Here is a 71,158-nt window from a genome sequence, read left to right on the forward strand (position 1 = left end):
TCCCAGCTCCTAGCCCCAGGCTGGTGCTCCCTCCCACCTCACCCCTCCCAGGGCAGGCTCTGGAGGCTGCCCGCCTTGACAGGACCCAGGCTCTGCCACCCACCTCTCTGAGTCTCCATTTCTTTTCTTTTGGTGAGGAAGATTGGCCCTGAGCTAACATCTGTGCTCATCTTCCTCTACTTTATATGGGACGCTGCCACAGCATGGCTCGACGAGCGGTGTGTAGGTCTGCACCCAGGATCTGAACCCATGAACCCTGGGACACTGACGAAGTGGAGTGCGTGAACTTAACCACTATGCCACCGGGCCGGCCATCTGAGTCTCCAGTTCTTAATCTGTGAATGGGAGTCATCATGGGCACGAACATGCCAAGGTGTAAGACGCCTAGCACCTCAGTTCCCCCGCAGCCAGGATGCCCTGCCCTCACCCCCAGGCCCAGCACACCTCCGTACTGCCCCAAACCTTGTCCTCTGGGGGCTTTGTGCTGACCCCTCTGGGAGAGCATCAGTCTGAGTGACTCCCAGGTGCCCAGGACTCTGTCCTGTCCTCTCCTGGTGCCAGGGCTAGTGGCCTGGGCAGCAGAGGCGCAGTGCCCAGGGGGCAGGGCACATGCTGCAGCCCCTCCTCTCGCCCCTTAGTCATTAACCAGGCTGCAAGCTGACATGGGCCGCTGGGCAAGGGTGGCTGCGGGAGTGCTCAGGCGTGCAGGGCGGCCGGTGGCCCAGGCTTGGGATGGACAGCCTCCAGGACACAGTCCCCCCGGGCCGAGGGGGCCGCTGCCCTATCCTCTGCAGGCTGGTCCCTATCGGCTTTGGGGCCGAGGCGTGGATGCTCCTTGTCCTTTCTGGACCCCTGGTAAGAAGGTGGGGTTGGGGGGCCAGCGAGGCTGGTGGCCAGATGCTGTCTAGGCACAGCACGGAGGTGTGCCAGGGGCTGCTCACACCCTTCCCCAGAAAATGCCCGTGGTGACCATGTCCAGGCTGCACTAGGGACTACTGCCCAGAGCAGGTGACAGCAGGATGGCTGTCCCAGGGTGGCAGTGGGGCCAGACCTCCTCAGCAGCAGGCAGCCCCCACTCACAAGGGGTGGATGTGTTGTTCTTCAGAAACTCACTGGGAGCCTGGGTTGAAAGACCCCCAATGACAAGTGAGATCCATTGATGTAGGAGGGTGTAGGTCTCGCCTACCGGGCATTTGCTGGGGGAAAGAAGGGGCCCCCTGCCCCTTTTATTTCCAACAGGAAAATAACCTTAGATACGTTTTTTTTTTTTTTTTTTTTTTTTTAAAGATTTTATTTATTTATTTTTTCCCCCCAAAGCCCCAGTAGATAGTTGTATGTCATAGCTGCACATCCTTCTAGTTGCTGTATGTGGGACTCGGCCTCAGGATGGACGGAGAAGTGGTGCCTCGGTGCGCGCCCGGGATCCGAACCCGGGCCACCAGCATCAGAGCGCGCGCACTTAACCACCAAGCCACGGGGCCGGCCCAGATACGTTTTTTTCTGACCATAAAGACTAATCAATATGTGCTCCCTATAAAAATTTCAGACAAAACGAAAGGTTATAAAGAAGAAAGAAATTAATGTCATCCCACCACCTGGACATAACTGTTACTAAGATTTTGGTGTATTTTATTGCACTCCTTTTTTGTTTGCATGTGGCCTGACCAAATGATTATAATAACATCAGTAGCAGCACCAAATTTTTGCATAAAGCTCTCTACACTCCAGGCCCTGTGCTAGTTGCTTCTCGTGCATTCTCGCACTTTTAGACAGGGAAACTGCAGCCTGGAGGTTAACGCAGCTGCTGACGGCAGAATGGGACAGGACTCAGGTCTCCTGACTTCCAACCCTGGCTGCTGTGTCAGCCCCGGCCACAAGGCTCGCTTCCCCTGGTGAGGGCGATGTGCCCAGTGGCTGAGTGTTTTTTGCTGGTCCTGGTGTGAGGCCCTCAGGACCCGGAGAGGCCTGACTCCAGGGCCGGGCTGTGCGGGGCGGAAGCTGTGGGGTCGGAAGGGCTGAGCAGGGCCCTTGACCCTGGCCGCTGGCCTCCAGTTCCTCTTCCAGCTGCTCACCTTCATGATCTACATCGTGAGCTCTGTGTTCTGCGGGCACCTGGGCAAGGCGGAGTTGGCGTCAGTGACCCTCTCGGTGGCCGTGAGTACAGCCAGGCCTGTGCAGGGAGGTTCCCTCCCAGGCTTCCCCCGGGCTTCCAGGGAGAAGACACAGAGCACGACGGCTGACAGCTGCTTTCACAGCCGGGACCCGAGGGCCTCGCCCAATGACACACAGGCTGTGCAGGCGGGGCCCGGCCCAGAGAGGGGACTTGGGCTCAGCTGCACATCAGAGCCTTGTTGGGAAACCCCCCTAGGATGCAGGGTCCCCTCCTCAGGCCTTGCCTGACAAGCCCTGTGTTTTCTCCTGGGTGCGGCCAGTTTATCAATGTCTGCGGGGTTTCCGTAGGATTCGGCTTGTCCACGGCGTGTGACACCTTAATGTCCCAGGTAGGTGGACCTCCTGGAGCTGAGCAGGGGCAGAGCCGACTTCTCAGCTGCTGCAGAAACAGAGGGGGGTGGGAGCTCACCAAAGGTCCCTCAGTGCCCGCTGGATCTGTGAGCTCCTCAGACAGGCCCCAGGAGCAGCTGCCCCCGGCCCACCCCCAAGGACCGTGTGCTGTCAGGACCCTCTCCTTTGAAAGAATCTGTGTAGACAGGCAAGAAAGCCGTGGAAGGAAAAGGGTGGAGACAGTTCCCTGACCTTGTGTGTCAAATGCTGAGGGGGCACAGATGGGACCCTCTTGCCCTCAGGGGCCCACAGCCCAGTGGGGTTCAGCTCCCCCTGGGGCGTTCTGGGCTCGCAGCGGGCCTGGGGACCTGGGTGCTGGCCTGGCTGCCACTTACCAGCAGGGAGCCTTGGCGAGCGCTCTTGGAGCCTACCTTGCCTTAGCTGTTACGCGGGGGAATGACGCCTTCCTTGTGTGGTGCTTTGGAAGAATGAGGACCGTGGGTGGACAGAGGCCTGGCAGTGCCTGGCACAGGGCTGAGGCTCAGTCCACAGCACTCTAGAATTCTGTGAGTGGGCCGAGCCCTGCAGAGGCAGCCACCCCAGGCTGTAATCGAGGGGCTGGATTCGCTCCTGAAGAGCTGACCAGTGCCTGTGTGCTGGGTCCATCTCGCAGCTCGCACCATCAGCGGGTGGACACGTTGGCCGGGCTCACCCATGGGCCAGAGGGAGTGCTGAGGCATGGGTGGCCTGACCCAGGCTGGGGCTGTTTTGCAGAGCTTTGGCAGCCCCAACAAGAAGCACGTGGGGGTCATCCTGCAGAGGGGCACGCTGCTGCTGCTTCTCTGCTGCTTCCCCTGCTGGGCGCTCTTCCTCAACACCCAGCAGATCCTGCTGCTCTTCGGGCAGGACCCGGTGGTGTCCAGGTACTGCTTGGCTCCTGCTGGGAAGCTGGGAGGGAACCCCTGAGAAAGCCCACCCCCCAGACCCCATGCTTCTCTGGGTCACAAGTGTAGCTCCTCTGGGGATGGTTCCACGGTTTGGTTTTGGGATCCTCTCTCTCCAGCTGTAACCATGTGGGGCAGACAAATGGCCAGCTTTAATCTAGGAGGAAAGGAGAAAATAAGGGATTTGCGTGTTATTTGCATTTGTGTCTCAGCACATAATTGGAGCTTCACAGATGCTTTTGAAGAAATGAAGTGTGCACTACCCCATGTTCCAAAAAGGAGAAAGAGGACTAAACCAATTTCTGTTGAACAACACAGTTTATTATTAATTTTAGAAATGTCCCCTCATGGGAATACCTTGCTTCTTTTATATTATGTGCACTTCATTTGGTTATTTCTTGGTAAGATATAACCTTTTTTTCCTCCCCTTACAAACCACACGTTACTCTGAATCTAAGTTCCCTGGTCACAAGGCCCCGTGGTTGGTCCGGGCCCCTCCTCCGGGTACCTTCCCAGCATGGGGGAGCAGCATCCCGACTGTCACTTGTCTTGGCCGAGATCTGTGGGGGCTGGGAAAGCCTCTCCTCAAACCTGAGGTGCCCGGATGTCCCTGGGCAGCTGCCAGCCCCCAGTCTTGGAGGGCAGGGCCTGGTCAGCTCTGGCGTCTCTGGTTCTCTTGCAGGCTGACCCACGAGTATGTGCTGATTTTCATCCCAGCACTTCCGGTAAGTGCCACTGTCTGCCGAGCTCGGAGGGGGCTGGCCTTACACGCCCCTAAGTTCTGGCTTTTGATCTTTCCCCCCTGTCTGCTGGGGAGGCCCATGAGCCGGCAGTGACTTCTCCCTGTGCCATGAGGATGGCTGAAGGGGCAGGAGAAAATTTCCCATTCCAGTCAGGGCAGGTTGAACTTTTAAGAAGTAACATAATTTTTTTTTCGGATTAGAAAACCCTTTATTGGAGAAATTGTGGAAAGCACGGGTAAGGAAAATTTCAAATCACCTATAATCCTACCACCCAGAGAAAGCATAGGTTAATATCTCTTTCCAGGATTATTTCTATACATGGGTGTGTGTGTTCAAACACACATATACATGTATAGCTTGAAATGGGGCCAATGTATCTTGTATTAGAACCTGCTTTTTCCTTTTCAAATATGTCATTAGTCTCTCAATACGATTAAATAGCTTTCTACAACATCCATTTCAAAGGCTATGTAGTATCCCATAGTGCCATAATTTATTACGCAATCCCTATTTGTTGGGTACTTAGGTTGTTTCCAATAGTTATTATTATAAAGAAGATTGTGAGAAACATTCTTATAGAAAAATCTTTGTGAACATTTGTAATGATTTCCTTAAGGTGTCTTGGAATTGGAGTTGCTCTGTCAATGGCTTTTGATACCAATTCATACCAATTCTACCCCTACTAGCAACACTCTCATCAGGCAGAGTATTATTATGAAACATTTTTTTCCAATGAGAAATAAGTTGTTTTAACATGCATTTTATTGCTAATGAAGTTGAACATTTTTTCATGTATATATTGATCATTTGTTTTTCTTCTGTGAATTGTTCATACTCTTCACTTATTTTAGTGGGTTAATCTTTTTCTAATTATTTAACTTGTGTTAAAAAATATCTTAACCCTTTGTCATACATGTCAGAAACATTTTTTGGTTGGTCACTCGCCTTTTAATTTTTTTGAATTTTTAATGTATACGTAACAGATCCATAAATCTTATCCTTTATTATGTCTGTCTTTGATGAGACTAAAAACACTTAACCCATTGCAAGATTATCTAAACATTTGCCATATTTCCTTTGAATCCTTTTATGGTTTCTGTTTTTACATTTAAGACTTTAATCCATCTAACAAAATTTTCCTAAGATATTACTGTTGAATATTCTCTCCTTTCTCCATTAATTTATTAAATACTAAATATGCAGTGTATCTACTCAGGTCAGTGTCTGAGATTTCTAAACTGACCGGTGGTCTGTATGTCTGCTTGGAACTCACTGCTACACTATTGGATATGTTGAAGGTTTGTGACACATGTCAGTACCTGGCAGCATGTATTGAGGATGGCCTTGCCACCCAGAGTTCCTCTTCTGGTCTCTGGAACTGCAGCAACCCTTCATCCTCCATGGCACCAGGGGGTGAAGTTCTTAAGGAGGGAGCTGGGAAGTGATGGGTCATGGTGTGTGCAGGGTGCCTTAAAGCATGCCCCGGCCTGGCAGGGTGTACCCCAGCCACACCCCCTGTCCAGAAGACCAGTGCCATGACCTCTTGGAGCCTGGCCAGCTCCAGATTTCTTCCGTATCATGGAAACCACTTGAAAAGGCTGTCGTTCTCCTCCAAGTCTCCCTGGAAACCATCCTTGGACCTTCAGACCAAGGTGACAGTACTTTGTCAAACAGGGCTCTCAGGGTGGGTCAGGGAAAAACATCCGATAAAGTCATCACTGTGGCAACTCCTTTGTCAAAGAGAGCAAGTCCCTCCCAGAAAATGCTGCTGCAAAATTTAACTACCCATCAAATAACGATAATAATAATGACTAATAATACTTACCCGACACTTGGAATGCTTAAGTTTGCCAAATACTGTTGTATAAGCACTTTACAATATTAACTTTGCATATATACGTAAATATTAAGTATACACACATTACTATATACACACACACTATTATCCCCATTGTAGATGAGGAAACTGAGACACAGTGAAGTTAACTAACTTGCCTAAGATCACACAGCTCATAAGAGGCAGAGCCAGCATTTGAACTCAGCAGTGGAGTTCCAGCTCCATGCTCTTAATCACTGTGTTATCCTGAAGAGAAGTAGAGGGCTAAGGGGAGGGATGGGGCAGGAAGGCGCAGGCCCTGGTCCAGGCTTTGATAGAGGACAGAAGAGCAGGGGCAGTGCCGCCGACACAGACACTGACACGCCTGCCCCTCTGTCCTCCACAAACAGCGAAGGGCCCGCCACCCCTGTGGGGTCTTGAACCCACTTGGCAGAGGCTGCTGGTGGCCAGCACGGTTCAGTTCCCACCAGTCCCTCAGTCCAAGGCCACTCCCTCCAGATTCTGGTCTCTGGTGGCCAGGGCTGGGAGAGCCAACAAGCCCCTCCTGCCTTCTTATCTCCCTCTGTGGCAGAGCGGGAGGCTGAGGGCCCTCTCCTCCTTGGGCAGGCCCAGGGCACGCATCAGGTGGCTACAGGCTTCACCCCACCTGCGGGGTCCCAGACATGCTTTGGCGAAGTAATTGCCCCAAACGCAGGTATCTAAGAAATACCTGTTAATGTTCATCTGGTGTTTTTTTTGTAGTTGTTGTTGATTTGTGTGTGTGTGTGTGTGTTTTATTTTATACAGGTGACTTTTCTTTATGGCCTGCTGGCAAAATATTTGCAAAATCAGGTACAGGTCCCTGGCTAGAGGGGTGGCGCCCTCCCCCAGGACACTGCCTTGTCCCAGTGGGAAGGGGTGCCTGGGGCTTTTCCCCTCTGCACCATCTGTGCACCTGCTGAGACGTGTCCTGACCTCTGGCACAGGCACCAGCGAGGAGCTGTGTGTCCCCAGCATCTCTCCAACCCCCAGCCGTGCCTGGGCTTATCCACATCCCCTCGGTCCTGCCCGCCCCTTAGCAAGGCCAGTTTTTGTTTGTTTCAGGGGATCATCTGGCCCCAAGTCCTCAGTGGAGTTGTGGGCAACTGCGTCAACTGCTTGGCCAACTACATCCTGGTTTCCCTGCTGAGCCTGGGCATCAGGTGAGCACCAGGGCTGGTGGGCTTCAGGGGCCCAGTTGGGAAGCACTGCCCACCAAGCACCCCACCCCTGACCAGGGCAGGCCAGTCACCATCCTTTCCTCACCCATGACAAGGACTGTGGAGGCTGCCTGTGCCGTCCAGAAGTGGGGGTCCTGGGGAATTGGGGGGGCCTGTTGGTGCCCTGGGTTCTGGGGGATTCCCCACCAAGGAGATAGGGAGAGGAGCCACTCCTCACCCCTGCCCCAGCCCACCAGGAGAGGCTGAGAGTGGGGACCTGGCAGGGAGGCCCCCAGGACACTGTAGTAGTGGTGCCAGGGGCACCCCTGGCTCCTGGGTGAGGCTGATCCCAGGATAGCAGTGCTGGCCAAGCCATACGTGTGCCCCCTTGTTACCGGCACCTGGGTTCTTGTTGTCCCCCAGGATGGAAATCAAGAGAGACAACAAACGGGAGTAGGAAAGTAAAAGTTTATTAGCTTGTGCATAAGAGAGGCACAAGGGAGCTGGTGCAGAAAGGAAAGGGGCAGGTGACAGCTTGTTAGGGAGGGGGATTGTGAGGCTTTTATTAGGCAAAGGCTGGGGAGGGGCCTTGTCACGGCAGGTAGAGGTGGGGTTGTGCTTGCGCCTGCGCTGTCGTGTAGCATGCTACTACATGTGACGCATGTATCATTAGCATGCTAGCTCTCCACCCCTGGGTGTGATTTTTACTGTGGTAATGGGGCTAGGGTCACCTTCAGTGGACTCCTGGGTGCCAGGGTGCATGCGTAAGCCCAGGAAAGTTCTGAAACTGCGGAATGTGGATCTTGGGGGTCTCTATCTGATTCCCCTAGCTTGCTGATTGGTTAGGGGCCTTATCTTGTTAGGCCAGGGGCCTTGCACGTGGCCCTGTCTCTTAGGCTGGTTCCTGTCTCACCCTTCCTCCCTATGCTGGCTTCAGCAGGGGAGCCGCTCCCTGTTCCCCAGGGCCAGAGTCAGTCATCAGCTCCAGCCCTGCTCTCCCTCTTTCCCAGGGGCTCTGCTTACGCCAACACCATCTCCCAGTTCGTGCAGACCACCTTCCTCTTTCTCTACATTGTGCTGAAGAAGCTGCACCTGGAGACGTGGGCAGGTGCGGAGGCCCTGGCTTTGGGGGCTGAGCAGGCAAGCAGTGGGCAGGCCCCCAGCATAGGCTCAGGGCGTTCATTTGGCAGGCAGAGGGCCCAGTTTGAGCCCTGTTGGTGGAGCCCTGTCTCAGGCCTCCCTCCATTTCCCTTCAGGGCCTCCCTCCCCTGTGCTCCATCCCTCAGCACCCCCATCCCAAAGTCCTGGCCGGGATCCCCCCATCCAGTGTGTCACGGTGCGGAGCCCTGCTGGGGACAGGCCCAGGGAGCTTTCTGGATGCTCTGGGCTTCCTGATCTCAGGATGGTGATTAGAGTAATAACACAGATAAAAGCCCTGGTGTCAGCAGGGGGCCCAGTGCCTGACATTCCTGACCTCAATTAAACTTCACAACACCTTATTATCCCCATTTTATTTAGTGGAGGATATTGAGACAGAGATGGGTTAAGTAATTTGCCCCAAATGCCAGAGGTTGTACATGGAGGGGCCTGGACTTGAACCTGCGCCTGTTTACTCCCAGACCTCGGTTCGAGCTTTTCTGCCTCCTGAAACCTAACTCTGTAGACTGTGGGCTCCTCTTCCAGTCATTTCGGAAAGAGCTCTCCAGGCCCTGGAGCCTCGTTCCGGGGTGGAGGCGTCCTGCACGGCCTCTGCAAATCTGCACAGCCCTATCTACCTTACGAATCCTTTTGGCATCTTTGATCTCACGCCATCCTCCCACAACCCTTTCAGGGAGGAGGGCAAAGATAAGGACTGAAATTTTCAGATAGGGAAATGGAGCCCAGAAAGGGCAGGGTTAGCGGCCCAAGACCCTGAGTGGGCCAGTGGGGGACCCTACCTGTGGCCGAGGCTCCCATCCCAAGCTGCCCTGTGGCGCTGGTCAGGTGAGCTGGTGCCCTGTCCCTGCATCCTCCTCCCACCCGCCAGCGCTGGACCAGCTGGTACGTCTTGTGCAAAGTACGCGGAGCTGCTGAGCTGAGCCTGGGAGTGGGCAGAGCCAAAGCCTGTCAGGGGCTCCCAGCAGTGGGTGGACATGCAGGGTGGGCTGCTGCTCAGCTCTCTGGGCTTCTGTTCCTAGGCTGGTCCAGCCAGTGCCTGCAGGACTGGGGCCCCTTCCTCTCTCTTGCCATCCCCAGCATGCTCATGATATGTACCGAGTGGTGGACCTACGAGATCGGGAGCTTCCTCATGGGTACGTGGAAGAGTGTGGAGTAGGGAACTGTGTGGGTGGCTCACCCAGCTCAGAAGCCCCCTCCCGGGGATGGGTAGTTCACCAGCCCCGCCCAGGCTGGATCTGTTGGTTGCCAGTCTCCCCACCAGACTGTGAGCTCCCAGAAGGCAGACCTGGGCCTTTCGTGTTGGGATCCCAGCACTGCCCAGCATGGGCCTGGCACTGAGTGGGCACTGCAGGGGAGGTCGCCCAGTCAAGGACGGAGTGAGAAACTGAATGACCTGGGGCATGAGCATGGGCAGGCTTGGCAGGTGTGGGGCTCTCACCTGGCGCAATGTGTGCTCATCAGGGCACTCAGCACAGAGTCCAAACGGCCTGAGGATCAGAAGGCCAGGACTGGAAAGGCCCAAGAGACCTTCTAGTCCACCCCCTGCCCCCATTTACAGAGGAGAAAACCGAGCCCCAGGAACAAGAGAGACTGTCCAGAGTCATGCAGTCACACACTGGCAGGGCTGAGACTTGAACTCAGTTTCCTGGCCCTGGTCCAGTTTTTTCCCTTCCTCACCATGCCACATGCCACATACACAGAGGAGTTTGTCTTGAAAGACAAACCATACAGGGGAACAGCCTTCAGGAAGTTCCATAACAACTGGGCAGGATTTTCCTGGAAGGCTGAAGGCCACGGCCAAGTGGGAACATTTTTTGTTGCACATCTGCCCTTTGAAGTCATATCCACCTTGGCCTCCAAAGCAGAGGGGCGTCTGTCAGCCCAGGGTCTGTTAGCTGGCCCTAGGGCCGGGCGCTCACTGTGTGCCTCTCCCACAGGCCTGCTCAGCGTGCTGGACCTCTCTGCCCAGGCCGTGATCTACGAGGTGGCCACTGTAGTCTACATGGTGAGGCTCCTCCGGGGGCACCTTCGCCACAACCCCCAGCCCAGGCCAGCTCCCCGAATGGCCTGGGGGTGTCATAGGAGGAGGGGCTGGCTGTCACCCCAAAGGCCATCTCTGTCTCCTGAGGGACCCTCCCAGACCTCCCATGCCCATCAGGTCCAGACCCCGCCAGACTCACACACAAGTAGCCCACAGCCGCTCTACCAAGGGTAATATTGAACTTACATGATGTTAGAATTTTTTTGAACTAATTAGCACCATTTAAAATTGGGAGATTTCACATCACAATTTGGATTTTCTTGAAAAATGGGACATTCCATTTAGCAGTGCCTGCATTCCTGCACACTCAGGTGAGCACTGGGTGACAGCAGACGCTGTGGGGGCGTTTCCTCTCCTCTCCCCACAGAGACATGAGTTGTTCCCTGTCACTCACGTACACACCTGCCAGCCTCCTGGGACAAGCAGTCTGTGACCCCAGCTTTAAGCAAGGGATTCACCAAAATCTATATTTACAAAACCAATTTATAAGGTGATTCTTATTTTTACAAATGGTTTCCACAGAATTTTTGTTTTTTCTTACAGGGAGCTTTTCTGGCATACTTAAGACCACATTCATCTCTTTAAAATGCATTTACTCATGAGTTTTTGGCAGCACACTGATTTTGGCCACAAGGCCAATCTGCCTGCGATGTTTGGAGCAGGTGGGGGTGGATTGGCTAGCTCAGTTGGGGTACCTTCACCCCATCTCCCAACCTGAGATTTTACTGCCTGTCATCAGCAGCCATGTGTGCCCTGTCTCCTCACGCCGCCCCCTGGGATCCATCCTGCCTGCCTGCTCTCCTGCCTCTTGGCCAAAGCTGGAGGGCTGCTCCACCTCTAGCCCAGGCCTCTTCCTCGCTCTGGACCCACCCAATCCCAGGAGCAGGAGGATGGCTCCACTGACCGCACCTTCTTATCTCTGACCCCAGATTCCCATGGGACTCGGCATGGCAGTCTGTGTCCGAGTGGGGACGGCCCTGGGAGCTGCAGATACCATGCAAGCTAAGCGATCGGCCATCTCAGGTGTTCTCTGCACAGGTGGGCAGAGTCCTCTCCTGGGCGAACTTGGGAAGTTATAAAGTCAAGGCATAGCCCAGGGGAGGGCCTGGCACGTTGGAGTCAGGGCTGGCCTTGGGAGCCGAGGCATTTACCTTCCAAACCCGCTCTTCCTGTCATCTGGCCCAGAGCAGCCCCTGCTGACAAGTTGACGGCCGCCCCTGAGCAGCAAACATCTCTCTTGCCTGCTGTGCTCCTTCCTCACTCCTTCCCTGCTGCGGGGTCCTTGGGCTCTCCTGAAGACAGCTTGTCAGTTTCCAGCACTCACCTTAATATGACCCTGTGAAGGCCCTTCCTCCCCAGGCTTCTTCCTTCAGCCACCCAGTGTCCTTCTGCAGGCCTGCCCTTGCAGCATCCCCAGGAGCTTGGCACTTGCCCATCCTGCCCCTCAGAAGGAACCAGCCTTGTGTCCTCCATCATGCCTCTGCTTTCTGAGATTCACATCAGCTCTCTGTGGAGAGCAGTGGCTCTCAGGCTTCAGACCGCTTTGAAATCCCCTGGAGGGCTACATCAAAGCTCAGATTGCTGGGCCTCACCCAGCAGAGTTTTTGATTCAGTACGTTGGAGATAGTGGGTCTAAGAATCTGCATTTCTAACAAGTTACCAGATGATGCTGATGCTGCTGGTCCAGGAACCCCACTTTGAGAACCACAGGAGGAAAGGCATTTTATATGTCGTCCTTCCTACGGGACTGCAAAAGACTGCCTTAGTCCCAGTGAATGACTCTAATGCAGGGGACTTCAAGATCCTGGGTGTGGACGGCTGGGCTGACTTACACTGACTTGAGCTAGCTCCTCCACGGGTTGGGGTCAGTCAAATGCCGTTCCTTTTCTCTCTTCCAGTTGGCACCTGGCTGGTTGTGGGCACCCTGTTGAGCATCGTGAAAAATAAATTGGGGCGTATTTTTACCAATGATGAGTAGGTAATCAGTTTTCTTCAGTCACTTCTGGGCAATGTCAGAGTGGTTCGCAGATGGTCCTCAGAGACTTGCCATGTGCCTGGCTTGGTGCTGGATCCAAAGAGAGCAGGACTAGCCCCGACTCTGCTCTTGCCGGGAGGAAGCCAGCATCTGTGCTTGTCCACTTGGGCCGTGGCCTCCACCACTTGCTTTTCAATAGACAAGATGCTAATCGAAGGGCAGTTCAAAATTGTGGGGCTCTTCTAGGGTTTAAGATGCGGCCTGTAGATATATAGAAACTCAGGGCTAGGAGTGTCTGTTGCACTTGCGTGGGTAACTACCTCTATCCAAAAATTTGGGGGATGAGGCGGAATAGAGGAATATGAGTGCGTCTCCAAGAATAGTCATGTCTTAGTGCTCCAAATGAACGTTCTTTCCTGTCTCCTCTGCAGAGAAGTCATTGCCCTGGTGAACGAGGTCTTGCCGATTTATATCGTCTTTCATCTATTTGAGGCCATCTGTGTGAGTACTGTGCTGATCTGTAGTCTGACTCCTCCCATATCCATGAGCCCTCCCTGAGGCCTCATAGGGCTGTGAGGATTAACTCATAAATACATGTAAAGGGCTAACTGTTTAGTTAGTGCCCAATGTATTTGCTCATATTAGTTCTATTATTATTCAAAGCAATGACTCTCCTTCTCTTCTGCAATTCCAACAATGCAAAGGATGAATGCAGATTAGCAAAACACTGAAAAATTGCCCCAGTGTAAACTCACAAATCTTTTCCTTCCTTATTCCTCAGGATCTGGGGTCCTGGGCACTGACCCATGCTCTCAACCGGTCAGGGACTCAACAGCAAACCCACCCGGTTGCCAAAGCAAAGAGACATTTCTGAGAAGTGAGTCAACTCAGAATACAGAGTTTTCTGCTCCTTTGATTACTAAAGGACAGGTCCCATTTAGTGCAGATTGGAATTACGTGAATTTTTAAAAGCATGACATAAAAAAAGGCACTGAAGTTGTTTTAAAAGCAGAATTTGAAATCCTGTGTCTTCTACTTTACATCTTGACTTATGTGAGCTCTTCAGGAAAGCATCCCTAGCGTAAAATCTAACAGCTCTGCAGAGGAGTGTGTGCTAGCCAGCGGCTTGGAACACTTGCACTCTGGGCTGTGCCTGGCCTGGGGAAAAACACCTGTATGATAAATATCATCAACTCTTATAAAAAAAAAATAACCCATTGAGAGAAATTATATTTATGGAGGATTTCTCCAAAAGACTCAGTGCACTCTCTCCAGTTCACTGCATATTCTAGGATTTGCCTTTGAATCCACCCGGGCATTCAGATAGCAACATACTTGGAACACAGGTTCTTAGCCTCAGCAGAGCAGCTTTCTCTGGACTGCATTTTGTCATCACATCCACAGCTTTTGTCAGGGAACAGTAAAAGAAACTATCTTATGGAATCTATTATTGCTTTTGTCATAGGATATTGTTAAGGACACTATTCATATCTTTTCTCTAGCTGTGAGGTGAGGCCACAACTGAGCAATTCTTGCAATTAAAGGTTGGGAACAGCTTTGCATTTCTCACTGAATTAAGCATGCCGCCCCTCCAGTGGGCAGCCCTTCTCTGTCAAGGACTTGGAAGCAAACACACAGCTCGTGATTGTAAGGGGTCTTCTAGCTTGTGTTCTGCATTCTATCATCTTTCCTCCTGGCAATATTTATATTATTCTTAATTTATGTTTCCCATTTTTATTTTGTATTTTTTACACTTTTATTGAGTTATCATTTACATACCATAAAATTCACCCATTTTAAGTGCATAATTCAATTATTTTGAATAAATTTAGAGTTGTGCCACCATCACTGCAATCCGGTTTTAGAATATTTCCATCACCCCCAGAATTTCCTGGAGCCTCTTTTGCAGTCAATCCCTGCTCCCATGACCAGCCCCAGGCCACCCAGTGATTTGCTTTCTGTCTTTGTTGACTTTGCCTTTTCTGAACATTTCATAGAAACGGAATCATACGATATGTAGTCTTTTGTTACTGGCTTATCTCACTTAGCATAATGTTTTTGAGGTTCATCCATATTGTAGCATTTTACAGGACTCCATTCCTTTTTATGGCCAAATAATAGTCCATAGTGTGGATACAATCCATTTTGTTTATCCATTCACGAGCTGATGTACATTTGGGTTGTTTCTGGTTTGGGCTGTTATGTTAAGCCTGCTGGGAACATTCACATACGATTCTTTGTGTGGGTATATGTTTTCATTTCTCTTGGTAGACTCCTAGTTGTTGAATTGTTGGGTCAAATGATAAGTTTATGTTTAAGTTTTTAAGAAACTGCCAAACTGTTTTCCAAAGTGGCTGTACCATTTTACATTCCCACCAGCAGTGTATGAGGATTCCAGTTTCTCTACTTGCTTGCCAATGCTTGGTATTGTCTTTAAACAAAAAGATTTTATTTTTAAGAGCAGTTTAGGTTTACAGAAAAATTGAGCAGAAAATACAGAGAGTTCCCATAAACCCCCTCCCTCCTCTCAGTTTCCCCTATTATTTACATCTTGTATTAGTAAGTATATTTGCTAAATTGATGAGAGAATATTGATACATTATTAACTAAAGACCATACTTCACATTAGGGTTCACTCTTGGTGTTGTACATTCTATGCGTTTTGAGAAATGTATTGTGACTCATATCCACCATTATAGTATCATACGAATAATTTCACTGCCATAAAAATCCTCTGAGTGCCACCTATTCATTTCTTCCCTTCTCCCAGTATCCCCCATCCTCTAACCCCTGGAAATCACTGATCTTTTTATTGTCTCTATATAGTTTTGCCTTCCCCAGATATCTTATAGATGGAATTATACAATATAGACTTTTCAGATTGGTTTCTTTCACTTAGTAATATGCATTTAAGGTTCCTCCATGTCTTTTCATGGCTTGGTAGCTCATTTCTTTTTAGCACTAAGGTATATGATCCATTTTACTTTTTGTGAAAGGTGTAAGATCTATGTCTAGATTTATTTTTTTGCATGTGGATGTCCAGTTGTCCCAGCACCATTTCTAGAGAAAAACTATCCTTTCTCCATTGAATTGCCTTCGCTCCTTTGTCAAGAGTGCTAAATCTAGATATATCACAGTTTGTCCATTCATCTGTTAAAGGATATCTTGGTTGCTTCCAAGTTTTGGCAATTACGAATAAAGCTATAAACATTCTTGTGCAGGTTTTTGTGTGGACATAGTTTTCAACTCTTTCTGTAAATACCTGGTAGCATGATTGTCGAATAGTATGGTGATACTATGTTTAGCTTTGTAAGAAAGTGCCCAGCTATTTTCCAAAGTGGGTGCACCATTCTGCATTCCCATCAGCAGTGAATGAGAGTTCCTGTTGCTCCACATTCTCACCAGCATTTGGTGTCGTCAGTGTTTTGGATTTTAGCCTTTCTAATAGTCGGTATGGTGGTATCTCATTGTTTTTTTTTTAGATAATTTTATTTATTTATTTTTTTCCCCCAAAGCCCCAGTAGATAGTTGTATGTCATAGCTGCACGTCCTTCTAGTTGCTGTATGTGGGACGTGGCCTCAGCGTGGCCGGAGAAGCGGTGCGTCGGTGCACGCCCAGGATCCGAACCCGGGCCGCCAGCAGCGGAGCGTGGGCACTTAACTGCTAAGCCACGGGGCGGGCCCTCATTGTTGTTTTAATTTGCACTTCCCTGAGGACATATAATGTGGAGTGTCTTTCATATTGCTTATTTGCCGTCAGTTTACCTTCTTTGGTGAGGTGTCTTTTGCCCATTTTAAAATTGGTTTGTTTTCTTATTCTCTTATTTAAGAATTTTTGTATATTTTGGATACCACTCCTTTATCAGATATGTGTTTTGCAAAGATTTTCTCCCAGTCTGTGGCTTGTCTTTTCATTTTTTTAACAGTGTCTTTCACAGAGCAGATGTTTTTAATTTTAATGAAGTCCAAATTATCAATTTTTTTCTTTCATGGATTGTGTTTTTGGTATCACATCTAAAAAGTCATCACCAAACCCAAGGTCATTTAGATTTTCTCCTATAATATCTTCTGGCAGTTTTACCATTTTGCATTTAGGTATATGATCCATTTTACTTTTTGTGAAAGGTGTAAGATCTATGTCTAGATTTATTTTTTTTTGCATATGGATGTCCCATTGTTCCAGCACCATTTCTAGAAAAGAAACTCTTCTTTCTCCATTGAAATGCCTTTGCTCCTTTGTCAAAGATCAGTTGACTATTTGTGTGGGTTTATATCCAAGCTCTGTATTCCATTCCACTGATCTCTGTGTCTTTTCTTTCATCAATACCACACTGGCTTGACTACTGTAGCTTTACTGTTGTCTTGAAGTTGGGTAGTGTCAGTCCTCCCACATTGTTCTCCTTCAATATTGTGTTGGCTATTTGGGGTCTTTTGCCTTTCCACATAAACTTTAGAATCAGTTTGTCAATATCCACAAAATAACTCTCTGGGATTGTTTCTCATTTTTATTACAGCCATCTCAGTGTGTCTGTACTCGTATCTCATTGTGGTTTTAATATGCATTTCTCTAATGACTAGTGACTAATGTTGAGCCCCTTTTTGTGTGCTTATTATCCATTTGTGTGTCTTCAGTGAAATGTCCATTCTAGTCTTTTGCTCATTTGAAAAATTGAGTTGCTTGTTGTATTAGCTTGCTAGGGCTGCTGTAACAAGTATCAAAAACTGAGTGGCTTAAAATAACAGAAATTTATTGTCTCACAGTTCTGGAGACCAGAAGTCCTAAATTAAGGTGTTGGCAGGACCAGTCTTCCTCTAAAGGCACCAGGGAAAGATCTGTCCCAGGCTTCTGTCCTAGCTTCTGGCAGCCTCAGGAGCTCCTTAGCTCATAGATAGCCATCTTCTCCTTGTGTCTCTTCACATCATCCTCCCTCTGTGCATATCTATGTGTGCAGATTTCCCCTTTTTATAAGGACACCAGTCATATTGGTTAGGGCCCACCCTAATGATCTCATCTCAACTTGATCCTCTGCAAAGACTCTATTTCCAATTAAAGTCACATTCACAGGTACTGGGGGTTGGGACTTCAACATCTTTTTGGAAGACACAATTCAACCCCTAACACTTGTCTTCTTGTTGCTGAGTTGTAAGAATTCTTTATATGTTCTACATACAAGTCCTTTATCAGGTATATGATTTGCAAGCCCAGCCTGTGGCTTATCTTTCATTTTCTTATTGGTATCTTTTGAGCTGCAAAAATTTGCACTTTTAATGTAGTCCAATTTCTCAATTTCTTTTCTGTTATGGTTCATGCTTTTGCTGTCATATATAAGAACTCTTTGCCTAACCTAAGGTCATAAAGATTTTCGCCTATGTTTTCTTCTAGAAGTTTTATAGTTTTAGCTTTTACGCTAAGGTTTATGATTCATCTTGAATTAATTTTTATGTATGGTATGAGGTAAGGGCCTAAGTTAATTTTTTTTTTTTGCCAGCACCATTTGTTGGTGTGTGAAAGGCTATCTTCTCCTCAGTGAATTTTCTTGGCACCTCTGTAAAAAATCAATTGATCATAAATTTAGTGCTTTATTTCTGGATTCACAATTCTGTTCCATCAATTTATATGCCTACTCTATGCCAATACTACATTGTCTTAATTACTGTAGCTATTTTATAGTGAGTTTCGAAATCAGTTAGTATGAATCTTCCAACTTTGTTCTCTTTTTTTTTTCCAAAGTTGCTTTGGGTCTTCTAGATTCTTTGCATTTCCATATGTATTTTAGAATCAGTTTATTAATTTCTATCAAAAAGCCTGCTGGGATTTTGAAAGGAATTGTGTTGAATCTAGAGAGCAATTTGGGGAGAATCATCATCTTAACAATATTGAGACCTCCAATCCATGGACACAAAATCTCTCTCCAATTATTTCGATCTTCTTTAATTTATCTCAGCAATATTTTGTAGCCTTCGATGGACAAATCTCGCACTTATTTTGTTAAATTTATCCCGAAATATTTTGTTCTTTTTGATGCTATTGTGAATGGAACTGTTTTCTTATTTTCATTTTTAGACTGTTCATTGCTAGTTTTTACGAATATAATTGATCTTTGTTTATTGATCTTTTATCCTGTGACCTTGTTAAGCTCATTTTAATAGTTTTTCTGGGTGTGGATTCCTTAAGATTTTCTACATATAGGGTCCTGTCATCTGTGAATAAAGAGTTTTACTTCTCCCTTTCATCTGGCTAGAACCTCCAGTACAATGTTGAACAGAAGTGGAAAGAGCATACATCTATGCCTTGTCCCAACTTTAGGGGAAAGTATTCAGTCTTTCAGCATTAAATATGTTATCTGTAAGATTTTTATAAATGCCCTTTATCAGGTTGAGGAAAGGCCCTTCTACTCCTAGTTTGATGAAATATTCACTCATGAATAGGTGTTGGATTTTGTAGAATGCTTTTTCTGCATCTAATGAGGTAATTACGTGATTTTTGTCCTTTATTCTATTAATATGGTATAATTACATTCATTGATTTTCAGATGTTATACTTTGCATTCCTGGGATAAACCCCTTCTGATCATGGTGTATATCTTTTCTATATATTGCTGAATTTGGTTCGCTAATATTTTGTTAAAGATTTTGTATCTACATTCATGAGGAATATTTGTAATTTTTACTTTTCCTTGTGATAGTTTGATCTGACTTTGGTACTAGGGTAACATTGGCCTCATAGAATGAATTTGAAAGTGTTCTCTCCTCCCATACTTTCTGAAAGAGTTTGTAAAGGATTGGCATTATTTCTTCTTTAAATATTTGATAGAATTCACCAGTGAAGCCATCTGGGTCTGGGCTTTTGTCAGATTTTAAATTAGTTCAATTTATTTACTTGTTACAGGTCTATTCACTTTCTATTTTTTATTGATTAGTTTTAGTAATTTGTGTCTTTCTAGGAATGTATTCACTTCAAATAAATTGTCTAATTCTTTGGCATGAAGTTGCTCACAACATTGCCTTGTAATCCTTTTCTTTATGGTCAGTAGTAATGTCCCTTCTTTCATTCCTGATTTTGGTAATTTGTATTTTCACTTTTCTATTTTCTTGGTCTTATTTACCAAGGTCAAATCATTGGTGTGTGTCAATTTTGTGAATCTTATCAAAGAACTAGAATTTTTGGTTTCATTGATTTTCTCTGTTGTTCGTCTGTTGTCTATTTCAATGACTTCCGCTCTAATCTTTATTATTCCTATCTTTCTGCTTTATTTAGGTATAGTTTGCTCTCTTTACTAGTTTCCTGGAGTAGAGTATTAGGTTATTGATTTGAGACCTTTTTTTCTGATCTAGGCATTTAAAGCAATACATTTCCCTCTAAGTACTGGACCTAATAAATTTTGATATGTTGTTTTACTTTTCATTCAGGTCAAAAGATTTTAAAATTTCTCTTCTGATATATTCTTTGACCCATGGATTTAGAAATGTGGTTGTTTAATTTCCAAATATTTGGGATGTTCCCAGATTTCTTTCTGATAGGCTTCTCTATTTAATTCTGTTGTGGTCAGCGAACATATTTTGTATGAATTAAATCTTTTTAAATGTATTGAGACTTGTTTTGTGGCCTAACATAGATCTATCCCAGAGAATGTTGCATTTAACCTTTCCCCAAGGATTGTTTTTTTTGTTTAGTAATCTGCCTGGACTAATTCTGTGAGTCCTGCCTCCTGCACAACCTCTAGCTGCTGATCTCTCTGCTCAGTTTATTTATTTTTTCTTATTTTTATTTTTAAGCTTAGCTTCCTACGGGTCACCCCTATGTCTGCATAGCTCAGTGTTCAGCCAATTCTTTCTTTGTAAGTTGTGTCGTGTTCAAACTCTTCTGACGGCTGGTAAGTCTTCCATTCTCTGCTGAAAGTTCTGAGTGTAGGCTTGGAGCTCATTTGAAGTACAGGCTGTTTTCAAGGCTGCCCCAACTTTTACTTTCTTCTGGGTCCTCTTGTATCTTTTCTGCCCGTGTGCATAGGCTTCACTGTCCAGGATGTGTAGGAGGCTTGGGCCTGCTCTGGTCTCTGCTACATGTGCGCACAGCCTCTGGTCAACCTGGGATGCATGGAGAACTTATCGAGCACCCCCCTCCCCCAGCTGTTTCATCTCATGGAGCTCCCTGTTAAATCTCTGTCTAGTCCGCTGGTCTATCCACAACCTCAGGCTAGCAGAGCCACTGGCCCTTCCTGTGTGCCTGCCACTGAAATTGCCACTTTAATTCCCAATGCTCTAAATCAGGGCTTCTCAACCTCAGCACTACTGACCTTTTAGGATGGAAAATTCTTTGCTGCGGGGGCTGTCTTGTGCCTTGTAGGATGTTTAGCAGCATCGCTGGATTCTACCCACTAGATGCCAGCAGAATTCCCCAGTTGTGACAACATAAAACTGTCTCCAGACATTGCTGAATGTCCCCTGGAGGGCAAAACCACCCCTGGGTTGAGAAGTACTGGTCCAGAGCACATCAAGCATAATTTGGGAAGTCTTTTTTAGCCAAAAAAGATCATATTCTGTCATGATATATAATAATGAGAAATGTGCACACCACATTTCAAAGTTCAAGAGGCACACATCTCCTATCCCCAATGCATTACCTCTTTGCTCAAATGTGTAAAAGCAAACCACAAAATACTCCACATCCCTCATATTAACAAAATAGAATAACCAAATATCTATTGATAGATTGTGCTGACTGAGCGTGAGCTGTGCCCGTAATTCTTTAGTTCATTAGATCTGGGATCACATTGGGAGGATGAGACTAGTAAAAGAAAGCAGAGTACACATTCTCCAGAACAATTCTCATCTGTGAGAATTACAGTGACAGCAGCGGGCAAGGGCTGCCTGTCTCGTAGGGAACAAGATGACACCTTCACTCGCCACGTGTAGTAGGCAAATAATGGTCCCTAAAGATACCCATGTTCTAAACCCCAGATCTGTGAATGTTATATGGCAAAAGGGACTTTGCAGATGGGATGAGATGGGGAGATTACCCAGATGGCCCAGTGTAATCACAAGGGTCCTGATACGTGAGACAGAGAGGCAGGAGTCAGAGAAGACGTGACGACAGAAGCAGAGGTTGGAGTGACGCCATTGCTACCTGGGGGCCACGAGCCAAGGAATGCAGGCAGCCTCCCGCGGCCGGAAAAGGCAAAGAACGATTCTCCCCGGGGGCCTCCAAAAGGAACCAGCCCTGACTTTAGTGCAATGAGACCCATTTTGGACTTCTAATCTCCAGAACTATAAAATAATAAACGTGTCTTGTTTTAAGCTACCAAGTTGGCGGTAATTTGCTACAGCAGCAATAGGAAACCAGCACAGCACATCTCCCTATGAAGTTAGTCCAATGTCCCAGATCAGCTGGTTTTGGTCACCTGTCTTACCTGTACTTTCTAGTGAGGCAATGATAGACAGGAGGTGAAGATGGGGCTCTGGAGTTGTGTTCAAAACATAGCTACTTTTGTGTAACACTGGGCAAGTGACTTGACCTCTCTGACTCGGCCTCCTCACGGAAGAAAGGGGGATAAGAACACTCGTCCCAGGGTTGAGAGAGTTAAATGAGGCCGTGCAATGTAAACTGCTTAGAAAAGTGCCCGTTGCATGAGAGCTGCCCTCAATCTCCTAATTAGTGACCTCTCGCCTCTTCCTGCCTCCCAGTGTGCCTATGGTGGAGTCCTGAGAGGAACCGGCAAGCAGGCCTTCGGAGCCATTGTGAACGCGGTCATGAATTACGTTGTCGGCCTCCCGCTGGGCATCATTCTGACCTTTGTGGTCAGAATGAGAATCATGGGTATGTGTGTGAGGACAAGTCGGGAGAGGCCTGGGTGGTCCTTGGACACTCTCCCCCATTGTCATTTGTCTCCTGCAGGCCTCTGGCTGGGCATGCTGGCCTGTGTCCTCCTGACAGCTGCTGCCTTGGTCATCTATACTGCCCGGATGGACTGGAAGCTGGCTGCAGAGGAGGTGAGTCAGCAGCCCCTGGCCTGGAGCAACTGCTCCCCAGAAATGCCCAGGGATGGCCTCAGCAGCAGTGATCCATGGTATAAGCCGGGGGTAAGGAGTCACAGAGGGGCCACCTCAGCCTCCACATCTGCTCCTGTCACTGTCATTGGGCCAGACAGTGCCAGTATAAGCAGCAGAGAAACACACCGAAACCTTCCTTAGCCAGCCCCAACGGCTGAAAACTGAACAAAAGCAAAGAGCTCAGTCCCACCAGTCTAAACCCAGATGAGGCCCCAAGAGCGTGGCGTGACTCTGGAAGAGAGAAAACCATCCCTCTGTCCACCATCCTCTTGGACGAACGCTTGAAACACGGCAGCCTGCAAAGGCACAGCTCAGTCTGAAGGCAGAGCACAGAGGGGAATGTTCTGTCAAAGAGCCGAATCCTAGCAGGGTATGGTTTTGCCTTCATGCGTGGATCAGGTCATCTTAACATCTAAAATGGATAAATATACATTTAAAACACCACCACTTTAAAGCTCCCCCAAAACTATGAATATGTTCTGCTTCAGCTTGCAATGTTTCTTTTTTACCTTTTAATAACATATTTTTTTAATTGATGTCATAAGTTTATAACTGTGAGATTTCAGTTGTATATTATGTCAGTCACCATATAAATGCGTCCCTTCACCCCCTGTGCCCAGCCCCAGCCCCCTTCCCCCTGGTAACCACCAAACTGTTCTCTCTGTCCGTGTTAGTTTATCTTCCACTTATGAGTGAAATCGTGCAGTGTTTGTCTTTCTCTGTCTGGGCTATTTTACTTAACATAATACCCTCCAGGTCCATCCATGTTGTTGTAACTGGGATGATTTCGTCTTTTTTAATGGCTGAGTAGTATTCCATTGTGTATATATATCACATCTTCTTTATCCAATCATCAGTCAAGGGACACTTGGGTTGCTTCCACTTCTTGGCTATAGTGAATAATGCTGCAATGAACAAAGAGGCATAAGCCTCTTTGGATTGTTGATTTCAAGTTCTTTGGATAAATACCCAGAAGTGGGACAGCTGGATCATAAGGTATTTCTATTTTTAATTTTTTGACAAATCTCCATACTGTTTTCCATAGAGGCTGCACCAGTTTGCATTCCTGCCAGCAGTGAATGAGGGTTCCCTTTTCTCCACAGCCTCTCCAACATTTGTGGTTTTTTGTCTTGGTGATTTTAGCCATTCTAACGGGTGTAAGGTGATAGCCTAGTATAGTTTTGATTTGCATTTCCCTGATGATTAGTGATGCTGAACATCTTTCCATGTGTCTATTGGCCATCTGTATATCTTCCTTGGAAAAATGTCTGTTCATATCCTCTGCCCATTTTTTGATCAGGTTGTTTTGTTGTTCAGTTGTGTTAGTTCTTCGTATAAATATTATGGAGATTAACCCCTTGTCAGATATATGATTTCAAATATTTTCTCCCAGCTGTGGGTTGTCTTTTCATTTTGATCCTGGTTTCCTTTGCCTTGCAGAAGCTCTTTAGTTTGATGAAGTCCCACTTGTTGATTTTTTGTTTCCCTTGTCCAAGTAGACATGGAATTTGAAAAGATCCCTCTATGACCAATGTTAGTGTTCTGCCTATATTTCCTTCTAGGCGTTTTATAGTTTCACATCTTACCTTCAAGTCTTTGATCCATTTTGAGTTAATTTTTGTGTATGGTGGAAGCAGATGGTCTACTTTCATTCTTTTGCATGTGTCTGTCCAGTTTTCCCAGCACCATTTATTGAAGAGACTTTCCTTTCTCCATTGTATGTTCTTAGCTCTTTTGTGAAGATTAGCTGTCCATATAGCTTGCAATGTTTTAAAGGCTGGGCATAGATGGAGCCAGTGGTGAACGAGAGGGTTGGGGGGCTGACCAGGCGAGCTCTCTCTCTTTTAGGCTCAAAAACACGCCGGGGTGCAGCAGCAGCAGAGCGCTGAGAGCACGGAGAACACTGCGGGCACAGCCCCCAGACTTGGGCCTGAAGAAGCTGTTGTATCTTCAGGTGATGCTGTCAGGGTGCTTCTGCTGGGTACACACACAAATGCCAGTGGCACATGGCTCCTGGCTGCCCTGTGTGTCTATGCAATTCAGAACCATGCAAGCCCAAGCTACCTTTCTTCCTCTCAGCATGAAAATATTCTACATGCCAGGAAGTCAACACTAGTATCCATTATTTAAGAGGCCTGCACTAAGTACTTCACATCCTTAGCCTTGTGAGGCAGTCAGCCGTATCCCATTCTCAGATGAGGAAGCAAGGTTGACAGTTTAGGTCTGGTCTAGAGCTGTCACTCTGGGCAGGTCAGCTTGGCTTGACCAACTGGGGTGGGGGCACTTGCCCTGTCTACCTCTCTGCACCCCATCAGACAGGCACCTCTGATTTATACCCAATGTTTATATGATGAAGTGATGGCCTCAGCTCAGATGCCTCTTGCCCCGGCTTGGTGCTGAGTGCAGGCCCTTAGTTATCTCAGTGATCTCACCTTGTCCTGGGCTATGCCTGACTGATGCTGCAGTGAGCCAGGTGACTAAAACTCTGGGAGCTTCAATTCTCGAGGGAATCCGGTAAGGCACGATTGACTGAGCATTTAATATGTGCTCTGAAGGCCTACTGAAAGGTACATCTGATGTCATATGTCATCCCAAGGACAGGGTCCGAAAGGTACATGCCTCATCTCACCTTAGTAGTAGCTTTATCTATACATCAAATTCACAGTCTACGATGCTTTCCCACATAATTCCCTCCTCTGGTCCTGCTATGGAGTAGATAAGGCCGGCACGTTTCAATTGTATGGGCATTTTCTATTGTAAGGTGCAGAGGTCAATGAACCAGGCACACAGTGTAACAAATGCAGCTAGGCCTCCTGATTCCAAGGCCAAAGCTCTTCCCACCCCAGCCCCCAGCACAGCTGAGTTTGCTCCTGTTTGCTTCTGCAGTGGCTACGGGCAGCTCCCCTGGCATTACCCTGACAACGTACTCAAGGCCTGGGTGCCATTTAGACCTCTTCAGGACTCCGGAAGCAGCTCATACCCTTTCAGCTCCTGCGAGCAGCCTGTCAGTGAAACAGCTGGCCATTCGCCGTGGGGCTGCTCTGGGGGCAGTGTCAGCCACGCTGACAGCGGGGCTCATCATCAGCGTCCTCACCACCAGGCACTAGCAAAGCACCTTGGAGACAGAAAGGAAGCCAAGAGTGGCCATCCCACCACACACCCACACACGGGCCCACCCTACAGAAGCACCAATGGGATCCAGTGCAGGTGGACACTTTGGATCACTCCTCACAAAAAGGCCTTCGGCCAGTACTCCGTGTGACATGAGGGGTCTGAATTGTGCAGACTGACAGTTCTGCCACGGTCACATCGGCTTTCTCTTCTTTGACCTGGACTGCTCTTTAGAAGACATCAGCCGACTGGGAGAGTGAGAATCCTGGGATCGCTACTATTATTCAATAATGTAAATGGCTTCAAACTGGAGATCTCAAACCAAAACAAAACAGCAAAACCACTGTCACATTAAAAATTATGTACTTCCTAGGCAGAGTCTGCTGCCCAGATCTGTGCACAAAGCCTTTGTGAAGCTCTGAAAAGGGGCCCAGCCGGCCCTGTCCGGACAGCCCAGTTTACTGCGACTCCCATCAGCTCCCTGCCCGACACGGCCCCTGCAGATACAGGTGCTGTGAAATCTGGACGAGGGAATGGTGACTGCCCACAGACCCTTCACTGCCTTTCCTCCAATCCTTTCAGTCCATCAGCATTTTCACTTAACCCAGACCTTGAGAAACACTTGCTCTTACAGTAGTGATATGCTGTAAACAAGGGCAGCAAAACCCAGACTGGTTGGCCACACAGCCTCAGGACTAACTCGAAGCTGATCCAAAGGTGAGGATGCTTTCCTCTGAGGCCTGGGACTGGTGAGCACTTTCAGGCTCCATGCTGACTTAGGCCACACACCACCATCACAAGCCGAGGGCAGTCTGGCCTCCACTGCCACAGTCCTTTCAACACCAATAGCTATAGGGCCGGCCCCGTGGCTTAGCGGTTAAGTGCGCGCTCCGCTGTTGGCGGCCCCGGCTCAGATCCCGGGCATGCACCAACGCACCGCTTCTCTGGCCATGCTGAGTGGCAATGATTTTTAGGTTTGATTATGGTGTATTTTAGGTTTGATATGGTATATTTTCTTACTATTTTGGTAGGTTTTAAAATGACTGGTTCATTAACTATTTAATAGAGGAACAATTCAGTAGAGGCAACTAGGAGGTTGAACAGGATCATTCTTCAGTAGTAGCCAGCCTGGAGAGAGAAGAAAGGGATCTAGGTTACTCTGCTGGTTTAAAACCCACCCAACCAGCCCTGGAGCATGAGCTCAACATCAAGACTCTAACACACACCTCCTGTCTTAAGAGACTCTAAATGCACTATATAAAAAAGGCCCATGTATTCCTAAGAAATCTAAGTGTGGTTTGGGCTGAGGATAAACAATTATGCCCTCCCCAAAAACAACAATAACCAGGTAGGTGGTGATGGAGGTGGTATTCTGTCCAATATCAACGAGACAACATCAGAATAGAGACAGGAGCTGAAAATACTCATTTACTGTCCTAGCACTGTGAGTAGGAAGCTGAAGTCTCTACATGAAATCTGAAAACTGATCAACAATTTTGTTCCTAAAATTCCAAAGTCATACTGAATTGAATCCATACGTACTGAGGCTGAAGAACTGCTGTGTAACCTCAAGGTTCAAACGTCATATCTAATTTTCAAAGGCCTAATGACATTGATCAATTTTAATCTTTACTATTCCTCAACTTTTTAAACCCATAACCCCTAAAATGCTTTCTGAAGCCCATATCAAGCTTTACTAGAACTTTCTGTGTACATACATAGATATTGTTAAATGCATATAGAAAACTCCTCCTCACTCTGAGATTCTGACCTGCTCCTTTTAGATTGATAATCACTGCTTTCAATTTCCCTTTTAAAAATGTTCCAAATCCATTCTAATTCTAGTAAAGTAAATTAATAATATCAAGCTCAAGCACATAACAAAATAACTGTCAGGTGCAGAAAAGCAATTTCAGAAAAAATGTTTAATAAGGACTCAAATAAATACACAATATGGGCTCAGAGTCATTTATTTAAAATAAAAGGTGATTTGATAAAAAGAGAATAAAAGCTCAGACAGAAGAGCAGAGAAGCAGCAAACAGAAGAAGAAAACCAAATCTTTACCTAGTCTCACAGTGGATCCAACCTGAAAACAATGTGAACAACTAACACATCAGCTCACAGGAACAGAGCTGAGAGGTAGAGGTGAAAGAGACCTAGGAACTCACTGGTGCCTTCTCCCTCATTCCACAGACGAGCAGGCTGAGGTCTAAGGACGAGCTTGGAAAAGGCCCTGCCCAAAGTCATAATTCAATCCATCTCAGAGCCAGGAATCAAAGCCACATTTTCTTGTTTCCAGCTAAATGTTTTTATACACTGCTGCTTCTCTAGACCCTAACAGAGAAAGGCTTGTCTGCCAAACCCTCTTGGGAAAAGAACAAGATAGGCAGATACTGACCAGAGACCCAAGCACACCTCAGGAAGATGCAGAAATGAGAACAGAAAGCACCTAAATTGCACACTATGCTTTGATTCACTAAGTTGGCTACCATGAATTCTAAAGTCAAACTTTTTTTAAAAACCAAAACAACTCACAAAAAAAGTGACTCAGAGGTCTTTGGAAGATTGTTCTCAAATTATGAAACATAGAGTTCAGTATCTAAATGGTGACCATAGGCCAAATTGGTCAGCTGGCACTTCCTCCAGGAGAGCTGAACAGATGGGGAAGAGGAAGGAGGTGTGTGTGTGTCTATCCTTTTTCTGGAAATAATGGATGCTTCACCTAGACCCAGCTAGGCCATTACCTCTACACATGTTTTAAGATTCCAGCAACCCACCCTCACCCTTTTAAAATTGTGGATAAGTTAAGTTTTAACACTCTGATACTCTGGGCCAAGGCCCAAAATGTCTGGAAACAAATAAGTTAAATATTCTTTTTTTAATAACCCCTAAACCTCCAATTACAGAAAAACAAACAACTAAAAGAAAACATACCCCAACCTGGCCCACTTTACATATAGAAAGAAAACAAGGAGTTCCTACCTCACTCTTAACAGACAGAACTGGGTTCTGAAAACTGCTGTTCATTACTGCTTACCGGACAACACAGTCTGTGAACTGCCAGACAAATCAACAGGGCCTTTCTCCTCAGCACAGCTTGGTATTTCTGAGAAAACCCAAATGATTTCAAATGCGACTGATATCTCTAATTCCTCCAAAGCTGTGATACTTAAGATGAGCCAACCCCCTTTCAAATTTTAAACAAAATACAGATATAAACACAGCTATTTCCATTAAATGCTTGAATCTTGCCTCTCTTCCAAACCTATTCTTCATGGATGTTGTCAATATTTTCAATATATTTCCTCAGTTGGCTGGCTGAGAGCTCCAAGAACACAGTCGCCTTCCCCTGTTGCATCTTAACTTTCATTATCTTGGATTTTCTCCTTCACCCAAGATACACAAACTGCCTTGGGAAGCCAGCTGTCACGAGGGCCTCTTAGCAGGGCCATGTCTATAATAACTAATCATCAAAGACAAACTTTATATAGTAGACAACTTTGGAGGAAAAACATTCAAGCTTCCTTCACCAAAGTTGGTTCACCACCCCTATCGTCCACCACAGAATTCTCTCCTCCATCTCCATGGCATGCTGATTTCATGCATAGTCAAGAACAAAACTGAAACACCAACAGCAAAAGGATCAGAGGGTTTGAGAGCTCAGAATTCTGCAAGCAAGTTCTATAGTGTTTTAAACACTCAGACCAGAGGTTGGCAAATTTTTCCTGTCATAATTTAGGCTTGATGGACCATAAAGTCGCTGTTGCAACCAACTCAACTCTGCTGTTGTAGCACAAAAGCAGCCAGAGACAATCAGTACGCAAGGAGTGCGGCTGCGCCCCAGTGAGACGTCATTTATAAAAACAGGCGGCTAGCTGGCAGGCTGCAGTTTGCCAACCCTTAGACTCTAGAAGTTAATATAAGAGAGAGTTGATTTATAAAATTAGAGGCGCTCCCAAGAGAAGAGAAATGCACCTGGCAGCCATCAATCAGGACCAGAAGGACTGGCACCTCAGGAGGTATGGGGACTTACCTTGACAAGCAGAGCCACCACAATGCCAAGGAAAGCGAGGAACAGGAGACTGAGTTTTCCTTTGTTGAACTTTTTCAAGAGGAAAAATTTGGCCCAGTCCACCTTTGACTGGCTGTTGGGAGGGTATCTGAGTTTGTTAACACCTTCTCTCTTTAAACTTTTTAATAAACAGGGACGTTGATGAGAAAAAGTATCAAAACTGTGTTTTCCGTGATAAACTCCCATCCCACTCGAACCTGGAATAAAGGAAACAGGCAAAACAGGCTCCACTGTAGGTGACACAAGCTACTTCTCTGTCTACACACTGGCGGAGAAAATCCAGAGTACGCCCTGCTGCCCGGGACGCCCCCATTTAACTTCTAGGCCAGCGCAAGTGGCTCTGAATTTTCAGGAAATTCTTCCCAGCGTTCCCCGCAAGGCGAATCTCCCTTTCAATCAGGACGCTTTCCAAAGCAGGGCAAAGATTTGCAGCTCTCTGGGGTAGTGGCTCCCACCGACGGCAGGGACTGTGCTAAGTGTTTAAATGCATTCTCTAAGTTAATTCTCACCACTGCCCCACTGTGTAAAGTATCCCCACCCCCAATTCCAGAGAGGGAAAGGAAGCTTAGCAGAGTCAGGTACCTGCCCAAGGTGAAAAATCTAAAGCCAGAATGTGACGCCAGATCGTCTGACGCTAAGTGCTATGTGTGCTCTTTTCCTGCCATTCCCTGGGGCTTCACTGATCCACAGCCCTACTCACCCACTTGTGTCCTCTGAGCTCCTAGAAAGTAACAAGGACCAGAATGGCAGGGTCATGCAGCTGGGTGATAATAAGCAAGTGTAAATCTCTGCCCTCTTAAAAAGCCATGCTCTGCGAGTTTTCATTTCTCTAATCTACCATGTGTGCTAGGCTGATGCACGTATAAGGCACTGTAGCCTAAGGCATGGGCGATGGGGGTTCAGGAAGCAGTTAACTGGGGCAAGACTGCTGGTGTGTCATTTTGGTGACAGCTGGAACTGAAGGGAAATTTGGCAATATGTATCAAAAGATATGTATTTTTAAAGGAAAATCTAAACTATATGCCAAAATATTAATAGTGTTTATGCCTGGGAGATTACTACATTTTTCCTTTTAATTTTCTGTAGTGTTTTGTTTGTTTTTGCCCTTTTTTCCCAAAAAGCCTATATTTTAGAATTTGAAAAAACCATTTCATTTTGAAAAAATAGTGTAAGCCCTTTTAACACAGCTATTATACTTCTAGACATTTTTCCTAAGGAAATAAGCAGAAATTGCACAAAAATATATTAGAATCATAATACCAACAAATTTGAAATCACAAAAACCTATTACCCAGGAATTAGTTAAGCAAATAATGCTGCATTCTTATGATGGAACAGTATGCAGTTACTAAAATCATGACATGCAAGCATACTGACATGGGAAAATGTCACACTATGTTGTCACATACAGGGTAGAAAACAATATACAATAGGATACCATTTTTGAATAAAATATTCATGCATTTATGTATATGTGTGTGCATTTATGCAAGGAAAAAATTTTAAGGACATACACCAGAGGTTATCTTTAAATAGTGTGGTTATAGGTAATTAAATTTTTATTCTTTGGGCTCTTCTATCTCTTCCAAGTTTCTTTAAAAGTCTGTATCCCTTTTGCATTTAGGGAGAAAAAGGTCTGTTTTGTTATAAAGAAGAGCGTATGGTCAATGATGCCAAATGCTACCTCATCAAGCAAGATAGGGACTGAACCCAAGTCACCAGGTTTGCTTTTAGGAGGCACCAGTGACGTCACTCCCGCTGCAGCTGTCGGGTGGGAGCCAGGATCCTGTGGGGTACTGAGGAACCAGAGATAGCAGAGTCTAATCCAATCTTTTAAGAATTTGGGCAGTGAAACTACAGTAGTAACTCTAGCCCAAATCCCACGAACCATCCTTTCTTTCATTCACCATCTCTCCCCAGGCAACACATTCACAATCCATCAGCAAATCCTGCTGCTTGACCCCCTAAAATATCCACTCCCTTTCCACCAGCTCCCCTGCCACCATCCTAGTCCGAGCTACCACCAGCTCCCGTCTGGATCCCACAGTATTGGCCTCTCCCCGCCTGGCCTCACACATGCCAGGCACTGTGCTGGGTGGTGGCAATGTGTTTACACCCTAGAAAGGGATATGTAAAGGGACATGTGGCAATCATGGGAAGCAGGCCAGGGTTTCTTGGCCATGGAACAAGCTTGTCTTAATCAGGAATAAGTTCCTGCAAAACCGGGCTGTTTCATTCCTATGGAGTAATTTATTTATGCTATTACAGAGGGAGAGAATAAAGCAGGAACTTTTAAGACAATGGCTTTATTGTTTGCTTTTTGCTATGAGAATTTTTACACATTCACTATTTTTTAATATCTCTATTAGATAATAGAGAAGCCTACCACCTAGGTCTCGAAGGAAAAATAAAAAGTTGAGTCAATCATCTCAGGTGTAAAAGAGGGAGGCAGGTCACAGCCCAAACGGAGCACCAGACCAGGCTGTATCCACAGAGCTTCACTGAGAGTGAATTTCTTTCTGCCCATCCTCTCTAGAACATGGGGAGTCTCTCGCTCCTCTCAAACAGCGTAACATTTCAAGGAGAGGCCGCTCCCGGCACAGAACGCTGGGGAGCAACGCAGGTGGGAACCGAGTACTACTTAATGCTACTCTGAGGGACAGGAGAAAACCTTGGACTGCTGTCTGCTCCTGGCATCCTGAACCTGTCATTCACTACCTCACTTGAAACAAAGACAGAAGGACCTTAATCAATGAATTTGAGACGTGATTTTTGGCCAAAAAATACTCTAATCTGGGAGAAAGACAATAAACAAATAAACAAATGAACAGAACAAAATAATTACAGATTGTGATAAGTGCTACTTAGGATGGAAAATGAGTGACAGGACAGAGATTAACCCCTTAGCAGAGGGCCTGGCGGGGTGGCAGGAAGACTGAGTGGCCAGGGAAGGCCTCTCTCAGGAGAGGACAACCACATGATTCATGAAATGGTGGGGCCTTTGAAATACCTGCTATGAACAGGAGAGAGGAATACTCACCCACTCCTCCGAAGGGTAAAGAGGTGAGTGTGAAGTGCATAATGACGTCGTTAGCTGTGACACCGCCGCTGGACGTCCCGTCAATCATCCATTTGATGAGCTGAGGAACAGAACAAAGGCTCCAAGTCAGCAGCACCACCGGCAGCCGGGCTGTGTGCCGTGGGGACGAACAGCCCAGCTTTGAGTGTCGGCACCACCATTCGAGTCCGGGGACATCGTGCCAAACACACAGACAACCTAAAGTGTTCAATTCAGCAAACGTGATCAGTATCTAAGTTCTCAGACGCATATCTGGTGCTGTGAAGGAGGCAGCAACGAACTGGTCCTGTTTACTCAGTCTCCACCTAGAGCTGGACTACCCCAAATGGCAGCAAAAGCCTTTTTTTCATAAGGGAAGTTCCGTCCATGTTCCAGTTTTTAAAAATTGTTAATATTTCTCCATCTCGGCTCTCAATTATAGCGTATGATTAATAGATATCGTTTAGTTTTTATGAAACTAAATATTTAAGATTTCAATGCAAAAAATATTTAAGATTTCAGATTTAGCATCCTATTTTTGACGAAATAAATGGTTGGTCTAAGACCTCAACAGGCACAATGACACCTGACTGGTAACTGTCACTCCGCCTGGCTGCCAACAAGCCCTTGAGAGGTATTCCCAGCGAGAGTCACAGTGGACTGTGGTTATAGCAGGTGACTCAACCACTGGAAGTGCTCTCCACCGACCTGTGCCCTGGCCAGTAGACTTTAGGCTTCAGGGTTCCCGTCCACCACATTACTTATGGTCATTTAAATGCAGACCACTGTTGGTTAGTAACCCATTATTTACTAAGCCCACGTCTGGTCTCGCTTCAGAGCTGTATCTCCACAGCACTGCAAGCTCTAGCAGCCGCCACGACTACCTATACGTTACCATCAGAGGCTCTCCAGAAAACATTTAGTTTGAGGGCTCCTCAGATCTTGACCGGCCCCATGTTTTCCCTTTTCTTCAGAGGGCTCCTGAACCTACTTGCCCACCTTGAGGCCACTGTCCCTTAGCAGCAGCCAGTCAACTCGAAAGAACCATGCCGTGCAGAAAGTGGCAGAGCCGCGCAATCTGGTATGATGTGGTGCAACGTGCTCTCCTGACTGGTATGGTTCCACTGCTTTAACAACAAAGTAATGTAACTAGAGAAACTGAGGTCCAAGATATCACAACCATTTCCATGACAGTGCCCGAGATCTCTGGCCCACAGCCCCACCTGAGTGGCCGTGACTGCCATCTGGGTGAGGGGGGAAGGCTCTTACACAGGAACGCCCAGTGGAGTGATGTTGGAAAAGCTTCTACCGTTGGTACATAAAAGTTTTCCAATGGTACGGGAGGTGCTTGTCAGTCAAAAAATTTGTGACACTCACCCCTGAAGACTCGGCTCTAACCCCAGGGAGTATGGGAAAGGTAACAGCAATAACCCCAGGGCCTCATTACCCAAGACAGTAATATATAAGTACCGCCTCACTTGGTGTTCTCTGGTGTTACACAAAAATAAATCATCATTCGCTTTACAGCAAAGAAGGAACAAGATTTACAACAGTGACTTAATGGTAGTGAGCTGTTCTCTGTAGAGTTTACCTTATCGTTATGAGAAAATACATAGAAAGCCAAGGGCTTTTCACGTTCGTTTATGAATTTTATGGCTTCCTCTGCATTCTTCACAGGCACTATTGGAAGAATGGGTCCGAAAATTTCTTCTTGCATCACTTTGGTTTCAGGATCAACATCAGTAAGTATTGTTGGGGCTGAAAAGGTAATAAGCAAAATGAAAATGCTCAGGTAGAAATCAGAAGTGCAAAACTCTCATCTTACATTGGTTCCACTGGGTCACCTATCCATCCCTTTCCTACTCCCACCCAAGCATTATCTATTGAAAAAAAAGTCCTGAGTATGCAGATGAATTGTACAAATTAAATGTCTCCAAGCATGTCAATCAAGGGATCCTTGTGCAAACCAAGAGACAGATATACACTTGGATATATCCTATTCCTATTTCACTCTGTTCACAGCCATATTCACATACAAATTGATAACAGGAGGTTATGTTTATGTCTTTCTGGAAGTGTAGACAGCCCCTCTGTGGATCAAATCAACACTTCTTAATTCAAGTGCTTTCTTACATATTATCTTACTGACTTTTACTTCCACTCCATTAGACTGATTAAGAAAATGTACTTAAACGGTCAAGCTTCCCTAACCCTCAGTTCAGTGTTCCATCCACTATGGGGAAGGGGCATAAGAAAAGAGGGCAATGTGGACACTGAAGAAGCTTTACAGTGTCCCAGCATCCACGCCAAGTAAGTCACCAGTTAGGGGTACCCAAAAAGACCCTGTAAACAAGCTGGATCATCACCTAAAAGAGAAGACTCCTGACAATAACAAGTTTGCTCTTTTCCTTTACCCTTAGTTTCCTACTAGGTTAGTTAACCTGACCACATGGCAGAGGATGGTTCTTTCCAGCACACTCCAGGGGTACATAAGTGCTACCCCTAATCTGCTGCCCACTGCTTCCCTAGGTCAGAGAACCGATATGCACCCTCCTCTGCATAGCCATGTGTTCAGGTAAGGTGACCCTGACTCCCAGTCAGGGGCAAGTTCCTAACCAATCTGAACTACGAGAGACCAATGATTAGCCTAGAAGTGGGCAGTCAACAAGCTGAGGGTGGGAGAACAGAAAGTTGAAAGAATCAGGGATTTCTGAGGGTATTACTGAGCCAGTGAGTTAACAGGCTGGAAGCGCCTCGGGACTGCTCATTACGAGAGAATACGTTTTTCCTGATTGTGTAAGTCCTTTAAGTTTTGTTTTTTTTTAAGTTGGGCTTTTTTGTGATGTGCAGCATAAGAGGGGATAAGTAAAGGTAGTTGGGGCAGCTTTTTTGCCAACTAAATGTGTAATTCTTCTGTCACCTTATATGTTATTTTAGAAAAATGTGTTTAAAATTCAAAAGTAATATATAATCATGGCAAAGAATAAAAAACACAAAAAGCAAGTAAATGATAAGGTAAAGCACGATAGATCAAAACATCATTTCTGGGAACAGTATTGCCATCAGCTAGCTGTGAAATTGTGACTAAGCTATTTCCTTCTTTGTGCCATTTTTCTAGCCATAAATTAGAAATAATTACATAAAGTTCTATTCTGCTTTTTAGGGATGTTAGGAAGAAAAAAAATTACATAAAATATGTGTAAATACAAAATACTAGTATAACACAGGTGGTATTATTAAACGTGTGTGTATATATGTATAAAATCATCTTTAAATAGTTGATAACAAAAGCAGTATATCAGAAAGCAGTATTTATTAAACACTATATATCTAGAGAAGCATTCAGTAGAAACCATACTTTGAATTTCAAATGCTGCTCTTTTCTCAGGCTGGCGGTATTCGGTACGATGCTCTCTCGTGATGCGGGGCAGCGGCAGTGAGCCGCAGCTCCCAGTCAGCCCCGGATCACGACAGTGAACTGATACACTGACAACCATCTGTACCCACAGACAATTCTGTTTTTCACTATCAGTACAGGAGTCAATAAATTATATGAGATATTCATACTTTATTATAAAATAGGCTTTGGGTTAGATGATTTTGCCCAACTGCAGGCTAATGTAAGTGTTCTGAGCACGTTTAACGTAGGTTAGGCAAAGCTACGACGCTCAGTAGGTTAGGCGTATTAAACGCATTTTCGAGTTACGGTATCTTCCACTTACGATGGGTTTATTGAGATATAACTCCATCCTAAGTTGAGGAAGCTCTGTTATAGTTTACTTAGTGTCAGTAAATAGTGTCAACAAAAACTGTCAAATTGCCATCTCCCCATAGGAAAAGGTGAATTTCAATTACCTATGTAGCGTGTGGCTTCATCGGTCTCTCCACCAAAAGCTATCTTTTGTCCTTCAAGCAAACTTAGTATCCTCTTAAAATGACGAAGATTGATTATCCTTTCATAATCAGGAGATTCTTTGACATTTTCTCCATAAAATTCCTATTTAAAACAATAGTATGTGTCACATAAGATTCATATTTCAATTTCTTTAATAAGTACAAAATCCACTCATGCCCAAAAAATCAATCTGGTTTTATATCATCACACTCCAACCCCCAAGTACTTTGGTAGAGTATAATAGCGGTAAGTTTAAGCTTTTGGGCGGGTCAAGGACAAGAATTGAAGCACATACACAGATCTCGCATCCTCCTTGTTTTCAGGGGTTCATATGGCTCTCCTGCAGTCTCCCTGTGGGCCTCCCAGCGGTGAATGCGGGAGGAAGTGTAGGGGTAGGTCTTGCCCTGTTTCAGGGCCACCCCTCGTTTAAGCGTCAGCTGTGGCTGCCCTCCTTCTGCAATGAACTGCTTAGCTGCAACAGAGACCCTGCGGCCTGCAAAGTCTATGATATTTACCATCCAGCCCTCTACAGAAAACGTTCGCTGAGCTGTTGCGCTATTTCATTGCTTTATTATCTTCTCTGGACTGGTAGTCCACTAGTTACAGATAACAGGGAAACCACTCAAAGGATCAAAATACAGTTTTGGTAAATGAACCAAGGTAAAAGAACCTCAAAAATCACATAATCAATAACTATTATGTAAAACATATGTATAATTACTGAATTACTGCATCACCTCAAAGCCTTGTGAAAGCTCTTCATTTACTCTCAAATCAAAACGAGCATTGTTCACCCACCCTCCACAAGTAGCCTCAAGTCTGGGCGGTAAAATCACCCAGGTGGCTTGTTGAAATGCAAGTTCCTGGGCCCAAACCCTGGAGTCACCAACAGTGGTTTTCAATGCTGGTTGCACCTTAGAATCACCTGGAGACCCCAAACCAACTGAATCACAGTCTTTGGAGGTGAGGACTGGAAAGTTTTCTTAAATGGCTCCCTAGGGAACTTCAGTTGAGAACCACTGTGTTAAGACTATAAACGCCTCAAAGGAAGGCAGAGGAGCTTTTATTGCTTTGAAATTAAGTTCATCACCAACTCAACTAAGCACAACTTCAATTCCAAAGTACCGTCAGTCTCACAGGTATCTTTAACCCCCTCTCTGCCGTCCTATATTCCCTGAGTCTGGCCAATCGTCCTTTCATGTTCTCCTTGTCTGGCTCCATCTTCAGCCCCATCACTAATGTCCAATTCCCACATCAAGTCCCTCAGCACCTAATGCCCAGTTACCCACCCTGGAGCACTACGTTTCCCTAAACTTCCTGGGATACCATTGCCATTCTCTGATCACTTATGTCACTCTCTGGTGTTCTTGATCCTTTCTGTGCTCAATTAGCACCTGTTGAGTGAACAATGATTATTTCAATAATTTCTTCCACCCAGGGGACTTAGTGACCCTCTCCCACCAGTGAACTCAGTCACACTGGTTCATCCCATTCCTTTCTTCCAATCTAAATCCTACATTTCTTCCAGGCTTAGCTAAGGACACTACCATGCAGCCTTCCTTGATTCCCTTGCTACACATCCTTAAATACCCTAAAAGATTGATAACCACGTCAAGAGGACACTATAAATAGGTATTTAATCAACTCCTCCAAACTGTTGGACTTCCCAAACTCTCTCCATACACAAGAACTGATAACCTTAATCAGCAACGGCCAATATGCCAAAGGGCCTCTGACTGCATTTCAAAGGATTGGCAACATTCTCTCAAAACCAAAAAAGACTTAATTTTTTTTAAAGGATGCGCCATAACTAACCAGTTGTTTCATCAACGAATCAACTAGACAGTTTAAGTGTGTTTAACACCAAGCTAACCTTGCTCCCAGCAGACATTCTGTGAAAGGTGCACAGAGCATTTTTAATTAGCCAATAAGTTAGTTCTGTCATAGAGACCTTTGGAATTTTCCTGGGGGGAGGAGGGAATAGGGATGCTGCCTGCAGTTGATTTGACTCCATATCTTAATGAAACCTATAGAATCATATATGTTAAACACAAACCTTCACGGTTTCCTTAATCTTCTGCACGATTTGATTCTGGAGGGATGGTTCACAGAGGATGTAGTCGGGAGCAATGCAGGTTTGACCGCAATTCATGTACTTCCCCCAGGTTATGCGTCTGAGGGGAAAAAACCCAGAAGAGCCATAGAGTTCAGTCTACTATTAATTTGTTACACATTTCTGTGTTGTTTGAATGTTTTAGAACTAGCATGTATTCATATTTACTTGGTAATCTTTATAAAAAATAAAAATGGTTTAAAAACTCATCTCTAATTCAGTTGGTTGCAACTGAGAATACATTTTCCACTGATGTGGAATATTCTACGGAGCAGGGAAATTCTCATGCCAGCTCATGGGAAATAGTACTTTATAAGCAGTGAAGCCATTGTCTGCTGCAGGAAGAGAGAAACAGCCTCCCAATACCCTCTTCCTCCTCCCGCTCCAGCTGAAGGGACACCCAGGATGACAGGAGCTCATACAGACTCCACCTCTGGCTGTGGCTTTAGGTCCTGCTGGCAAGATGTTCAGGTAATAAAGCAGAACAACAGCCGGCCTCTGAGACCACCCTCTTCTATGTGGACCCCCTCCCCATTTTGCAAAGCTGTGCCCATGTATGGATCAGTCTGAGACCTGAACATTCTACTAACTGAGGGTTTTATGTTCTGGCAAGTAGACTTTACTTTCGAAGTCAACCTGGAGCCCGGCCTAACTCCCTACCCTCCTCCTCGCCCCCATCTCTGCAGAGGAGAGAAAGCCACACCACCCCGAGCTCACAGTCAATCCTGAGTTTTGGCACTTCCTGGTAGCTAAACTTGATTTAGCAGAGAGAACCTGAGAAAACCTTTCCTTTTCTAGTTCCCAGATGTAAGATTCTATTCTAAGTTAAAAGTTGAGTAATACTGGTTCTGTCAACAAAGGAACTCAGTTAAGAGAGCAACATAATACTCTTTCTGTTGGGAATTTAAATATTTTATTAGGCACACACACTACTCCTTTGGATTACCTACTTCCTGGATAATCTACCAGCAGAATAGTAAAATTTCATGCCAGATCTATAATCTTGATAACAGAAAGAACTTGTTCGTAACTCCTAAGGACAATCATGTGATGTCAACACCTACTGCTTATCTCTTCTGACAGTGGCACAAAGAGACAGTCTGTGAAAGAATTCTGTTACTCCTGAGGACATCAACCACCAAAGCTTAACGATATCTCTCAGAGCTATGACGCATAGGGTTCCACCAGTGCAAAGAGGATACAGCAACCTGTCAGGGAAAGTCTCGACTGTGCTGAGAAAACCTCCGACAACTAGACAGCCAGTCTCACCTGCAGGCGACGTCCAGGTCACAATCTTTGTCAATGTAACACGGACTCTTCCCTCCCAGTTCAAGAGTCACAGGGGTCAGATGCTTGGCAGCAGCTTCCATGACTATTTTTCCCACTGCAGTATTTCCCGTGTAGAGAATGTGGTCAAATCGCTGCTTCAGAAGCTCCGTGGTTTCCTCAACACCACCATTAATAACAACATACAGGTCCTTAAAGAAAGAAAAACGAACACTTGCATGTTTGTGCAAGTGCAAATTAATCCTATTGTCTAACACGAGCAATTTCTTCAACAAAAACACATAAAACCCAGTAAAACCAGGAAAAGATAGAGACCAGCCATTGTAGGGTTGGAAGGGGAAGCTGTCAGAGGACATGGGGAGAACAGAGTCTCAAGGCGTCTGAGAACCAACGACCGACAGCGGAACCGACCAGAGTCCAGTGTTTTCCACATGAGCTCAACAGCCGTGAAGACACAAAAGAGGAGGGAGCAAATGGCTGAATTTGACCAGAGAAATGCATGAGATAGGGGCTGTGCAAGTTGATGATGTTGGTGAGAAAGTGGCTGCTGTCAATGACTACAAGACAGGTCTCAGCTGAATGTCTTAACCTGAACGTTCTCTCTTTACGTAACACAGCGCAGGGCTTAGCCCCTGGTAGGAACCAAGTAAACGTCTGCTGAATGAACGGCATACAAAGCACAGCAGGCGAGAGCACTCACTTTTTAAGTCAGATCTGGACTAAATCTGGGCTCTGTCACTAGCTTATGTGACCTTTAGCAAGCTACTGAACATCTCTGAGCCTCACTTTCCTCACCTGTTACTGGAGAGAAGTCACAGAGATTTGGATGGAGCCCTTATGTGCACTGTGCTATTATCAACAGCTATTATGAAAGAGAGAACACCCTGGATACTAACAGCATGAAAAGCAATGATAGAGAACAGATGGCAAGGAAGGAAGATAGAAGGAGATGTTCACAAGATTCTGAGATGTGGGCATGAAATAAAAGCTGGCTTGTGGACCTCATGTTTCCACTTGATCTCCTGCTAATTAGGAAATCTAACTAGTTCTCACTCATTTCATAGCTCAAGTGCCCAACAAATGTTTCGAGTTTTAACTTGCAAAAGGGTTAATCTACAGAGCATATGTGATTGGTCCCCCAACAAGGTAAGTGAGGCAGGGTGGGCATTATTTCCCCATCCGGACAGAGTCAGATAGTGAAGAATGGACTTTCGACCTCTATCTTCTGGTTCCAAATACTACTCAATCCATGACATCTCACTATCTTCATCATCCTTCTGAACTGGATAACCACAGCTCTTAGAACAAAATTGTTCTGCGCACTGCTGTAGCAGTGATAATAGAACAATATTATTCTAAGAGCTGGAGTTGGCCTCTGGGCTATTTTAACGTGTACAACTCCAGGTATGATATTTTAAAGTTGCCTTTCAATGAAAGCTAAATGAGAACTCCTCCCTGAAGCAATTCCACGTAGAACTAAGCAGTCCCAATTTCATGACGGCATCATAAACTTCCTCTCTAGGAGGGCACGAGAACCTCCAATTTGAACAGAGAGATGAACCACTCCATGATTGAGGAGATCATTTTCTTTATTCAGCTTTTGATACTCATAAATGCCAGCACTTTAACACCGGAGGATCCATACTCTGGTTCAGGAGGCCATTATCTTTCTGTAGTTTTAATGCCACAAAACTTGCCCATTTTAAAAGCAGAAGTGTTCTTTCTTCTTCTTCTTTTTTTTTTTGGCTGAGGAAAATTTGCCCTGAGCTAACATCTGTGCCAATCTTCCTGTATTTTGTATGTGGGTTGCTGCCACAGCATGGCCGCTGACCACGGTGCGTGCCAAACGTAAGCAGCAGGCCATAAGGCTGGCCCTGCAGAAGTGTTCTTATATAGCCATATCCCATTAAGACAAAGAGATTATCAGCACCCAGCACAGCAGCGGTCCCTCACTAAATAATTCACTAAATGAATACACCTAAAATCATGTTAGATAAAACAAAGGTTAATTCAAAACGCCAAATGGCAGAAAAGGATCTGTAAATAGCAGGGGTGCCAATGAAGCCATGGGCCTAAATATATTGGGCAACTACAATAGCTGAGCCATGCCACAGTTCATTTTGGAACTTCTTTTATTAAGCCAGTTACTAGACGCTTAAGGAAAGTGCAAACAGATCCCCAGCCATCAATGACATGTACTAGTAGGAAGATCAAATGTGCGCTCCCCATAATAAAGAGATGTGTTGAAAATGAGTCAAGACATTCTTACCTGGTCTAAATACTGAGGGAGGAGCTTAGCCAACATCTTGGCTGTATTTTCACTTAGTTCAGAAGGCTTAATAATCGCAGCATTTCCTAAACAAAGCAAAAAGCAGGACAGCTTCATTGAATACTTGAGTAACTTTAATACCTACCAAAATGTGTTCATGTGGGGAATACAGACTAACTACTCCAATTATTTCTGTAGCTCTTAATTCTGCTCTTTCTCGTGAGCATAAGAGCTAGTCTCACTTTTTCCTTCTCAAATGCTTACTCATTAGTTCTCATCTTCAGGTCACTGACAATAGGCTCCATCAGCCTCGCCCACTCCTCCAGCTTTCTCTCACTTTTCTCCCACTCTACCCTTGGATTTTCCTGTTTTCCCTGGAATTACTGGCAAACAAGCTTGTCAACATAAAGCTGTTGATCTGGATCCTGCAGAAGTGAGAAAGTAATCTCTTGGCATTTGCTATATACCCAAGCTACCATTATTCCCATAGACCTTAAGTGAATGAAGAAACTGGTCAGACAGACTCAAATCGTTCATCCAAGGCCAGAGCCAGCTACTGAAACCGTATCAGAATATGGACGCCTGACTCCAAACACCTGGGCCTGCTGACTCACGCCTTTATATCCCTGCAGGTTCATTCCCCAGGTACTTCAAGAAACAGACACCATGCAAATCTCCTCTGGAGGCCATTTAAAAAAATAATATTTATAAATTCTCAATACACTACTGGTGTATCGAGCAAACCACCAAAGCAAATGTATTTAATCAGCCACTATCCTTAATTTACTACCAGTATGAGAAAATAAGTCCCTCTAAAAAGGTATAAAGACATGAGCTGACATCAGACCTGCAGCGATGGCTCCTATCAGAGGCTGAATGGTGACAACAAAGGGGTAGTTCCAAGCTCCGATAATCAGGACAACTCCCAGTGGCTCTGGCTGAATGTAGGCCTCATCCAGCATGGTGAGCAGGTTCTTCTCAACTGGTTTAGCAGTAACCCATTCAGGAAGCTTCTCCAGCGCGAGATCAACTTCCCCAAGAACGGAAAGGACTTCCTGACTGTATGCATTGAGTTCACTCTGTTATAAGAGAATCACAGTTAACCTTGCATGAGTATAACACACTCGGCCCTGAAGGTCAAAAACTTCAGGCCAGCAACACCTGCAGTGACCACTGGCATTATCAGACTAGCTGGTTTGCCTTTCAGATTCCTTTTGCACCCTCCAACCCCTCAATAAGGACCTGCTAACTCCCTAATATAGTCAATCCCTCTAAATCCTTCTTTAATGATCCAAGCCATTTAAAACCAGGCTTAAATATCACCTCTTTCAGGAAGACTTCCCTGATTAATAATAGCCTACCTTGATCACACTTTATAAACCATAGCAATTATGCTTTTCACCTGTGTCTTAATATTTCACCCTTAATACACTGGTTTATAACTATACTGACTTTTTTTCTTGTTTCGCAACCAAATTTGAAACTCTCAAGGGAAAGGAACTTATTGTATTTCTTTAATAATCCTATATATACACATACTCACACAAATATGTGATGCTTGTAGAAGGAATGATTCAGACTCTTTGAAATCTTAATTATCCCACCTTGTTTATTTGATATCACAGCCTCTCTCCACCAAAAGTACTATAAAGGAAAGTTTATAGTTACTGTTTTTTCTACCCCTCAAAATAATCTTTGATTGAGGGAAATGAGACTCTCAAAGCCAGAGCAAGGCCTTGTTACCCCTGGAATGAAAATAAAAAGTAAAAACAAAATGATAACATTATTAGAAAATATAGGGGCATATATTTACACCCTAAACACTACCCAAAACCTTGCTACTCAAAGCGTGGTTCCAAAACAGGCAGCAAGGTACCACCTGGGAGCTCGTTAGAAACTTAGAATCTCAGACCCCCTCCCGGACCTACTGGACCGTAATTTGCATTTTAACAAGATCTCAAGGTGATTCGGCAGTTTGAGGAGCATTGGCCTAAAACACGAAGTCATGGAGGAAAATTTGAGAGCAACAACGACAACCAAAAAACCTCTGTCTACAGAAGAAACCATAAACAAAGTTAAATGACAAGAAATAGACCGGGAGAAAAAGATCCCCAATATATTAAACTGACAAATTACCGAAATACAGAATATACAAAGAATTCCTACAAATAGTTAGGAAAAGGACCATAAATGCAACAGAAAAACAGGCAAGATTAGAAAAAACAATTCACAAAAGAACAACAGAGGCCAGAAGACACACGCACTGCCATGTGTCTGCAAACGCGCAACAAGGGCTGGCTCTAAGCAAGGTAGGAGGATCGGGCAAGGCCGAGGAAATTTTTGCTTTATCTGTACTACTGGAGCTAATACTCCCACAGTGCTCGCGTAATCAAAAATAAATTCAAAAATGCAGACGCTCAGGCGGACTGCGGTCAGCGGTGGGACAGCAGGAGGCGGGTGTCCCCCGCTCCCGCCGCGCGCCTACCTTGCACAGGTCGGCGGCGACAGCTGCCAGGATGTCCTTCTCGCGCTCCTGCACCATCCTGCGCAGGGCCTCGAGCTGCTGCAGCCGGAACCTCAGGGGTCGCGACCGGCCGGACAGGAACGCATCGCGAACCCGCTGGACTTCGCGCTCCATGGCCTTGTCCTGAAGAGAAAGGGGAAGTCACGAGGCGCCGCGGCAGCAGGGGCGTGCGGGGCCGGAGAGACGCGCGGCCGCACCTCGTTGCCCGACAGGCCCGCCGGCTCCGCACCTCCGCGTTCGCTTGAGCCGCCAAAGCCGACTGACCGACCGCCGCCCGGCGGGGCTGGGCTCGTCCCCGAGCCGCGCGCCTACTGGCCGGCGCGGGCCACGTGACCTCCGCAGCCGGGCGCCGGCCCCGCCCGACCCCCGAGCTCTGGGCGCAGGGTGGGGTGTTGGGGTGCGGGCGTGCCGGACTGGAGGGGACAGCAGTCCCAGGGGCTCCAGGACGGGGTGCGAGGAGTCCGGGGGAAGTGGGGCGAGGCGCCGGGGGGAGCGGCCGGGCGCTGACGAGAACCGGGCGAGGCAGGAAGCGGCCCCCGCGCAGAGACGCTCTCGAGAGGGGTTTTGCTTCCCTCCTCCATTTTGTGGCTGTCTTGTGGCAGGATGGACGGAGGGCGTTGTGGGCCGGGCCTCTCTCGTCTGCGGAGGGAGGGCGCCGGCGGCCCGCGCCGCCTCAGCGCTGCGGCCCCGAGGCCCGCACACCGCCCCGCGTCGTCCGCGGCCCCCGGCCGGCGCCCTCCCTCGCCGGCACCGGCCGGGACTGCGGGCGGCGCGCACGGATTCAGGAGTTTCCCCAAGGCTGGTCCCCGAGGGCGGGCAGCCGGGACTTGAGCTCCCGTGCTCGCCCGGCGGTCATTACCAGCAGAGTCCCCTCGTCATCGGAGCCCGTCCGGTAGAGGACGTTCTCCCCGCGCTGCATATCACCCGCTAGCTACCACCGCGTTCTTCTGCTTCGCTCTGCAGCCGAACTCCTCCAAAGGGGGAACCACTCGCCTCAGACTGTCCTCCCTACCTCCTAGTTGCCACATCCAGTGAGGTAATTCTCGCGTCTTGTCTTGCAGCAACAGTTGGCACAGCTGATCGTTGCCATCTTCCGGGGACACAGCCTTCGCTTGTTTTCCATCACCTTGCACGCTTCTGGTTTTCTTTTTACCTTCCTGAGCCTTCTGGATTATCCTTTGCTGGCCCTGTCTCCCCTTCCAGACCTCTTGAAGTGCTCAGGCGCTCTAGGGCTCGGGCCTGGGACCTCTTTTCAGTCACTCCCTCATCTAATCCCATGGGTGGTGGTCAGAGAAGGTTTTAAATTCCATCTCTGATCCCACCCTTTCCTCTGAACTCCAGGAGGTGTATTCAACTACATCCTATTTATCTCTGTTTGAATTTATAATAGACATCTTAAGGTTAACTTTAGATAGAACGTTTGATTTATCCTTACCCACCAAACAGATGCAGTGCACGCCTCCTCTGGTGTTCCTTATCTTAATACGCGGAACCGTCCTTTATCCCATTTACTCAGGCGGAAGTCCTTGGAATCACCCTTGACTCTTCTCTTCGGCCCTGTCTTCAGGAAATATATTGAATCCAACCACTTCTAGTCCAAGCCTTAATCGTTTTCATCTGCACTATATATAGGAGTAGCATGCTACCGGTTTCCCTGCTTCTGCCCTTGACTGTGGAAGTTGTTATTTCTCAGTTCTACAAGTGCTCATGTGTATACTCTGTGCCGCAGGGGTCCAGAGTGTGTAAACTACTGTTCTCAACTTCTCACGCCAGCTGGCTTCCAGTGAAGTTCTACCAGTAGGAGGCACTAGCAGGAAATCAGAAGGCAGGAGGAGGAAGGTAACTTTCTGCTTCTGGATTCAATAGTGAGGCAATTGCCCAACATTTGTGTAATGGAAGTGAACTTAGGGTGATTCCTGACTCTAGCAGTTCCTTCCTTGGCCAGGGTGGCACCTCTCTAGTAAATAGAGGATGACAGTGACAACATCTCCAAATGGCACAGGAGCTGGTGCAGCTCCCATAGGTTCCAGCCAGGGGTATTTTTAGCACTTCCAATCTTTGATATCACCCCATTCTTCCTTTTGACATCTATTACTCTTAAAATTCCCTCTGCCTGAAATAACTAGAGTGGTTTTTCTTTTCGTGGCTGGACTCTGACTGAGACACCTAGCTACAGCCTATTCTCCACCTAGCTGTCAGTGATCCTTTCACAAGGTACCTTGACCATGTTACTTTCCTGCTCAAAACTTTCCAATGGCTTACTGTGATATTTAGAATAAAATCTAAAACCCACACCGTATTCGACAAGCGCTGTAAGTCCTGGCCTCCAATCTCCTTTTGTATGATTCTCCCACTTAGTGGGAGTGGTTTCCTTGCACTAAGCACACTCCCACCTCGGGGCTTTTGCACTCTGCTCTTTCCTTTTCCTGGAGTGCTGAGCTAATTTCTCACTTAATTCATCTCTGCTTAAATGTTACCTCCTTGAAGAAGCTTTCACTAACCACCATGTCTAAAAATAGCAGGCACTGCTACTCCCATGAGATTAATACCATATAGTCTAGGCGTGTAGCTATACCATCTGGTTTGTGTAACTACACTCTATGATGTTTGCACAATGATGAAACTGCCTAACAACGCATTTCTCAGAACCTGTCCCCGTTGTTAAGGGACACATGACTTGTATTTGTTTATGTCTGTCTTCTCCACTGGAATGTCTTATACAGTCAGGGACGTTGTCTTTCATGTTCACTGTAATATCAGTACCTAGTATAGAACCTGGCCAATAGCAAGTTCTCAGTAAATGTCTACTGAATGAATGGTATATACTCTAGTCTCAGTGTCCGGGCACCGTCCACGTTTGTGGCTTTCGCAACAGTCTGTAATTTGACGCTTATTGCAAGAGATTCTTGATGAAGGAAGGAAGTTGGCATGACTAGAGAACTCTTCTTCACCTCTACCTCTCCTTTGCCTTCTTTTGGCAAAAAAAAGACAGTCCACCTGGAGATACCGTGATTAGAGGGGAGATTGCAGGTGAGCAAGCTTCTTACCTTACAGGGAAAAGCTGTAGCCTCCAACACAGACCAAGTCTTTAAACCAGCTCCATAACTGAGGGTTGCCTGTGCAAGCAGACCAAGTGTTTAATGTCGGTGTCTAGAGCTGTGTAGCCATGTTTAGATTAGCTCCAAGTTCACCACAGAGTATACCCAATTATCTTTTTTATCTGATCTGAATGACTATTTTTAACTTAGAGCTAATAAACATTATGTAAGAGGCTAGGTAAATTAGATATGAGATATGAATCATGCCACAGTTTTTTTTTGAAGAAGATTAGCCCTGAGCTAACATCTATTGCCAATCCTCCTCTTTTTTGCTGAGGACATGCCACGATTTTAAAAAATGTAAATAATGAACAGAATTCCAACACGAAACTAGAACAGGAATCAGTATCATCTAAGGCAAGTTAATCTCTGAGTAGCAAAGAGCTGCTTCTCCTGCTGAAGATAAGATGTGAGGATTTCTTGAAAAGAACCTACTGTGATTCTAATGGCACAATCACGAGTTTGACTCTTTACCAACTCATGAACATTTTCTTTATTAGCTGGAGAAACCAACTGATGGCATTTTGTTGGGCATATTTTAAAACCACATTCAAATGCTTTAACAGAACAAGGTGATATATTTATGGAACCTAAGAGGACTGGGAATTCTTTTACCACACTCCCAAGTTGAAACATTCTCCCTTCCAGCTTTTGATTTAAGTAGCTATGGGCTAGTGAAATCACCACTACAGGATATAGGACTATGGGGTGAGTGCTCACAAGCTACTTCTCTCAGGAAATGTAGTAGACTGTGGTAATTTTAGTATGCCTGCCCTCCATACTTTTCCTAACCCTCTCTTTTTTTTGTTGTTAAGGAAAGTTTCTTTATTGTGGGTGATCCACTTTATGACCTCTCCCCATTGCAACCTCAGGGTTTCCATATGACCCAGGCCTGTCTAGTCAGAGTATCAAATCTTCCTAGCCACAGTGATTGATTCAAGAAACGTGCGGGTGACCCAAGCCTGACCATTCAGCCCTTCCTGGAACTTTTGTTAGAACGGTCATGAAAGAGACATGCTCTTCCCCATGGGATTGCTAGCTATGTGGATGGCATAATCCTAGAGCCAGCTGTAGCTAATCTGTTGGCACTCTGAGGGAAATGACTAGCTGAGAATAAAGCTAACACAGAGGAAGGCAGAGCTCAGAGACAGTGTCTTGATGAGATTATTTGTATCCAATTAAGGCTTGAAGCTAAAAGTACATCTGAGAAATACATCTTCACAGTTCCATAAGCAATGCATTTCCAAATGTTGGGAACCCCTAGTTGGTATTGAATTTTTGCCGCTTGCTACCAAATGAGACTTGATTATTATAGAGAGACTTGCCACATTCACTTAATTCTGTTGTCCAGGTCCTCAGATTAAATTCCACTGTGAGTAAAAGGAGTTAAAAGATGTTAAAACTGAAAATATCTCTAAGCAGTCAGTGTACTCCTTGCGGGGGAGCGCAAGTTATGAGCAAATCATCCAGCTTTCTAGGAAACCAAATTAGGGCAAGAAGGAAGAAAGAAGTCCTGTGCATACACTCACAACCTTAGTCCCCCTAAGGTTTAGAGAATGAAGGTGTCTATTTCACCCTTGCCTTTAAGAAAGTTCTCCCTGCCGACAACTGAGGAGATCAAACATCTAAACCTTGCATATAGGCTACAATTTTTTTCTTGGTAATAAGCATTACATTTTTATTGGATATGACATAAATACAAAACAATGTGTAACTTATAAATGTATACAACGAATTATTACAAAGTTAACCTATCTCTGTATCTGCCACCCAGAACATTTCCAGCATTGCTCTTATGCTCCTACCCAATCACTACTACAGAATTTCTGGGTGAAGGCAAATAAATACATGTTTAACTTTAGTAGTCAATTTTCTGACATGCTTACCCCAGTTTGTATTCCCCATCAGTAATGTATGACAGCCTTGTAGCTCCACAGCCTCTCCAATGCTTAGTAATGTCAGTTTTAAAAAATTAATCATTCTGGTGGATGTGTAGTGGTATCTCATTGTGATTTTAACTTGCATTTCCCCGATGGCTAATGATGCTGGGCACCTTTTCATGTTTATTGGCTATTTCCATATATTTCCATGGCAGGAAATAACAAATTTTATGAAAGGTGCTGCAAAGGAGTTTCTGCTCCCAATTCCAACATGTAGAGGAGTTCCCCCACACCTCCAACAGGCAATTCTCAGACGCCAGCAGGGTGTCCAAGAATTCAACTCAATCCTGACACTATCTAGAGATAAAATCAGATCCCGCAGGTAAAGGACTCAAACCCCCAAGACTGCCCTCCACTTCAGAGGCCAGTCGCAAGCCCAGGTTCTTACCTGTGCTTCTGACCAACCGGCTACAAACCAGAGGTTCCAACAACCCCCTCCAACTCAAGATGCTAATCACAAGTCCAGGTTGTTACCTATACTTCTGATAGATTGGCTATAAATCAGAGGTTCCCACGGCCCCTCCTTGGGTTCCATTAATTTGCTAGAATGGCCCACAGAACTCAAGAAAACCTGTTTACTTGCTAGATTACCAATTTATTACAAAGGATATGAAATCAACAGCCAGGTGAAGAGACGCACAGGGCAAGGTCCCGGACAAAGGAGCTTCTGTCCTTGTGGAGCTTGGGGCCCAGCGAGGTGGCACGTGGAAGTGTTCTGGTTCTCCAATGTGGAAGCTCTCCAAAAAAGGTCAAGGAGCTGTCCTTTGAGTTTTTATGGAGGCCACATTACGTAGTCGTGATTGACTAAGTCATTGGCCATTGACAATTAAGTCAACCTCAAGCCCCCTCCCCTCCTGCGAAATCAGGAGGTGGGGCTGAAAGTTCCAATCCTTTGATCCCATGGCTGGTTCTTCTGGCATCCAGCCCCCACTCTCGGGTGCTTCCAAATGTCCCCTAATTCACGTAATAAAAGACGCCTTCATCACTCTCAACACAGGAAATTCCAGCAATTTTCAGAGCTGTGAGCCAAGAACTGTGGATGAAGACCACGTATATGTAAGAAATATATATTCAGATGACCAAATATATGTTTCCTATAAATAACAATATTGCAGGTGTTTAAGACAACAAACCTGAATTGAAGCCTCAGACTGCCTTGGATACCTGTCCTAACTCTCACCACACTCTTCTTCAGCAAATACTTGCCTGATATAGCTGTTTGTGTCCACAGACCAGTAATAGTCAGAAAAGAACAAACATAGGACCCATTCATAGATGCTATACACATACATACACACATATACCTCTAAGGAAGAAGAGACAAAAACCTTATACAAAAGAAGCATCCAGATGTATAATTTTTATAATCTCTTGAGAGATTGAAACATAACCTTCGGGAAAAAAAGGCCCAAAGAATGCTGTAAGAGATTAAAGAATAGATGATAAGACAACAGGAGAGGGCAAACAAGTAATTAAGACTCAGGAAAGAACAGAAAGGAAAAAGAATACTTTAACAGAGATGAAATTCACGTTAGAAAACAAAAGGTAGAGTCAACAAGAGATACAGAAAGAGGGGCCAGCCTGGCGGCATAGCGGTTAAGTTTGCGTGTTCCGCGTCAGTGTCCCAGAGTTTGCCGGTTTGGATCCTGGGCGCGGCCCTACTCACCGCTGACCAAGCCATACTGGGGCAGCGTCCCATATTGAAGAGCTACAACTCTGCAACTGTGATACACAGCTGTGTACTGGGGCTTTGGGGAGAAAAAAAAAAAAAGAGGAAGATTTGCAACAGATGTTAGTGCAGGGCCAATCTTCCTCCACAAAAAAAAAAGAGACATATAGAAAGAAAAGTTTGACAAAATTATGTAAAATAAAATGGAGATAAATATTGCATGATTCCACTTATATAAGGTATCTAGAGTAGTCAAATTTGTAGAAATAGAATGGTGGTCACCAAGGGCTGGAGGGTAGTGGTGGTAATGGGGAGTTACCATTTATTGAGTACATGGTTTCCATTTGGAATGATTAAAAAGTTCTACAGACAGATGGTGGTAGTGAATGCACTTAATGCCACTGAATTTTACACTTTAAAATGGTTAACATGGTAAATTTATGTTATGTACATTTTACTACAATAAAAAATGGGAGAGAAAAAGATGTAAAAGTGATTCAAAAAAGATGAAAGATTCTTCAACTTGATAAAGGCTATATTTGAAAAACTGACACCTAACATCATACTCAATGGTGTAGGACATAAAGCTCTTCCTCTAAGATCAGGAATAAGACAAGGATGTCTACTTTTGCTACTTCTGTTCAACGTAGTACTGGAAGTTGGGAGACAGCAATTAGACAAGAAAAAGAAATACAGACACCCAAATTGGAAAGGAAGAAGTAAAATTTTCTTTGTTGTTTTCTCACTCAAAGACCTGGAGGCCATCTGTGTTTTCATAAAATGGGTGCTTCTCTGACACTCTCAGCTTTATGTTCAAATATCTGATGAAGATTTTGGAAATGTTAGTTTTTGCTCAAGCATGCTTTTATCATTTTCCTTATAAAGCTTTTATTCATTTCTTGTTATGTTTATGCCTAAACATTTTATCCTTTTGTTACTATTGTAGGTGAGGCCTTCCCTTTCACTATATAATCTAAGTGACAATTGTTTCTATGTAGGAGGGCTGTTAATTATTGTATGTAAAATTTTTTTTTTTTTTTTTTTGGTGAGAAAGATTGGCCCTGAGCTAACATCTGTTCCAATCTTCCTCTACTTTGTACGTGGGACACCACCACAGCATGGCTTGATGAGTGGTGTGTAAGTTCATGCCCGGGATCCAAACTAGCAAACCCCAGGCCACCGAAGAGGGCACATGAACTTAACCACTATGCTACTGGGCCGGCCCCTGTATATGCATTTTATATCTTGTTACAATCCTGAATTCCTCTTATTTGCAGTAGTTTTGGTTGATTCTCATGGGTTTCCCAAGGATACAATCATATCATCCACAAATATTCTTAATTTTATAGTCTCCTTTCCAGATTTTGTACCACTGATTTCTTTTTCCTGCCTAATGCCTTGCGTAGTACAATAGATTGTTGTGGTATTAGTGGAAATGCTGTCTTGTTCAGGACTTTAGAGATAAAGCTCCCACGGTTTCTCTACTAAATAGCGTGCTGGATTTGGGGCTGAACATACACACACACAACATACACATGCACACACAAACATACACATAAATAAGTTAGTGTGTGCATGTTTCTTTAAATCATGTTCAGGAATTATCCATGGGGTATATTTTGTTGAACGTTTCCAACAAAGAGGGTTGAACAGTTTGTCAAATGACTTTTTAGTGCCTGTAGAGATGATCTTATAATATTTCTCCTTAGATCTATTATGATGATAAATGATATTAATTGTTTTCCTCATATTGAACCATCTTGATTATTATGTGCTGTTCTTTTATTGAGCTGCTGGATTCTGTTAATGTTTATTTAAGAATTTTGCAGTGATATTTACAAGTAAGATTGGTTTGTCTGTAGTTTTATTTTTTGTGTAATCTTTCTTAGGTTTTGATATTAACGATATTAAAATGACACTTCATAGAGAGAATTAAAAAATTTTCCTTTTTGTATGCCCTGGAACAATTTAAATAGGATAGAAATGATCTGTTTTATAAAGGTTTGGTGGAATTCTTCTGTGAAACTGTCGTGACCTGGTGTTTTGGAGGCTTATCCTTCTTACCGCTTTCTCAATTTCTTCTCTGAAAACCAGTCTATTTAGACTTTTTATCTTTTGTTGGGTCACTTTAGCAAGTTACTTTTTTTTTTTAGCAAATTACCCATTTTATCAAGATTCTAAATGTACAGAATTGTACAAAATAATCTATTATGTGCTCTGGGGGTAACCTGTTATATATGTGTTCTGCATATATATCCACATCTGCATTTTCTATAGATTTCTTTCACTAACAGTGATTTTTATTTTTTTTAGAAAGAAAATAGTCTAATTAGAAGACTGACTGAATGCTGTAGTGTGTATTCAAATAGCTCCTTTTGGTCTGTATCCAACCAGTACATTCTACCATGTAAAAACTCTTGCGTCTCTCCCCATTTCTCTGTGAAATTGTAATCTTGCAGCTGTCACAAGACCCTCCGTGTGTCCACACAAACAGAGGTGCTTAGTGTCTTATCTTGACTTTTTGGAAATACTGTCATTTGGTGGCTTAATGAGTAACTGTCTTCAACGTCATTTCTCTTTTTAACGAGCGGCACAGGCTGGGAGCCTATGGGGTATTTGATTAATGTCAGGCTGGACTTTGTCCTTCTCTATTTGGGACACAGAACTGCCAAGTATTTATCACTGTCTCATCTCTGCCAAGCACTGTCCCAGACACCAGGGAAATTCCGTTTCACCCAATAGCAAGAGCCCATGTCCTCATGAGCTGCTGGGTTGTACACTTCCGCTTTACTTAAAAAAACAGAGATAAAAACCTCTCCCCTATTAGAGTCTAAGCTCCTTTAGAATAAGGACCCATCAGATTTCCCTCTTTGTCCACAAAAGTGCTTCTTGTGATGGTACACAGTAGGTGCTCAGATTGGTTAAATAACACTTTTCAATTATTAAAGTTGTACTTTAACAATATGGAAATTTGGGGAAATGCATAAAATACACAGAAGAAATTTAAGTACTTCTAATTTTACTTCTCAGATATAAAACTTGAGGCATTCAATGTATTTTATTCCAGTATTTTTAGATTATTTTTATTCCAGTATTTTTTCTGTTATTCACAAATGTGGGATTGTACTGAATATGTAATTTCCCCCATCCCATGTTAAAGACATGGTTTTTAGCATCTCTGTAATATTTCTTTGTATCATTTATTGAATGCCTCTCTAATAGTGGCCATTTAAATTGCTCCTCTTTATGAATCACACTGTGATGAGCATCTAGGTGTATGAATTATTAACGACATTCCTGAGTCTTTCCTGAGGATGGATTTCTGGGAATAGAATCCCTCTGTCAAAGGGTATAAACTGTCAGTCCGTCTACTTCTCAGCTGGAGAGGTTATTCCAGCTTTGTTTAAGGCCAGGAGTCCATGGGAGGACCAGCCTCAGTGTGCCTTTGCCAGTGTGGGGCCCCAGACGTGGAATGAATGAACAAGTGGACTGATTCTCAATTTATACCATGTTCCATCTCTAACCAAAGCAGCTTGCTTTGTAGTGGAATTGTTGAGATGAGTGGATATTTTATATCCACTTTGATATATAATTAATATTTTCAGTGGTTTAAATAGTTTCGTCTCATAACTAGAGAGGCATTGTTTATATCCTTTTTTTTATGGAACCCTTTGTATTCTCAATAACCTTTTCCACACGGCCGTGGGGGAGAGCGTTTTCAAAGTGGACTTTTGAAAACACAGGTCTCACGTGCATAAATGCCCACACTGGTCTGAAACCTTTCAGTGGGTTCCCGGGAGACTGAGAAGGAAAACTTGGATCTTCAGGCCTCGAACACACTGCGAGTCCTGCTCCCTGACCTCCTTTCCCCGCCCCTTCCTAACCGGCCTTTCTGCTCCCAGGACCTGTGGGCTGGTTTCCTCTGGGCCTGGGCCTGCAGGCCCTTCCTGGAGCTGGCACAGCTGGCTCCTCACCGTCCTGCTGGCCCCCTCAGAGAGCCGCCTGAGCGTCTTACTGACTCCCAGCAGCAGGTTGTCATTGCCGTGCTCTGCCCAGTGTCCTTCATGGCACCTATCGCTCTTAAATGGTCACCTTTGTTTCCTTGTTATTGCTTGTCTCCCCAGTAGAATATAAGCTCCGTGAGGGTACTGATCTTGTCAGCCTGTTCAATTCTGTGTTTCTAGCACTTAAAACAATACCTGGCACAAATCAAGCCGGTAAATATTTGTTAAATCAACATACAAAGCAGCAAACAGTTAGGGGGATTTTTAAAAATTGTTTTATTGATAGATTGCTTGCCATTGAAAGATCAATGATAAGATTGAGTCTAATCCTGGTCCATAATTATCTAAATTTTAGGGAAGTTAATTCAACTGGAGTTTACTCTGTGGGTACAGTAGTTAGGGAAGAATTTTATTGATGATGGGAACGGAACTGAAGAAAATCTAAACCGTCACATTCATTTTGCACCCTTAGGTCTCTAGTCTAGATTGACAGTTTGTGTCTTCCTTCAAGCCCTTTTCTACATGGTGTACATCTGGGGGATCAACTGGACTAGAGTTGCAGAGCAGGTAACAGACAGGTTGTCCTTTTAGAAATGTGGCTCAACTTGATCCCATGACCGGTAAGGAATCTTCTAGGGTCAAAAGGCTGAGAATGCCATTGGCAGCATAACGCACTTGGATTCATGAAATGCTTCTAATGTGAGAGTTGGCAGCAGGAGAAAATCATATGTCAGCACATTTTCCTCTTAATATAGAGCTAATTTAGTATCTACTCACCAAGGACTCAACCTAAAAAAGAATTAGCTTAGAAAATATTTTGCTGGTTGGTGTAATAGTCTTAGAAAAATAGTGGTGTATTTCTTATTTATTTTGATTTGCTGTCTGGTTTTAGGCCTCTTTTTAAAGAAATTTTTTTGGTCCATGCTTTCCTAAAAGCAGTGGGCTCAGTATCTATGATCAGTGGGAAGTACTTGGGGGCAGAACTATAACCTGTGGGTGGAGGATCGGGGTCCCGACCACCTGGGCCTCTCTGTGTTAAACTGTGAGCCCTGTTTACTGTGTCGAGGCTGGAGATGAGATGGATGGGAGCTTGGCTTGGGGGAGGTGTTACTGATAAGGAGACGGGAGCATGAGTTTAGATGCACAAGCTGTCACTGCTAAGCTTTGACCCAGCCTCTAGGTTTCCAATCCCTGTTGATTTTCCTAATTGTGATGCATTCTGTCTTTCCTATTTTCAGTTTGATTTATGGAGGGAATAAGTGGACAAGACATTAAGTTAGACCATAAACTACCTATTAGATGATTATGCCATTTATTTTAGACTTTATTACTTTTATCAGTGGTTAGAAACACCAAAGGGCACTAGTGCAAAAAGTATGTTAAATTTGCAACTTTAGCAACAAGTACTTTCCCATTGTGGAATAGCTTTAGCCGTTGCTATTCTTTTAGCATAAATTTTAACAAGTTTTCAAAGACCATGACTAAAATAGAAGAATTATCACCAGCCTCCAAACTAGAAATAATAATTATATGCCATACATGAAGCGTGGAAATTGAGCTTATCATGGTTCTTTCTCAACTGTGGGTGGATAGGATATCAGTGATGTTTCCTTGGTTATTCGGAGGATTTGCACTATCCTATTGGAGAGCAGAAAGGAGCTACAATTTTAAGTAAAATTTTCTCCCAAATGTTAACTCTATCGTGGGATTTAAATCTATAAATTTGATTTTCCCTTTTGTAAATGTTCTTACTCTTTCTTTTTTTTTTAATTGTGAAATTTTTGTTGTACATTATTATTTATCAGTCACCATATGAGTGCATCCCTCCACCCCTGTGCTCACCCCCAACCCCCTTAGCCCCTGGTAACCACCAAACAGTTCTATCTGTGCATGTGTTGGTTTATTTTCCACAGATGAATGAAATCATGCCCTGTTTGTCTTTCTCTTTCTGGCTTATTTCACTTAACATAATACCCTTCAGGTCCATCTATGTTGTTGCAAATGGGACGATTTTGTCTTTCTTTATGGCTGAGTAGTATTCCATGGTATATATATACCACATCTTCTTTATCCATTCATCAGTCGAGGGACACTTGGGTTGCTTCTGTGTCTTGGCTATAGTGAATAATGCTGCGATGAACATAGGGGTGCATAAGCCTCTTTGGATTGTTGATTTCAGGTTCGTTGGGTAGATACCCAGTAGTGGGATAGCTGGATCATAAGGTATTTCTATTTTGAATTTTTTGAGGAATATCCATACTGTTTTCCATAGAGGCTGCACCAGTTTGCATTCCCACCAGCAGTGGATTAGGGTTCCAATTTCTCCACAGCCTCTCTAGCATTTGTTGCTTTTAGTCTTGGTGATTATAGCCATTCTACTGGGTATAAGGTGATATCTTAGTGTGGTTTTGATTTGCCTTTCCCTGATGACTAGTGATATTGAGCATCTTTTCATGTGCCTATTGGCCATCTGTAGATCTCCTTTGGAGAAGCGTCTGTTCATTTCCTCTGCCCATTTTTTGATTGGGTTGTTTGTTTTTTTGTTATTCAATTGTGTGAGTTCTTTATATATTATGGAGATTAATCCCTTGTCAGATATATGGTTTTTTTTTTTTTTTAAAAGATTTTATTTATTTATTTTTTCCCCCAAAGCCCCAGTAGATAGTTGTATGTCATAGCTGCACATCCTTCTAGTTGCTGTATGTGGGACGCGGCCCCAGCATGGCCAGAGAAGCGGTGCGTCGGTGCATGCCCGGGATCTGAACCCGGGCTGCCAGCAGCGGAGCGCGAGCACTTAACCGCTAAGCCACGGGGCCGGCCCAGGTATATGGTTTGCAAATATTTTTTCCCAGCTGGTGGGTTCCCTATTCATTTTGATCCTGGTTTCATTTGCCTTGTAGAAGCTCTTTAATCTGATGAAGTCCCACTTGTTTATTTTTTCTTTTGTTTCCCTTGTCTGAGTAGACATGGAATTCAAGAAGATCCCTTTATGGCTGATGGCGAGTAGTGTACTACCTATATTTTCCTCCAGGAGTTTTATAGTTTCAGGTCTCACCTTCAGGTCTTTGATCCATTTTGAGTTAATTTTTGTGTATGGCGAAAGAAGGTGGTCTACTTTCATTCTTTTGCAAGTGGCTGCCCAGTTTTCCCAGCACCATTTATTGAAGAGACTTCTCTTTCTCCACTGTATGTCCTTAGCTCCTTTGTCAAAGATTAGCTGCCCATAGATATGAAGTTTTATTTCTGGACTTTCAATTCTGTTCCATTGTTCTGTGTGTCTGTTTTTGTACCACTACCATGCTGTTTTAATTACTATCGCTTTGTAGTATGTTTTGAAGTCAGGGACTGTGATGCCTCCAGCCTTGTTCTTCTTTTTCAGGATTGCTTTAGCTATATGGGGTCTTTTGTTGCCCCATATGAATGTTAGTGTTCTTTGTTCTATTTCTGTGAAGAATGTCCTTGAGATTCTGATTGGGATTGCATCGAATCTGTAGATTGCTTTAGGTAGTATGGACATTTTAACTATGCTTATTCTTCCAATCCAAGTGCATGAAATATTTTTCCATTTCTTTATGTCATCATTGATTTTGCTCAATAATGTCTTATAGTTTTCATTGTATAGGTCTTTTGCTTCCTTGGTTAAATTTACTCCTAGATATTTTATTCTTTTTGTTGCAATTGTAAATGGGATTGTCTCCTTGAGTTCTCTTGCTATTAGTTCATTGTTGGTATATAGAAATGCAACTGATTTGTGTAAGTTGGTTTTGTACCCTGCCACTTGGCTGTAGTTGTTGATTATTTCTAATAGTTTTCCAACGGATTCTTTAGGGTTTTCTATATATAAGATCATGTCATCTGCAAACAGCGAGAGTTTCACTTCTTCGTTGCCTATTTGGATTCCTTTTCTTCCTTTTTCTTGCCTAATTGCTCTGGCCAGAACCTCCAGTACTGTGTTGAATAAGAGTGGTGAGAGTGGGCACCCTTGTCTTGTCCGTGTTTTCAGAGGGATGGCTTTCAGGTTTTTCCCATTGAGTGTGACGTTGGCTGTGGGTTTGTCATATATGGCCTTTATTATGTTAAGGTACTTTCCTTCTATACCCATTTTGTTGAGAATTTTTATCATAAATGGGTGCTGGATCTTGTCAAAAGCCTTCTCGGCATCTATTGAGATGATCATATGGTTTTTATTCCTTGTTTTGTTAATGTGGTGTATCACATTGATTGATTTGCGGATGTTGAACCATCCCGGTGTCCCTAGTATAAATCCCACTTGATCATGGTGTATGATCTTTTTAATGTATTGCTGCATTCGGTTTGCCAATATTTTGTTGAGGATTTTTGCATCTATGTTCATCAGGGATATTGGTCTGTAGTTTTCCTTCTTAGTATTGTCTTTGCCTGCCTTTGCTATCAGGGTGATGTTGGCCTCATAGAATGTGTTGGGAAGTGTTCCAACTTCCTCTATTTTTTGGAATAATTTGCGAAGGATAGGTAATAATTCTTCTTTGAATGTTTGGTAAAATTCTCCAGAGAAGACGTCTGGTCCTGGACTTTTATTTTTTGGGAGGTTTTTGATTACTGTTTTAATCTCTTTACTTGTGATTGGTCTATTCATTTTCTCTATTTCTTCTTGATTCAGTTTTGGGAGGTTGTATGAGTCTAGGAATTTATCCATTTCTTCTAGATTGTCCAATTTGTTGGAATATAGTTTTTCATAGTATTCTCTTATAATCTTTTGTATTTCTGTGGTATCTGTTGTAATTTCTCCTTTTTAATTTCTAATTTTATTTATTTGAGCCTTCTCTCTTTTTTCTTGGTGAGTCTGGCTAAGGGTTTGTCAATTTTGTTTATCTTCTCAAAGAACCAGCTCTTTGTTTCATTGATCCTTTCTACTGTTTTTTTAATTTCAATTTCATTTATTTCTGCTCTGATTTTTATTATTTCCCTCCTTCTGCTGACTTCAGGCTTTGTTTGTTCCTCTTTTTCAATTTCTGTTAGGTGTAGTTTAAGGTTGCTTATTAGGGCTTTTTCTTGTTTGTTAAGGTGGGCCTGTATTGCTATGAGTTTCCCTCTCAGGACTGCTTTTGCTGCATCCCATATGAATTAGTACGGTGTATTTTCATTTTCATTTGTCTCCAGATATGCTTTGATTTCCCCTTTAATTTCATCAATGTTCCATTGGTGGCTTAGTAGCATGTTGTTGAGTCTCCACAGTTTTGTCACTTTCCTGGTTTTTTCCTTGTAGTCGATTTCTAACTTCATGGCCTTATGGTCTGAAAAGATGCTTGTTATGATTTCAATCTTGTTAAATTTATATAAGCATGCCTTGTTTCCCAACATATGTGGTCTGTTCTTGAGACTGTTTCATGTGTGCTTGAGAAGAATCTGTAATCTTCTGTGTCTGGATGGAGTGCTCTGTATATGTCTATTAAGTCCACCTCATCTAGTTTTTCATTTAGGTCCATTATTTCCTTATTTATTTTCTGTCTGGATGATCTGACCATTGATGAGAGTGGGGTGTTAAGGTCCCCTACTATTATCGTGTTGTTGTTACTATCTCCTTTTAGGTTTGTTAATAGTTGCTTTATGTACCTTGGTGCTCCTGTATTGGGTGCATATATATTTAAAAGTGATATGTCTTCTTGGTGGAGTGTCCCATTTATCATTATATAATGCCCCTCTTTGTCTTTCATTACCTGTTTTATCTTGAAGTCAACTTTGTCTAGTATAAGTATGGCAACACCTGCTTTCTTTTGTTTGCCATTATCTTGGAGTATTGTCTTCCATCCTTTCACTCTGAGCCTGTGTTTGTCTTTAGAGCTGAGATGTGTTTCCTGGAGGCAGCATATTTTGGGTCTTGTTTTTTAATCCATCCCACCACTCTGTGTCTTTTGTTTGGAGAGTTCAGTCCATTTACATTTAGGGTGGTTATTGATACATGGGGGCTTGTTGTTGTTATTTTATCACTCTTTTTCTGGTTCTTTTGCATTTCTTTTGTTTCTCATTCCCTGTGTTTCGGACTACCAAAGCAGTTTGGTAGTTCTGTATGGGGGTTCTCTTAGTTTTCTCTTTCTTTATCGTGTGTGGTTCTGTTCTGATTATTTGGTTAGTGGTTACCATGAGGTTTGTGTAAAAAATCTTGTGGATGTGATAGTCCAATTTTTGATGGCCTTTTATTCCCTTAGACTAAGTCGATTTGATCCCTTTCCTCTTCTCCTTCTATATTATTGTAGTCACATCTTATTCCTTCTTGTGTTGTTAGTTCGTGTTTAACATAATGAGGTTATATTTACGCTTGGTGCTTACCTTCCCTTGATCTTTGATTTTATAATTAAGTGTTTGCTAACCTATTTTGATAGAGGACTGCAATTTTTCTGGTTTTGTCGACCTATTTTCCTCCTCGTTCAAAACTTTGAATCCTCTTTCTCTTTTTTTCCTCAGGGGTGAGGGTCTTCTTGAGCATTTCTTGTAGTGGGGGTCTTGTGGCAATGAACTCCCTTAGCTTTTGTTTATCTGAGATAGTTATTATTTCTCCATCATAGCTGAAGGATATTTTTGCTGGATAGAGTATTCTTGGCTGAAAGCTTTTGTCCTTTAGAATTTTGAATATATCATTCCACTCTCTCCTAGCCTGTAAAGTTTCTGTCGAGAAGTTGGCTGAGAGCCTGATAGGAAATCCTTTGTATGTTATTTTGTTTTTTTGTCTAGCTGCCCTTAATATTTTTTGTCATTGACTTTTGACAGCTTTACTACTATACGCCTTGGAGAGGGTCTTTTTGTGTTGATATATTTAGGAGATCTATTGATTTCATTCACTGGTATTTCCAACTCCTTCCCCAGGTTTGGGAAATTCTCAGATATTATTTCTTTGAACAAGTTCTCTGCTCCTTTTTCCCTCTCTTCTCCCTCTGGAATACCTATAATCCTTATGTTGGATTTCCTAATTGAATCAGATATTTCTCGGAGAGTTTCTTCATTTCTTTTTAGTCTTATTTCTCTTTCCTCCTCCATCTAGAGCACTTCTGCATTGCTGTCCTCAATATTGCTAATTCTTTCCTCCATATTGTCAGCTCTGCTGCTTAAGGCTTCCAGATTTGTCTTTATCTCCTCTATTGTGTTTTTCATCTCTAAGATTTCTGATTGATTTTTTTTTATAGTTTCAATTTCTTCTGTGAAGAAACTCCTGATTTCACTGAATTGTCTGTCTGTGTTTTCTTGTATTTCATTAAGCTTTTTTATGATGGCTATTTTGAATTCTCTGTTGTTAAGGTTATACATTTCTCTGCTTTCTGGGTTGACTTCTGGGTGCTTGTCATTTTCCTTTTGGTCTAGAGATTTAATATATTTTTGCATGGTGCCTGTTGGTGTTGGCTTACCTTTCCTCATAGTGAAAATATATGGTCACAGCTTCTTCTTGCTGCTGCTGGGTGGGGTCAAGGGCCGTGTATTCTGGCCCGCCTCAATCCGTGGGCACTCTGTCGGCCCCTGGCTGATTTGCGGTGTGGCTGAGTGGAGGCTGCTGGGGGGACGCGTGGAAACAGCTGGAGCTGGAGTGCAGCTAGGCCAAAGCAGCTGGGGCTCGGGTGCGGGTGGGTTGAAGCAGCTGTAGCTGAAGTGCCGCTGGGCCAAAGAAGCCGGAACTGGAGTTGGCTGGGCTGAAGTTGCTGGTGCCAAGTCAGCTGGAGCCTGCACACAGGCCAAGCCGAAGCTGCTGGAGCTCCTTCCACTTACTCTGGAGATTCCAGCTCCTCAGTCCTCGGGTGTACAGCTGCGTGGGTGCCTCAGATGTCCCCTGTGTTGTGTGAATAGCTTCTGTTGGAATATGAATGTCCTTTTTGTTGTGTCTTAGAGGGGTAGAGTTCAATGGGGGAAGCTCACTCCGCCCTGATGCTGACATCACTCTTCTTCTTCTTTTTTTTTTCCTGAGGAAGATTCACCCTGAGCCACAATCTGTTGCCAATCTTCCTCATTTTGCTTGAGGAAAATTTGCCCTGAGCTAACATCTGTGCCCATCTGCCTCTATTTTGTATGTGGGTCGCCACTACAGCGTGGCCACCGGTGAGTGGTGTAGGTCTGCGCTGGGAACCAAACTGGGCCTGCCGAAGCGGAGTGCGCAGAACTTAACCACTGGGCCACTGGGCCGGCCCGTTACTCTTTCTTATATTGCGCATCTTTCTTCTTCCATAGAAGCAGTTCATTTTCCTATAATACATAATTGCTGATTGAGTTTTGTTTGTATTTCTCTGTTTATGTATTTAATCTTGTCAGTGAGTGTATATGAAGTGTCTTTTCAAGCTCTATCTCAGGTACGTGATATAAACTTTTCTTTTCTCAATTTTTATTGTAGTAAAATACACAGAACGTAAAATTTACCATCTTAACCATTTTTAATTGTACAGTTCAGTCGTATTAAATATGTTCATGAATTTGTGCACCATCACCACGATCCATCTTCAGAGCTCTTTTTGTCTTGTAAATCTGAAACTGTATACCCATTAAACAATCACTTTCCATTCCTCCCACCTCTAGCCCTTGGAAACCACCATTCTATTCTGTCTTTATGATTTTGACTACTCTAAGTAGCTCATATAAGTGGAGTAATGCAGTATTTGTCTTTTTGTGACTGGATTATTTCACTTAGCGTAATATCTTCCAGGTTCATCCATGTTGTACCATGTACCAGAATTTCCTTCCTTTTTAAGGCTGAATGATACTCCATTGTATGTGTATACATTTTGTTTATCTATTCATTCATCAATAGAAACATGGATTGCTTCTCTGTTTTAGCTATTGTGAATAATGCTGCCATGAATAAATATCTGTCTGAGTTCCTGCTTTCAATTCTTTTCAGTATATGTCCAGAGGTGGAATTGATGGGTCATATGGTAATCTATTTTTAGTTTTTTGAGGAACTGCCATGCTAATTTCCATAGTGGCTGTACCATTTTACATTACAACCAAAATTGTACAAGCGTTCCAATTTTTCCACATCCTCACCAACACTTGTTATTTTCTTTCTTTCTTTTTTAATAGTAGCTATCCTAATGAGGATGAGGTGGTATCTCAATGTAATTTTGATTTGCATTTCCTTAATGGTCAGTGATGTTGAGTATCGTTTCATGAGCTTATTGGCCATTTGTGTATGTTCCTTGGAGATATATCTATTCAAGTCCTTTGCCCATTTTTTAATCAAGTTGGTTTGCTGTTGTTGTTGTTGTTGAGATTTACGAGTTCTCTGTGTATTCTGGATGTTAGTCCCTTATCAGATACTGCAAATATTTTCTACCATTCTGTGGATTGCCTTTTTATTCTGTTGATATTATCTTCTGTTGCACAAAAATTTTTAATTTTTATGAAGTCCAATTTGTCTATTTTTTTCTTTCATGGCTTGTGCCTTTGGTGTCATATCCAAGAAATCATTGCCAAATCCAATGTCATGGAGGTTTTGCCTTATGTTGTCTTCTAAGAGTTTTATAGTTTTAGGTCCTATATTTAGGTCTTTGATCCACTTTGAGTTAATTTTTGTATATGGTGTCGGTAAGGGTCCAGCTTCATTCTTTTGCATGTGGATATCTAGTTTTTCCCAGCACCATTTGTTGAAAAGATTGTCCTTCCTCAATGAATGATCTTGGTATCCTTGTCAAAAACCATTTGACCATATATGCAAGTGTTTATTTCTGGGTTGTCTATTCTATTCCATTGGTCTTTTTGTCTGTCTTTATGCCAGTACCACACTTTTTTGATTACTGTAGCTTTGCAGTAAATTTTAAAATCAGGAAGTGTGATTCCTCAGCTTTGTTCTTCTTTTTCAAGATTGTTTTGGCTATTTGGGATCCCCTGAGATTTCACGTGAATTTTAGGATGGATTTTTCTATTTCCACAAATAATGTCATTGAGATTTTTATAAGGATTGCAGTGAATCTGTGGATTGGTTTGGGTAGTATTGCCAACTTAACAATAAAAAGTCATCTAATCCATGAACATGGGATGTATTTCCATTTACTTATTGTAAATTATTCTTATTTTCTTTCAGCAATATTTTGTAATTCTCATTGTACAAGTCTTTCACCTCCTTGGTTAAGTTAATTCCTAATTATTTTATTCTTTTTGATGCTATTGTAAATGGAATTGTTTTCATAATTTCCTTTTCAGATTGTTCATTATTAGTGTTTAGAAATACAACTGATTTTTTGTGTTGACTTTGTATCCTGCTACAATACTGAATTCATTTATTAGCTCTAACAGTTTTTTTTTTTTCATGGAATCTTTAGGGTTTTCTACACATAAGATCATATCTTTTTTGAACAGAGATAATTTTACTTCTTCCTTTCCAAATTGGATGCCTTTTATTTCATTTTCTTCCCTAATTGCTCTGGCTATAACTTCTAGTACTATGTTGAATACAAGTGGCGAAAGGAGGCATCCTTGTCTTGTTCCTGATCTTAGCGGAAAAACTTTCAGTCTTTCACCATTGAGTATAATGTTTGCTTTGGGTTTTTCATATATGGCTTTTATTATGTTGAGGTAGTTTCCTTCTATTCTTATTTTGTTGAGTGTTTTTATCATGAAAGGATGTTGAATTTTGTCAAATGCTTTTTCTGCATCAATTGAAATGATCATGTGTTTTTTTTTCCTTTGTTCTGTTAATATGGTGTATTACATTGATCAATTTTCATTTGTTGAACCATCCTTGCATTCCAGGTCCCACTTTGGTCAGGGGGTATAAGCCTTTTAATATGCTGCTGCATTTGATTTTCTAGTATTTTATTGGAGCTTTTTGCATCAATGTTCACAGGGAATATTGGTCTGTAGTTTTCTTTTCTCATAGTGTCTTTGTCTGGCTTTGGTATCAGGGTAATGCAGGTCTCACAGAACGAATTAGGAAGTCTTCCCTCCTCCTCAATTTTTTTGAAAAGTTTGTGAAAGATTGGTTCTTCTTTATTTGGGAGAATTCACCAGTGAAGCCATTAGGTCCAGGGCTTTCCTTTGTCAGAAGACTTTTTATTACTGATTCAGTCTCCTTACTAGTTATAGGTCTCTTCAGAATTTCTATTTCTTCATGATTAACCTTGGTAGGTTTTGTGTTTCTAGGAATTTGTCCATTTCATCTATATTATCCAATTTATTACCATACAATTGTTCATAGCACTCTCTTATAATCCTTTTTATTTCTGTAGAATTGGTAGAAATGTCCCCATTTTCATTTCTGATTTCAGTTATTTGAGTCTTCTTTGTTTTTTTCTTAGTCCATCTAACTAAAAGTTTGTTGATTTTGTTGATCTTTTCAAAGAACCAACTTTTGGTTTCATTAAATTTCTCTATGTTATTTTATTATATTTTTATTTATTTAATCATTTTAATTTATTATTTTACTATATTTTATTATAGCCATTCTAGTAGGTGTGAAATGGCATCTCATTGTGGTTTTAATTTGCGTTTCTAATTAATGCAAATTAATGTCAAGAATTTTTTCATGGATCTGTTGGCCACCTATATATCTTTTTTGTAGAAATGTCTATTCAAGTCCTTTGGCCATTTTTAAATTGAATTGTTTCTCTTTTTGTTGTTGAGTTGTACTAGTTTTTAATATATTCTGGATACTAGACCCTTATCAGATGTATGGTTTGCAAATATTTTCTCCCATTCTGTAGGTTGCTTTTTCACTTTCTAGACAGTGTCCTCTGTTGCCCAAACTTTTAAAAAAATTTAGATATAATTAACATATAAAATTATATTAGTTTCAGGTGTAAGACATAATGATTCAATATTTGTATGTATTGCAAAATGATCACCACAATGTTTAGTTAACATACATCACCATACATAGTTATAAAAATTTTTTTTCCTGTAATGAAAACTTTTAAGATTTACTCTCTTAGCAACTTTCAAATATACCGTACGGTATTATTAACTATACTCCCCATGCTGTACATTGCATCCCCATGACTTATTTATTTTATAGCTGGAAGTTTGTAGTTTTTAACTCATTTTTCCCAGCCCCCAGCCACCCACCCCCAGCCTCTGGCAGCCACCAATCTGTTCTCTGTATCCATGAGCTTGGTTTTTTGTTTTGTTTTTTTAGATTCCACATATAAGTGAGATTATACAGTATTTGTCTTTCTCTGTCTGACTTATTTCACTTAGCAAAATGCCCTCAAGGTCCAACCATGTTGTCACAAATGGCAAGATTTCATTCTTTTTTATGGCTAAATAATATTCCATTATATATATATATATATATATATATATATATATATATATATATATATACCACTTTTCTTTATCTGTGCACCCATTGATGGACACTTCAGTTGTTCCCATATCTTGGCTGTTGTAAATAATGCTGCAGTGAACATGGGAGTGCATATATCTTTTTGAGTTAGTGTTTTTGTTTTTTTAGGATAAATATCCAGAAGTGGCATTGCTGGATCATATGGTAGTTCTATTTTTAGCTTTTTGAGGAAACTCCATACTGTTTTCCATAGTGGTTGCACCAATTTACATTCCCACCAACATTGCAGAAGTTTCCCTTTTTCTCCACATCCTTGCCAGCGCTTGTAATTTCTTGCCTTTTCATATAGCCATTCTAACAGATGTGAGGTGATATCTCGTTGTGGTTTTGATTTGCATTTCCTTGATGGTTAATGATTTTGAGCATCTTGTCATGTACCTGTTGGCCACCTGTATGTCTTCTTTGGAAAAATGTCTATTCAGGTCCTCTGCCCATTTTTTAAGTCAATTGTTTGTTCTTTGCTATTGAGTTGTTGCATAAAATTTTTAGTTTTGATGAATTCCAGTTTACCTATTTTATTGTTGTTGTTGCTTGTGCTTTTGGTGTCATATTTGAGAATCCGTTGCCAAATTGTCAAAAAAAAAAAAATAAGTGCTGTTGGAAGATAAAAATATTATGGAAGAAATTAAAAATTAAATAGATGACTTTGATTTTTCAGTCTGACATGTAAGTAGCTCAGACGTCATCACCCCTATAGAAGAAGGGAATCTGTGCCTATAGAAGAGGCAAAATTTTACCTCTACCCTCTGAGGGTTTTGCAGCTGGGCCTGAGAATTAAACTGACATTAAGAAAAATTAACAGGAGAAAAGCATACACATTTATATAAGTTTTACATGACACAGGAGCCCTCGTAAGGAAATGAAGACGCAAAGAAGTGGCAAAGCCTACATGCTTTTATACTAGGTTGAACAAAGGGAGGCAATTGTATAAAAGTGAATAAACTATGTGGAGAAGCTAAAGGAAGATAAGAATTAGTTTGACAAGGTTGTTTGTATAGAGTTCTCTCAGCTTTGACTCCCTGTCAAAGAATGTTTCTTTTCTCCTGGTACAGGGAGGCCATCTTTCACATGTGAGTTTTTATGTCCTCTTTTCAGGAAGAAAAGCAGAGGTTAAAATGCTATTCAAATGCCTTTCTAACAGAAAACATCTGTTTTTCAAGTGCCTTTAGTTCAAAATAATTCTTATGCCAAAGTGGCATATTTTAGAGTGGCATATGCTGCCACTCCTCCGTTCCCCCGAACCCCTACTTTGAAACTTCCCCCAAAAGTTTCACAATCCAGAAACTGAATTGGTAGATTGTTCCGTATCTCATTGAACTACTGTCTTAGTCTTAAGAATAGGTGGATTCACTTCGAGTTCTGTCTTATTTCGGGAGGCAGTGGTGCAGGTGGGAATCTGTGTTCATCTAAGTTGGGTCTCTATATGGCCTGAGCAATCACGCATTTAATGAGAGGAATTTCTATGGAAGCAAAAGAAAACCAAAGATTAACAGTTGGAAACCTATTTCTGAGTCCCGAGGGCAGCCAGTCAAGATTTCTAGATTTGAGCTTGAAGCATCTTTAGATGTTGAAATGAAGATGGCAGTTATAATTTGATGAATTTCCTAGTTTTTAGTTTGAGTGTCTCTGTTATGGAATTGGGTGTTCTAGTGAATTTTCTTAGTGGCCCACACAGCGGCAGGCATGAAAGAATCTATATGTGATCTGTTTTGGTAGTTTCTCTGAAGTTTATATCAAGTCATCCAGATTTAGCTTATAGGGTTTCAGGAAAAGGAAAGTTTTAATTCTTAGTGATTCCAAGTCAGAAGGGTGGGACAAAAATTAGAAATGTTAGTTTGGACTGTTGTAGCTAGATGTTGAAGGAAACTATTAGAATTCAGGATCCAGTCCAGTTTACAGGTAGATAACAAAACCTCAAAGAAAATGAACAGGGCTAGAATCTCATAACCACAGGGGTTTGTTATAGTTTTTCATAGAAACATAATTTCCTCTCTACAGTCACCCTATCTTTATCACATGTTATTATAGTAAGACTAATTTGTATGCAAAATATGTTTAGTCTCATTATCCTGGCCCAATTAATTACATAAGTGCAGCAAGAATAGCGATTTATCATACGGTTCTTTTCAAGTTGGCTTCATTGGAACTTTTAATAAGGAATTCTAGATTGGATCTTTAAAAGCCTTTCAAGGCTAGGAAGTCAAGCCAAGAATTGGCCATCAGAGTTTGCCTGCAGCACCTATAGATTTGGGTGAAGTCCTCTCTTCTAATGGTCCCCAATATACCTTAAGGTGCCTGCCAGGAAGTGACCATCCCTACTCATCTGTAAAGCTGGGAACTCTGTAAGCAAGGAAGGCCAGTATTTCAAGGGCCATTATAAGCATTGGCTCCATAATGTCAACATCAATTCCTTAAATCTGTCTGATCATATCTGATTCTATATATATCAATGTCAAATAGGACATTCCAGTCAAAGCCTTGGTAATAAACCAATGTTTCCAATTGTGTCTTGTTATAAGGAGAACAAAGATTCTTATTGAACCTATGCAAACAACTGTATTGCCATGAAAATAAGAACATTCACTACGAGTTTCTGAATTCTGGAGGGATCAGGTAGAGAGAAAAAGATACATGTTTTAATTTTTGTTTAAAAAGGTATAATCTATTAAATTGCTATGAGTTATATATAGCTTAAGGAAAAGAGGGAAAAAAAGTTTTGTTAAATCTGGAAAATAAAATATTAAAGAAACAACAATGCTTCAAACAAAAAGTACAAAGATTATAATCATCCTCATCAGTTCATTCAGTCATATGTAATTAATTCTTGTTTTACTATATCTTGGTTTAGCAGTTTAATGAATCAATTAGTTTCTCCATTAGAGTTCTAGAAATTCTTACTCAGTTAAGTGGTATGATCTTAAAGTTATCAGAAACCTCTAGTCTAGGGTACTTGTCAGTGTCTTTTCCATGAATCTTCTTAAAGATGAAACATTTTTTTGCCCGTAGTTGATTGTGAGCACTTTCAGAGAAGAACCAAAGCTAAAACAATAACTGTCTATGAATGACAGAAGACTTAAAAATAGTGATGATTGAAGATCTTGTGAGAGTTCACAATAAAAAGGGATGCAATTGACAAGGAAATTTGGTTATTTCTGTGACATACAACATGTTAAGATAGTAATTGGAAGTATGACTGATTATATAGACAGTAAAGACATTGCCAAATTGCTAGTTGAACTTCATTAAAATTAAAAACTTTTGCTCTGCAGAAAACAGTTAATAGAATGAAAAGATAAGCCAAAGGCTAGGAGGAATCTTTGTAAAAACATATATGAAAAAGGATTGGTATCCAAAAAAAAAAAAGAAAAAAAACCCAACACTTAAAATTCAACAATATGAA

At 43.4% G+C, this 71,158-nt stretch overlaps 2 protein-coding genes across 8 annotated transcripts; one reads left to right on the forward strand and one right to left on the reverse strand.

The window, feature by feature from the left end:
* The first annotated feature begins 723 nt into the window (after window positions 1-723).
* On the forward strand, window positions 724-25,532 carry SLC47A2 (solute carrier family 47 member 2). 3 transcript variants are annotated; one of them, XM_004433032.3, is made up of 17 exons: window positions 724-855; window positions 2,053-2,154; window positions 2,433-2,501; window positions 3,277-3,425; window positions 4,129-4,171; window positions 6,813-6,857; window positions 7,110-7,207; window positions 8,215-8,312; window positions 9,382-9,495; window positions 10,300-10,367; window positions 11,333-11,441; window positions 12,302-12,377; window positions 12,810-12,879; window positions 22,060-22,192; window positions 22,271-22,365; window positions 24,274-24,379; window positions 25,312-25,532. In XM_004433032.3, exons 1-17 carry the CDS (start codon window positions 733-735, stop codon window positions 25,530-25,532), a joined length of 1,719 nt encoding a protein of 572 aa, XP_004433089.1. In that variant the 5' UTR covers window positions 724-732. The 3 variants fall into 3 exon arrangements, with proteins under 3 accessions (XP_004433089.1, XP_087296528.1, XP_087296529.1); XM_087440402.1 differs by having other exon boundaries at window positions 733-855; window positions 6,999-7,207; XM_087440403.1 differs by lacking the exon at window positions 9,382-9,495 and having other exon boundaries at window positions 733-855.
* ALDH3A2 (aldehyde dehydrogenase 3 family member A2) lies at window positions 21,062-45,922 on the reverse strand. Of its 5 annotated transcripts, none has more exons than XM_087440398.1 (12): window positions 45,768-45,922; window positions 44,717-44,878; window positions 43,079-43,310; window positions 42,232-42,317; window positions 39,945-40,153; window positions 38,619-38,736; window positions 36,523-36,664; window positions 34,259-34,425; window positions 32,650-32,749; window positions 29,571-29,806; window positions 28,575-28,643; window positions 21,062-26,664 (listed from the first exon to the last, which is right to left on the reverse strand). In XM_087440398.1, the coding sequence occupies exons 2-12, from the start codon at window positions 44,867-44,869 to the stop codon at window positions 26,650-26,652; spliced, it is 1,527 nt and encodes a 508-aa protein (XP_087296524.1). In that variant the 5' UTR covers window positions 44,870-44,878; window positions 45,768-45,922; the 3' UTR covers window positions 21,062-26,649. The 5 variants fall into 5 exon arrangements, with proteins under 5 accessions (XP_087296524.1, XP_087296527.1, XP_087296525.1 ...); XM_087440401.1 differs by lacking the exon at window positions 45,768-45,922 and adding an exon at window positions 44,953-45,022; XM_087440399.1 differs by lacking the exon at window positions 45,768-45,922 and adding an exon at window positions 44,985-45,001.
* Between the last annotated feature and the right edge of the window lie 25,236 nt (window positions 45,923-71,158).

The sequence above is a fragment of the Ceratotherium simum genome, chromosome 16, assembly GCF_057802395.1.
Source record: "Ceratotherium simum simum isolate JZ-2026a chromosome 16, ASM5780239v1, whole genome shotgun sequence".
NCBI classification, from domain to species: Eukaryota; Metazoa; Chordata; class Mammalia; order Perissodactyla; family Rhinocerotidae; genus Ceratotherium; species Ceratotherium simum.

Coding starts and splice junctions, on each gene's coding strand:
- ALDH3A2 (XM_087440398.1), bottom strand. CDS start 44,869: ATGGAGCGCGAAGTCCAGCGGGTTCGCGATGCGTTCCTGTCCGGCCGG. Junction 40,154..42,231: donor TCCCTCAGTATTTAGACCAG/GTAAGAATGTCT, acceptor TCTTTCTTTAAG/GACCTGTATGTTGTTATTAA. Junction 36,665..38,618: donor AGATTAAGGAAACCGTGAAG/GTTTGTGTTTAA, acceptor TGTTTTAAATAG/GAATTTTATGGAGAAAATGT.
- SLC47A2 (XM_087440402.1), top strand. CDS start 733: ATGGACAGCCTCCAGGACACAGTCCCCCCGGGCCGAGGGGGCCGCTGC. Junction 8,313..9,381: donor GCACCTGGAGACGTGGGCAG/GTGCGGAGGCCC, acceptor TTCTGTTCCTAG/GCTGGTCCAGCCAGTGCCTG. Junction 10,368..11,332: donor TGGCCACTGTAGTCTACATG/GTGAGGCTCCTC, acceptor CTCTGACCCCAG/ATTCCCATGGGACTCGGCAT.